This window comes from Stigmatopora nigra, chromosome 17 (assembly GCF_051989575.1).
Source record: "Stigmatopora nigra isolate UIUO_SnigA chromosome 17, RoL_Snig_1.1, whole genome shotgun sequence".
NCBI lineage: Eukaryota > Metazoa > Chordata > Actinopteri > Syngnathiformes > Syngnathidae > Stigmatopora > Stigmatopora nigra.
The window spans coordinates 10,846,577-10,915,963 of record NC_135524.1 but is presented as its reverse complement, the minus strand read 5'-3'; the positions used below and the strand labels follow the sequence as shown (position 1 = coordinate 10,915,963).

The 69,387-nt window shown below is 44.9% G+C and overlaps 2 protein-coding genes and 1 long non-coding RNA gene across 6 annotated transcripts in view; 2 read left to right on the top strand and 1 right to left on the bottom strand.

Annotated features, from left to right (window-relative positions):
• Window positions 1-8,886: 8,886 nt before the first annotated feature.
• Window positions 8,887-44,259, top strand: LOC144210917 (aldehyde dehydrogenase, dimeric NADP-preferring-like). The gene is made up of 11 exons (XM_077737877.1): window positions 8,887-9,051; window positions 9,315-9,348; window positions 16,196-16,353; window positions 16,456-16,687; window positions 21,220-21,305; window positions 21,729-21,937; window positions 31,481-31,598; window positions 33,312-33,453; window positions 33,539-33,705; window positions 39,189-39,288; window positions 42,309-44,259. Exons 3-11 carry the CDS (start codon window positions 16,198-16,200, stop codon window positions 42,620-42,622), a joined length of 1,524 nt encoding a protein of 507 aa, XP_077594003.1. The 5' UTR covers window positions 8,887-9,051; window positions 9,315-9,348; window positions 16,196-16,197; the 3' UTR covers window positions 42,623-44,259.
• LOC144210918 (uncharacterized) lies at window positions 23,986-38,989 on the bottom strand. Of its 4 annotated transcripts, none has more exons than XR_013329486.1 (3): window positions 38,878-38,989; window positions 38,656-38,772; window positions 23,986-24,713 (listed from the first exon to the last, which is right to left on the bottom strand). It is a non-coding gene; the product is annotated as an uncharacterized LOC144210918 (long non-coding RNA). The 4 variants fall into 4 exon arrangements; XR_013329485.1 differs by lacking the exon at window positions 23,986-24,713 and adding an exon at window positions 34,729-34,916; XR_013329483.1 differs by lacking the exon at window positions 23,986-24,713 and adding an exon at window positions 35,125-35,917.
• Window positions 44,260-57,327: 13,068 nt separating the features above from the next.
• The window catches only part of srsf9 (serine and arginine rich splicing factor 9), a 20,491-nt gene continuing 8,431 nt past the window's right edge, over window positions 57,328-69,387 (top strand). The window contains exon 1 of the mRNA XM_077737876.1: window positions 57,328-57,477. The gene's annotated coding sequence lies outside the window, so the exon portion shown is untranslated. The remainder of the gene's footprint in view (window positions 57,478-69,387) is intronic.

Below are 69,387 nucleotides of genomic sequence, written 5' to 3'. Positions count from 1 at the left end.
TTGTTGTTATTGTTGTTATTGTTGTTATTGTTGTTATTGTTGTTATTGTTGTTATTGTTGTTATTGTTGTTATTGCTGTTATTGCTGTTATTGCTGTTAGTATTGTTATTGTTGTTGTTGCTGTTAGTATTGTTATTGTTATTGTTGCTTTTAGTATTGTTATTATTGTCATTGTTGTCATTATTGTCATTATTGTCATTATTGTCATTATTGTCATTATTGTCATTATTGTCATTATTGTCATTATTGTCATTATTGTCATTATTGTCATTATTGTCATTATTGTCATTTTTGTCATTATTGTCATTATTGTCATTATTGTCATTATTGTCATTATTGTCATTATTGTCATTATTGTCATTATTGTCATTATTGTCATTATTGTCATTATTGTCATTATTGTCATTATTGTCATTATTGTCATTATTGTCATTGTTTTCATTGTTGTCATTGGTATCATTGTTGTCATTGTTGTCATTGTTTTCATTGTTTTCATTGTTTTCTTTGTTGTCTTTGTTGTCTTTGTTGTCTTTGTTGTCATTGTTTTTATTGTTGTGACATTATTGTTGGGGTTATACTGGGATACTATTATAAATGTGAGCATTAAGCATTATATGTATATATTAATATGTGCTTGCAACGGAGACAAATGCTCAGTATAACTGTTATCGAAGGATACTTTCTCCTGCAGCTGGCTCCGAGGACGTTTAATATTTTTGTCCTATTCGGAGGACTATTGACCTTATATCTCAGCCAGTCCCGGGCTCCAAGGATTGTTGATCTGGATTTACAGGACTCTTGAATTGTTTAGATTCCAGCGGATGACTATCAATCAACTTCCGGCCGGCAATACTCGCTCGGTTTTCCTAATATGGAATAGTTTTTCCGAATGGAGGCCTGTTTGTTTAAATCCTAACAGCAGTTGTATTTTTATACCCTTGTAATTGTTTTGATTGAATGGGTTAAATTGACTAGAGATGAATTTGGTCTTTCAGAATAATCCGTGATGGGAACAAAGTCAAAATAGATCTCTTTGCAAGTAACACCAAAGATGTGCCCGATGTCATTTTGTATTGTTTTATATTATACTAAAGATAACTAAAAATGAACCTAACATTTATGTTCTTCACAAGTGTATGTAATTCTTGACCCCAAACGTATATCTCTATATATATTTGCATATTCAAATCGTGAAGAATTGGAACAATCGTGAAAAAAAACCCTCTTTTGAGATTACTGTAAAGCAGCACAACCACCCTCAAACAGATGCGCACACACACACGCACGCACACGTGCACACAAACACACTCACACACGCACACATGCACACATGCTTACATACATGAACAAGCAAAAAGAAGGAACACACAGTCAGACCACTCCTCTGTGTGTACACCAAAAGAAACAGGGTACTGTCTTCCAGTCCTTGAGAGCCCTTATCCAGTCTGGATTAACCAATTGTATGTACAATATTTAGGTACATATTTTCTCCTTTATACAATATCAAAAATGTATATAAAAAACGATATACATCCATTTTCCTACGTATATACTATAATGTATTAATATTTAAATATATTATATCTGCTTAACTCTATTTTTTTTAAAAATGAGGATAGAATTGTGCAGTACGATGAAGGTCTATTGAGGATGATTAAAATTAAGATTTACTGCACATGTCATTGAGACATTGTCTGGGAAGTTCATCTAGCCTAGCTAGCTTCATTGCTTTATCTACAGCTCCACATGCATGTCCCTCCCCAGCCACAATGTTTTTTTTTCCTTGTCCCCGTTGTCATCGTAGTCATTGTAGTCATCATTGTCTTTTTTGACATTGTTGTTATTGTTTTTATTGTTGTTATTATTGTCACTGTTGTCACTGTTGTCACTGTTGTCACTGTTGTCACTGTTGTCACTGCTGTCACTGTTGTCACTGTTGTCACTGTTGTCACTGTTGTCACTGCTGTCATTGTTGTCACTGCTGCCACTGCTGTCACTGCTGTCACTGTTGTCACTGTTGTCACTGTTGTCACTGTTGTTTGTCAATGTTGTCACTGTTGCTATTGTCGTCGCTGCCGTCGCTGCCGCCGTCGCTGCCGCCGTCGCTGCCGCCGTCGCTGCCGCCGTCGCTGCCGCCGTCGCTGCCGCCGTCGCTGCCGCCGTCGCTGCCGCCGCTGCCGCCGCCGCTGCCGCCGCCGCTGCCGCCGCCGCTGCCGCCGCCGCTGCCGCCGCCGCTGCCGCCGCCGCTGCCGCCGCCGCTGCCGCCGCCGCTGCCGCCGCCGCTGCCGCCGCCGCTGCCGCCGCCGCTGCCGTCGCTGCCGCCGCTGCCGCCGCTGCCGCCGCTGCTGTCGCTGCCGCCGCCGCTGCCGCCGCTGTCGCTGCCGCCGCTGTCGCTGCCGCCGCCGCTGTCGCTGTCGCCGCCGCCGCCGCTGTCGCTGCCGCCGCCGCTGTCGCTGCCGCCGCCGCTGTCGCTGCCGCCGCCGCTGTCGCTGCCGCCGCCGCTGTCGCTGCCGCCGCCGCTGTCGCTGCCGCCGCCGCTGTCGCTGCCGCCGCCGCTGTCGCTGCCGCCGCCGCTGTCGCTGCCGCCGCCGCTGTCGCTGCCGCCGCCGCTGTCGCTGCCGCCGCCGCTGTCGCTGCCGCCGCCGCTGTCGCTGCCGCCGCCGCTGTCGCTGCCGCCGCCGCTGTCGCTGCCGCCGCCGCTGTCGCTGCCGCCGCCGCTGTCGCTGCCGCCGCCGCTGTCGCCGTTGTAGTCGTTGTAGTCGTTGAGGTCGTTGTAGTCGTTGTGGTCGTTGTGGTCGTTGCGGTCGTTGCGGTCGTTGCGGCCGTTGCGGCCGTCGCGGCCGTCGCGGCCGTCGCGGCCGTCGCGGCCGATGCGGTCCCTGCGGTCCCTGCGGTCCCTGCGGTCCCTGCGGTCCCTGGGGTCCCTGCGGTCCCTGCGGTGACTGCGGTCACTGCGGTCACTGCGGTCACTGCGGTCACTGCGGTCACTGCGGTCACTGCGGTCACTGCGGTCACTGCGGTCACTGCGGTCACTGCGGTCATTGCGGTCGTTGTGGTCATTGTAGTCATTGTAGTCATTGTAACCACAAAGTTTTTTTCCTTCATATCATTAACATCCAAATTATATATAATATATACATACACACACATTACGGTGCTTATTTAATATTTTAAATAACAGATTTAATTTACAAATTGATGTTTATTGAAATTATCAGTAATAGAGATCCTATCCATTTGAACTCCGTGGATATCCAGCCCACCCAAAGTAGGCCGTAGACGGCGAAGAGAAAGGAAGCAAAAGCGCAGATGTGGCTAAGCTACGACAACAACCACTCACCTGACTCACTCACTCGTCGGACTATGCCCATGCTGTCAACACTAATTGGACCTGCCATCTCCCTGTCACGAAAGGGGTGATATGTGGTGATCTCAATGCCCATCACCCCTCATGGGATAATTCCGCCAGACCAGATGCCCGAGGCACGCTGATCAAAGAATGGCTCGAAGACGTGTCCAAAACAACCCTCAATGATGGCTCTCCAACACGAGTAGCTGGGAAAGCCCATGGTCCCGGTATCAGCACACCAGACCTCACAATCGTAGATGAAGAGATCGCTCATCAATTTTCATGGGAAACCGCGAATGACTTGGGCTCTGACCACCTGCCGATCCTGATGTGCTGGAACGAAAATCTCCGAGTGGAAAGACCCTGCAGACGCATCCGCCGCAACTACAGGAAAGCTGACTGGGAGAAATTCCGCGCTAGTCTTGATATGGGTCTCTCGAAGATTATGGAAGAAGAAACCCCATCCGGCAAACTCACTGCTTTCATTGCTCTCCTCAAAGATGCAGAGAAAACAGCTGTCCCGATAAAAGCCGTCCGTTCAAGGGAGACACCCTGGATGACCTCGGAAATCCAGGCACTAAAGAAGAAGCGCAACCGGTTGAGACGCGACATGGGTAACAATCGCAAGGAATTTGTGGAAACGTGCAGAGAGATAGGCCGCCTGACGGCGGAGGCGAAACGAAACGCATGGCGAAATCACCTCGAACGCATTCACGAATCAAAAGATGTCAACCAGACGTGGGCAGTAGTGAAATCGCTGTCTGGAAAAGGCTCATCGAACACGGGCAAGGCACTTGTTTACAACGGCGCCACATATGCAAGTGACAGAGCAAAGACATCAGCGTTTGTTCAAGAATATGCCACCATCAGTGGACGAACGACAGACAAGCCAATGCGTACCGCCTTGCGAGAGCTGCATATGGCCATCACCAGCCGGCGATACTCACCCCGGCAGAAGATGGAGTCACCCTTCACCATCGATGAACTGAAGAAGGCGCTGACGCAGCTCAAACCGCACAAGGCAGCGGGCCCAGATGAGATCGCGCCCGACCTCCTCAAACACCTCACCACACCGCTACAGATCGAGCTACAGATCGAGCTTCTTCCCATCATGAACAACAGCTGGCTATCAAAATGGTTCCCACAACACTGGCGCGAAGCCACCATCATTCCCTTCCTGAAAAAAGGGAAAGATCCAGCGGACGTAGGAAGTTACCGACCGATTGCCCTGACGTCTACTATTGGGAAAGTTCTTGAACGAATGATAGCAAACCGACTGTCATGGTGGCTGGAGGCGAATTCCATCCTCAGTCCCTGGCAAGCCGGTTTTCGAAAGGGTCGCAGCACCACCGATCAATGCCTCCGGCTGTCCCAGTTCATCTCCGACGGGTTCCAGTCGTCGCAGCGCAAACGCACAGTTGCTACATTTTTTGACTTCAGCAAAGCGTATGATCGAGTATGGCGGACAGGCTTGCTGCTTAGTATGACAAGACTCGGGATCCCCCTACGGTTCGTTGAATGGCTTGCCTCCTGGTTCACCAACCGCACAGCGCGAATGAGAATCGGCACTGCCACTGGTCGGAGCAGAGTATTCAAGGAAGGCCTCCCTCAAGGCTCTGTCCTGTCACCCATCCTGTTTACCATTTACATCAACAGCCTGCTGGAGAAGTTTGACGACAAAACTATGGTGAGCGCCTATGCAGACGACCTAGCCATCGCCAGAGCCGGTAGAAATAAAGAACAGGTAGCCGAGGAGCTGCAAGGAGAGGTGGATAAAGTGGTGGAGTGGAGCTCCCAGGCAAAGCTAACCCTCAATACTTCCAAGTGTGAAACAGCCTTCTTCAGTCTTGACAGCGCAGAGGCATCGTGGCAGCCCGACATAGCAATATTCGGTGAAAGGTTGTCCTGCAACCCGTACCCGACCTTCCTGGGAGTCACATACGACAGGCTACTCACGTTTGGGGAGCATGCCAACAAGCTCTGCCGTTCAATGCACGGGAGAACCAACCTGCTCCGGCTAGTATCGGGCACAACATGGGGATGGCACAAGCCGGACCTCCGCAGAGTCTACACAGCGACTCAACGCAGCCTAGCAGAATATGCCGCCCCAGCCTGGTACCCCTGGTTGTCAGCCACTAACATCAACAAACTCGAAAGAGTACAACTAGAGGCCGCAAGAGCAATCACACACCAACTACGAACGACTCCTGTTGAAGCAGTTCGAGCCGAGGCGAATCTCCCTACCCTTGAATCTCGCCTTACAGCTTCCTCAAGAATTAAGCCTGACGACTGGGCACACCTTCCCGCAACCGATGACCGCCGCCAGCTCCTGGAATCCAACATCCGATACCGGCTTAAAAAACGCGCAGTCTAGCATCCCAGCCTACCTCATCCATCACCCCCGACAACCGACACACACAACCGCCATGGGATCTCCCGCCCCCCATCCAAGCCATCTACACACCAACAAACAAGACGATGCCGCAAGAAATACAATTGTCAGCCGCAGCGGCAACGATCGAGTCAAACGCATCCAACGCCGAACTCCTGCTTTTCACCGATGGTTCGACACGTGAAGGCACGTCGGATGGCGGAGCCGGCCTCGTCGTCCTCAAAAACGACCAAGTGGTACATGAATGGCATGCCCCCACGGGTGTCCATAACAGCTCCTTCCAATCAGAGGGAGTTGCCCTTGCCGGAGCTCTACGCTGGCTCACCACTGCAACCTGGGAAGTAGCCACGATCGTCTGTGACTGCAAGTCCCTGGTTGCAGCCGTCTCCAACCCCTTCCCAACCGAGGCGGTCATCATCGACCTACAAAAGACGGCAGCAGACCTGGCAGTCGATAAGCAATTGTCGATTATCTGGGTCCCCGGCCACTGCAACCTACGTGGAAACGATCTTGCAGACGCCCAGGCGAAACTCGGGTCAAACATGCCTCAACCCGAGGTTGCGCCAGATGCTGCCACCCGTCGAGCCATCATCCGTCGCGAGTGCCGACCTCCTCCAATCCAGCACACGCGACTCCAGGAAGTCTTCCAACGAAGACCCGATGAACGGCGAGAAGCGGAACTCTCTCGGGCTGAAGTCACGGACCTAGCCCGATTCCGATGCGGCCATCATACATCCCTACGACGGTGGCAACACCTCACGGGGAAGACAGAAGATCCCCGCTGCAGATTATGCGGCGAGGAGAAGGAATCGTCAGAACATCTCTGGCTGCGGTGTCCGGCACTGCTCGCAGAACGACACCAACGTCAGATCGGTCAAACAATGTCAGAACTCGTCTCCCTCCCCCAAGGCAGTCTACCGCATCTGAGGACCATCCTCAGGCGGCTGAGGTGATTTAACAACAACAACAACAACCACTCCGAGCCCCGCTTCCTAGTATCTTTTTGACAAACGCCCAATCCATTACCCACAATTTTTGGCGTGGATCTGCCTTCTACAGGCTGATTGAGGGAGGGAAAGTGAGAAGACAGTGAGAGGTAAGTGATACATTTTATTCTTGTTGGCATCGGTGAGGAAATTTGCAGTCGCCGGATTGAAGGCGCTCAAGAGGAGATGCGATGTTTCCATCGTGGCGGTGCTAACAAGTCTGATTATGTCAATTAATGGGACTTGCCTGGGATGGCGGACTTATGGAGAAGCACTATCCAATTTCGTCATACGCAGCTGGATATGATGTCTATTAGGCTTTTTATCAAGTCAATGATGACGACAATGCCTATGTCTGATCTTTTTTTTTTAGATTATAAATCAAATCAAAAGCCTTTATTGTCATCATACACAGCTGCACATACCGAAATTGGTTGTGCTTTTCCAAGCTTTTCAAAGTGGGTTTCCCAGTAAAAAAAAAATTAAATAGTAGTATAAAAGTATGAAAAGTCACATCCCGGCTCGGTAAATTCTGAAACATTGCACAGATTGTAAAATATTGCAGAGTTCTAAGATATTGCACATTGTTATTGCACACCTCAAAGTTATTGCACAGAAGGGATTTTATGTCATGCTAACTCAAGTTCAGAGTCCTGATGGCTGTGGGAAAAAAAACGTCCTTAAGTCTATTTGTCCGTGCTTTGTGAGACCCATAGTGTCTGCCAGGGGGCAGCAGCTGGAACAGGTTGTGACCAGGGTGGTATTGGTCGATGACAATGTTCCTAGCTTTGCTGAGGTGGCGAGGGATGGCAATGTCATTAGTGAGGGCAGAGAGCAGCCGATGATCTTCTGGGCAGTGTTGATCACCCTCTTCATGGCCTTTCGGTCTACTGCCGTGCTTCCAGTGTACCACACTGCAATGTAGTATTCCAGGATTCTCTCCACAGTGGCTCTGTAGAAGGTTACCAGAAGCTTGGTATCCAAGTTGTTCCTCCTCAGTACCCCCAGGGCCTTCTTCACCACTGCCATGGCGTTGGTAGACCAGGAGAGCTTGTCCGTTACATGGACCCCCAGGAATTTGAAGGACTGGACCCTGTCTACGCATACTCCATTTATGAGGAGTGAGGCCAGATCTGTGCTGCGTTTGCGAAAGTCCAGGATTATTTCTTTTGTTATTGTGGTGTTTAGTGTGAGATTGTTCACCAAACACCACAAAGACAGTTTGTTCTCTCTGTAGGCCGACTCATCCCCTCCTGAGATGAGTCCGACCACAGTGGTGTCATCAGCAAATTTGATGATGGAATTAGACTGGTGGGTCGGTGTACAGTCGTATGTGGACAGGGAGTACAGAAGAGGACTCAGTACACAGCTATGTAAGAAGAGAGGTTGGGACCAAGTCTAACAGTTTGTGGACCGTTGGTTAAAAAGTTCTTAATCCAGTAGTAGATGGAAGAGGATAGTCCAGGGTGGGAGAGTTTTTCAGCCAAAATGTCCGGTTTTCTAGTGTTGGAATAGCTATAGTCAATGAAAAGCATCCTCACGTAGTTTCCATGGTGCTCCAGGTGGTTCAGTGATGTGTGTAGAGCTACGGCGATGGCGTCCTCCTATTTGCTCTATGGGCAAACTGGTGAGGGTCAACTGAGGGAGGGAATGTATCCCTGATATGGCGGGCGACCAACTTTTCAAAGCACTTCATGATCACAAGTGTAAGTGCAACAGGCCTATAATCATTCAAGGTGTCAATGGTTGCCTTTTTAGGGACAGGGATAATGGTGGAAGATTTCAGGCAGGATGCGATGTTGGATTGTTGCAGGGAACAATTGAAGATCTTTGTGAAAACACCAGTCAGCTGGTTAGCACAGGCTTTGAGCACCTAGATTTGGTTTTCCCCTGCCATGTGATGGTGTAGTGATAAACTTGCCTGACTTCAGTGTGGGCTGGTGCAGGCTCTGTTTCCGCTGGTGGTGGTGTGATTGTGAGTGTGAATCTACATTTCTCTCTATGTGACCTACGGCTAACTGGCGACCAGTCTAGGGTGTAGACTGCCTTTGCAACTGGGATAGTCTCCGGCAAACCCTGCAAAACTTCCGAGGATGCGCAGTACGGAAAATGAATGGATGAATGAATGAATTGTTGTTCCCTGAATAGAGTTCCTTTTACTCATAGTGTATCTCAAAACAGGGGGTGGGTACCGCGAAGAACAAGCCTCATTCTGTTCTTCAACTAAGCTGTAGCCCATTAGAAATTGCATCTTTCTGATATAATATCTTCTACTATTCCTTTTCCACAGTCAATAAAAAGACGAATACTTCACCTGCATATCGGTAAGTTAGCTATTGTCTATTAATGTTGGTATTTAGCCCCACAGCCTACTTCTAGGGATTCAAAGAACACTTGACAACCCACTTTTTATATTGTGTGTACAAATGTTTATTCATCTAGATGTTTTTATTCTGATTTCTTACATTTTCATTTATTTACATATTTTAAAATTAATTATTTACTTGTGTTTTATTTATTTATTTATGTAGCCCATTAGAAATTGCATATTTCTGATATAATATCTTCTACTATTCCTTTTCCACAGTCAATAAAAAGACTATTACTTCACCTGCATATCGGTGAGTTAGTTTTTATCTATTAATGTTGGTATTTAGCCCCACAGCCTACTTCTAGGAATTCATATAACACTTTACAACGCACTTTTTATCTTGTGTGTACAAATGTTTATTCATCTAGATGTATTTATTCTGATTTCTTTCATTTTCATTTATTTACATATTTTTTAATTAATTATTTACTTGTGTTTTCTTTATTTCATAGCAAGAGAACATGATTACGGAAGCTTATTCCATTTATCTTAAAAATTAAAAAAGCCCTGGTCGTATATCAAATTCATTCTTTTGGAAGTTGTTTTTTCAGTTGATTCTTTTTTGAAACCTCCATTTTTCTAATTAATTAATTTCATGGGGTTGTTTTTTTATTATTTTTTTCTTCCTCATATATAATTTTTTTTCCGTGGGTTGTGCTTTGAATATTTTTTTTCTTCTTCATTTTTCCAATTAATTACATTTTGGTGTCCTTATTATAATTAATTATTTTTCAAAACTCCTTTTTTCAAATTCCTTAATTTTTTGGTGTTGTTCATTATTATTATTTTTAATTATGTATTTATCTTCTTTGTTTATTGAAAAGAAAAAAAATTCGGGTTGTATTTTGAAGTTTTTTTGTCTTCGTTTTTCAAATTAATTTATTTTCTTGTTTTTTTGAATTATTTTTTTCTTCACATCTCATCTCATTTTCTGAACCGCTGAATCCTCATTAGGATTTGCGGGTGTTGCTGGACAGCTGACTTTGGGCCAGAGGCGGGGGACAGCCTGAATTGATGGCCAGCCAATTGCAGGGCACAAGGAGACAAACAACCATTCACACTCATACCTAGGGGCAATTTAAAGTGTCCAATCAGTATACCATGCATGTCTTTTCGAATGTGGGCGGAAACCAGAGTACCCCGGAGAAAACCCATGCTTTCCCGGGAGAACATGCAAACTCCATACAAGTGGACCGACCTGGATTTGAACCCAGGTCCCCCACTGTGAGGCCGACACGCTAACCAGCTGCCAGGCAGTCATTTATTTCTTCTTCGTTTTTCAAATTATTTTCTTTGTTGGGTTGTTTTTTGAATATAATTGTTTATGCTTTATTTTTTAAATAAATTTGTTTTGTGGTTGTTTTTTTATTTTGTTTCTCCTTCTTTTTTTTGTTTCATTTATTTTCCTCAGCCTGGCTGCCCAGGAAAAAAAAACATCAAAAAGTTAGTTATCAAGATACTCGAGCAGTTCACCTTCCCCAAATTCTAGAAAGGAAGACCCGTGATTGCGCACACACTTTCTTCCTTTCAGCGTAATCAAGTTGTATATAGATGTGGGGCTAAGACAGTAAGAGATCAAAGGCCGTTTTTTAAGTCACATTAATGACGAGTACGCGATCAGTTTCCTCTAGTCTTGAATTTGCCCAAAGCCATTCGTGCGAGACTTCAGAATGTATGTTATAAATGAATCTGTCACTACAAAGGGTCTTTTCTTGCTCGTCTTTTTTAACTATTAGGACCTTACATGAAAAGCCCAAAGTAGGATTCCCCCATTATAACTAACACTATGTTTTTACGCCTACACAGAAATAGTACAATTGTGTATATTTATTAAATATTACAGCTATACATATGTCAAAAGACTGTAATGCAGGCAAGCCCAGCTCTTCCAGGAGTACCCCAAGATGTTCCCAGGCAAGCTGAGAGACATAATCTCCCCAGCGTGTCTGAGGTCAGTCCCGTGCCCTCCCCCCACTGGGACATCCGTTCTTTCGTTCATTACGGTTGCAAATTGTTCCAATGATAGTTTTGATCACGGCCCAATGAAGCCAACAAAACCACATCATTTGCAAAAAGCTGGGATACAATACCAAACCAGACCTCAACACCACGGCTGTGCCTATATTCTGTCCATTCAAGTTATTAACAGAGTCGGTGACATAGGGCGGCCCTGGCGGGGTCCAACCCCCACTGGAGACAGGTCCAACTTATTGCTGGCTAAATGGACGAGAGTGACACCGGTCATAAAGGGACCCGACACCGCCTTTCAGGGGTTCCAGAAACCCATTCTTCCGGAGTAACCCCCACAAAACTCCCCGGGGAACACCTTCTCCAGGTCCACAAAGCACATGTAGATTGGTTGGGCGAAATCCTAACCCCAGAACAGACCTTCCCAGGGAGGTTAAAGAGTGTGATTCCCCTATTATTGGAACACACCCTTTAAAAAAGGGGAACCACCAATCCGGTCTGCCAATCCAGAGGCACTGTCCCAGATGTTCTCGGGATGTTGCAATGGCGTGTCTATCAAGACAGACCCACAACATCTAGAGCCTTTAGACATTTTGGGCAGATGTCATCCACCAAGGAGATTTTTAAGCTTTTTTTAGTGTGTCGGTGGAATTGAGGAGGTCTTAAAAGTATTCGACCCATTGACTCACAACATCCTGAGTTGAGGTGAGCAGCACCCTATCCTCACTGTACACTGTGTTGACTGTGCACTGCTTCCGCCTCCTGGGACGCCGGATGATGGACCAAAATTTGCTTGAGGCAACCTGGAAGTCGCTCTCCATGGCCTCACCAAACTCCTCCCATGCCTGGGTTTTAGCCTCAGAGAAGACCAGAGCCATGTGCTGCTTGTCCACCCGGTACCTGTCAGCTCCCTCCGGAGACCCATGGGCCAAAAAGGCCCAGTAGTAGACCTTTTTCAGCCTTACGACATCCCTTACCGCCAGTGTCCACCAGCGGTTTCTGGGGTTCCCTCCACGATGGGCACCGACCATCTTCAGGCAGTAGCTCCGGCTTGCCACTTCAGCAAAAAAAGCCGAGAGGTCGGTAGAGGGGTCCCCCACGTCTTCCCAAACATGAGAGAAGCTCTGTCTGGGAGATAGTAATTGAAACTCCTTCTGACAGGGGACCCCTCCAGGGTACTCGGACGTTTCGGCAAAAGACGTTTGGTCCTCGGACGTTTGGTCGACCAGACATTTTGTAGAATGGATGGGCCGTCGACTGGACGTTTGTTTGGTGGGTTCGCTCCCTCTTATGAGAGGGAGAGAGACTGTTGAAAGCGACCAACCAGGTAATCTCTCCCTAAAATTATAATCATGAGAGATACAGTGAGTTTGTAATTGCATTGATAATGTAAGAGCATTAATATCTAAATATTGCTCACTCCCAGCAGATCTATTGGCATGTGTGTACATGTGTGTACTATTCAGTGCCTGCTTGCTCCCGGCAGAGCAGAGAGTTTACTGTTGAAAGCGATCAATCAGGTAACCTCTCGCTCTCAAAATTATAATCATTAGAGAGAGAGTTTGTAATTGCATTGATAATGTAAGAGCATTAATATCTAAATATCCAAATGGCGTGTGTGTACATGCTAATCAACGCCGGATTCGCATGCTCGCCCCGCCTCCGGATTGGCTCGTATTGGCATGTGTGTACAGTTTTTCAAACTACGGTCCGCGGACCATTCATCAATAAGCTGCCATTTACGGCGGTGGACGTCCGGCTGGGATTGACGGGGATGGACGTACGGTTGTCAAAAAGAATGGATGGCAGCCGGACGTCCATCACTATCAATGGCAGCCGGACGTCCACCGCCATCTATGGTAGTCGGACGTCCACCGCTGTCAATAGCAGCCGGACGTCCACCGCCATCTATGGTAGCCGGACGTCCACCGCTGTCAATGGCAGCCTATTGGTAATATGTTTAATTTGGGAAAATCATCGTATAAAAGAAGCAAATTTTTCTATACCAGTGGTAGGCAAACTTTTGAATGGCAGCTCATTGATAATGTGTTTAACTTGGAAGAATTATAGTATAAAAGAGGCAAGTTTGTCTGTACCGGGGGTGAAAAAACGTTTTGACTTGCTCTGCCGGGAGCGAGCGTGTGAATCCGGCACTGAATAGCATGTACACACACGGCAATAGATATTTAGATATTAATGCTCTTATGTTGTCAATACAATTACAAACTCTCTGTCTTGATTATAATTTAGAGAGCGAGAGAGTACCTGGTTGATTACTTCCAACAGTAAACTTTCTGCTCTGCCGGGAGCGAGCGAGCGAATCCGGCGCTGAATAGCATGTACACTGCCGGGAGCGAGCGATATTTAGATATTAATGCTCTTACATTGTCAATGCAATTACAAACTCTCTCTCATGATTATAATTTTGAGAGCGAGAGATTACCTGGTTGCTCGCTTTCAACAGTCTCTCTCCCTCTCATAAGAGGGAGCGAACCCGGCGACCAAACGTCCGGTCGACGGCCCGTCCGTTCTACGAAATGTCATGTTGACCAAACGTCCGGGACCAAACGTCTGGGACCAAATGTCCGGGGACCAAACGTCCGGGATCAAATGTCTTTTCGACGCAGCGTCCGGTCACATTCCGCCAGCCATTCCCTGCAATCCTTCACAAAACGTTTGTGTCCACTGGACTGCACCGGCACCCGCGCCCACCACCAGAGCCAACTCACCACCAACTGGTGATTGGTTGACAACTCCGCCCTCTCTTTACACAAAATCTCTGAACTGCTGTTTTGTGCATGCACTCAAAAACAACAGTCAGGTGCCTCCTCCCACCCGAGGACGGAGGGATGCTACACTCTCGTCTACTACACCCTAACATACAGACACCGAGCCGGGGGCAATAAGTATGCCCACACCTGCTTGGTGCCTCTCAGTGTGAGCGACTCCAGAGTGGAAGAGTTTCCAACCCTCTCTCGAGAGGAGTGGTACCAGAACTCAAGTTGTGTTGACTCCCAATATACCAACCCGTAATTGTTTGACATCACGCACTAGCCGGGGCTCGTTCCCAAATGGAGAGGTGAAATTCCACATCCCAAGAGCCAGTTTCTGGAGCCAGGGATCGGACCGCCAAGGATCCCTCCTTTGGCTGGCGTCCAGTTTTCGGCGTTCTGGCCCCTCACATAATTGGTGACTTCGATATAAATACGTTTTAGTCCAAGTCCTTTGTCTTCTTGTGGCCATAGGTCAGGAAACAAAACGAATTAAAAATAACACCATTGTCTGTTACAGTAGTGTGCCGTCAGGTCCTTCAGGGCCTTCTCTGCTGGCCTAAGAAATATCTGAATTACAGACTGATGTTAATTATATTTTGTCCATGAATCCTTCTTTTCATTGCTTTCACCCTGGTTGCACTGCTTCCCGGTGTGTTTTCATATTGAAGCATTTAACCAATGGCATTTCAGTCATTATTTGTTGCCAGGGTCAGAAATCTGCCACAAGGCCTTCACAATCAGTTCTGCAGGCTCTGCTGCATAAAGCAAGCATCGATAAAACTGTTGCTTTAACCAATCAGATTCTGATTTGGTGACAAGGCCTTCTCACAGGCGTAGAGATATGCCATTGCTTACACAAACTATGGTTGGCTAGTTATAGAGTAGGCGGGCCAATGCCAGAGTGAGCGGAGCTTCTGGTTATAGTTTCCTGGTCGACCAGTTTTGGTTCCCGAGTATTTGTGTTTGCGTCTGTGGCTGTTTTTGCCAGAGTTCCAGGCTGCCGACTGACGCCTGTTCCATTTCCATCAGGCAGGCACTTCTGGACTTTCTGGCTTCCTCCACCGCGCAACATTCCGCCTATAAGTAGATGTTGTACGTTTGGTTGTCTGTGGACTGTGGAACATGCTTTAAAAAACAAGAACAAAGCCTATGTTTTGACTGATTTGTTTATGACAAACAATGGTGTGTTTTAAGTCGTTTTGTTACCTGACATGTGTAGGCAGATAAGTACAGTAATCCCACAAATATCGGGGACAATGGACCCATGGCCACAAGAAGACAAAGCACTAGGACTAAAACTCCCATTTGCCTGTTTTTTGAGGCTGTTTGTCTTACATACACATAAACTTATTCATTAATTTATCTCCATACCGCGCATTCATCGAAAGAGTTGCGGGGGCTGCTGGAGGCTAACCCAGCTGTCTTTGGGCGAACTACACCTTCGACTAGTCGCCAGTTACCCGTAGCGCACACAAAGGGACAAACGACCATCCGCACCCCCAATCATACCGCCACCAGTGGGACTTGAGACCACGCCTGCCCACACCGAAGTCAGACTAATTAACCTTTTACACTATGAGGTCGTCACGTATGTCAGGAGTGGCTTGGTTGCCCCTCCTGGCATGATGTCATGACCGTCAGGAGTGGCTGGGTGGCCCTCCTGGCATGATGTCATGATTGTTATCAGCCGTGGCAATTAGGTGATTCTGTTTTTTCCTGGCTATTTAAGCATTATGAGTTTGTTGAATGTTGGGCAGATCGTCTGGTTTTTTTCCCTGTGTTTCCACGTTTGTCATGCCGTTCACTTGATGCCACGCCACGCTTCATGTTTCTTTTCTGTAGTAGTAAGTAATCAAGCCAAGTTGTTTATGTTATGTTTTTCCCGTTTATTAAACCAAGCAACAAGAGCAACATATCTGCCTCCCCTTTTCCATTTGCTTCGGCGACTCCGCACCAGTGTTCACCCCCCCCCCCCCCCCCGATCGCGTCGCACTACGCGACGGGATCGTAACAACGTAAATGTAAAGTGTTGTCTTTTTTACTTGTCAAAGCTGATTTTCCAGCTCACTCTACTTGCGAACCATTTGTGGAGTATAAAATGTATTCTTTATACTTTTATTCAGAAAAGACACCATGGACTCGTTTTTGTTGAGGTGTTTCGATGCAGCCCGATTTCAATGTACTTCTGTGTAGCAGATAGCCTTCAGTTTGAACTGTTGTTCCTAAGTGTATTTCTTTTCCGGGAGTCAAAAACAAAATTGTTGCATAATACATTCTTATACATTTCTATTCGTACGTGATCTTTTGGTGTCGACAACAAAGAGATTTTTGTATTTTTCACTTTGTTTACTGAAGGTATGGAGAGGCAGCTTATTCAACATACACGGGAGGCCTTTGTGAGTGGGAGAACCCGCAATCTTGGGTTCAGGGTACAACAGCTTCAGGCACTGCAGAGGATGGTCAGTGAGAGGGAAGTTGAAATCACAGCAGCTCTCAAACAGGACATCAATAGGGTGAGTGAACACAAAAAATTAGGCCTATCAAGCAATATTCATTAATTTTATTATGACTTTTATGTTCTTGTATTTCTATAATATGTGTTGGATGTCTTACAGAGCCAGTACGATACATCACTTTTGGAATTAATCGGAATAGACAATGAAATTAACCTCGCTCTGGAGAAAGTAGGAGAATGGGCAGCTCCCCGTCTGGTGGAGAAGAATCTCCTCACAATTTCAGACAAGGCTTACATTCAGTCTGAACCCCTAGGAGTGGTGTTAATAATTGGAGCTTGGAATTACCCGTGGGCCTTGACATTGATACCCCTTGTAGGAGCGATAGCTGCAGGTATATATATATATATATATATATTTATATAGATATAGATATAGAAATAGATATAGATATAGATATAGATATAGATATAGATATAGATATAGATATAGATATAGAAATAGATATAGATATAGATATAGATATAGATATAGATATAGATGTAGATGTAGATGTAGATGTAGATGTAGATGTAGATGTAGGTGTAGGTGTAGGTGTAGGCGTAGGCGTAGGCGTAGGCGTAGGCGTAGGCGTAGGCGTAGGCGTAGACGTAGACGTCGACGTAGATTTAGACGTAGATTTAGATTTAGATGTAGATATAGATAGATAAATATAGCCATAGCTGCCACCTACATCCTATAAGTTGGAATTCATCCATCCTTCCTAATGCATTTTTAAAGACAAACAAAATGACATTTGTTTTTATAAGTTGCAGAGGGATAAAGGAGGTTCATAAAATTTGAGGTACAGACTCCTCTTTAATTGTTGACAATACTCGATAACCAATTTTTTTGATAATAAATTGAATTATGGATTCCTGTCAATTTAATTGAGTAGTTGTTGCCGATTTACTAGGTACCCCTACCTAATTGGTGTCCCTTCAGTAAGAGGAGATACAACATTACTTGCATTAGCTACTATATATATTTAATGTTTTTTGGTATCATTATATATATTCTGTCTGTCATTCTGTCATTTTCTTTATTTTCTCATTTACCTCCAACCCTCTGAAAAGTTTCAGAATTAACCAATTTGGAATGCATAAATTATTAAAATATTACCTTTGCCAATTCTCAATAAGGTTATTAATATCCCAGTATAAACAGCAGCTACTGCTTGAGTGGGGGATAATAGGTTTAGAATCTGATTCATTTGTGCTTAGCTTTCTGAGAGAACCTTACCTCTGATGTTTCTGAATCAAGGATGAAAGATGTGTCTAAATTCACAGTGGTAAAGATCACTACCCACCGAGCTTGCTCTAATTTGACTATCTTGTGTGACTAACTACTTTTCAAATGTTTTTCACAACTAAAGTCGGAATATCTCGGATTCAGGAGGAGCAGTGTGGTTTTCATCCTGGCCGCCCGAGTGGATCAGCTCTATACTCTCAGCGGGGTTCTTTGGGGTACATGGGAGTTCACTCAACCAGTCTACATTACCTTTGTGAATTTGGAGAAGGCATTTTACCTTGTCCCTCAGGGAGTCTTGTGGGTGGCAGTCCAGGAGTGTCCGATTCTGTTCATAACTTTTATTATTTTTGCAAATGATGTAGTAGTTGGCTTCATCTGGAAGTGATCTCCAACTCTCACGGGAGTAATTTGCACACAATTGTGAAGTGGTCTGCATTAGAATCAGCAACCTTTTTTTTCAGAAATAGGCTTTTATCATCATCGAATCATCCAAAGCCTATTGTCATCATACACAGCAGCTGTGATGAAATTGGTGGTGCTACTCCACAAAGTGTGCTTTTCCGGCAAGAGACCAAAAGTAATAAATATAAAACTATAAGTCACATCCTGTTAAGGTAAATACAAAAATGTACAAGATATTATTACTATCCACGCAGATCCCGGTGGTTCATTGCATGTTTGTTGGCAATCTGCTGTGATGGATATATCGCATTTGCCTCCGAGAGTAACCATATCCTGGCGACTGTGGAAAAAAAAGTTTGACTCGCAGATGTTAGCAAACAATGACAAGACTGAGGAAACAAAACACCAAACTGGAGAGCAAGTGCCAGCTGCACCCGTGCGCGCCACCATCCCAGATTACTTACCTCCTCACTATCTCCTCACTTACCTTTAATCAGCCAGCAGGAGGTAGATCACCGCCCAACGTTCTTCATGTTACCTGACCCCGTAATTATTGCACAGAAGGGATTGTGAGTCGTGCTACCGCAAGTTCAGAGTCCTGATGGCTGTGGGAAAAAACTGTCCTTAAGTCTATTTGTCCATGCTTTGTGAGACCTATGGCGCCTGCCAGGGGTCAGCAGCTGGAACAGGTTTTGATCCAATGTCCCCAATTGTGCCCTACTCTCGTCTTCTCCGCGCACAGCAATCATATGGAGCGCAAGAATAAAATCCATTTTTTTCCCATGATGGCACGCGGCAGCCAGTGGCAATAAAATTTTTGGGTTGGCTTCCACAGTAACCAGATACACTGTCTGTCAATGGCAGCAGCCCAATCTGCATCACTGAACGCTTGGATACCCAGTGTTTCACAATTTCTGTAACACAATATTTTGTCAACGTACTTTTAAGATACCGCAATACATGTTTAACTGTTACCCATTGTTCATCAGTTGGCTCTGTAAAATACTGTGACATTTTCTGCAACAAAACTTAAATCAGGTCATATACAAACACTTAAGTAGATGAGGCTACCTATAGCTCTATTTTCTGACATCCATCATATCTTCAGTTGATAACCTGTTGACCTACAGTCTCTGTCAAAAGTTTACATACATTTGTGAAGAACATAATGTCATGGCTCTCTTGAGTTTCCAGTTATTTCTACAACTCTGTTTTTTCTCTGATAGAGTGATTGGAACAGATACTTCTTTGTCACAAAAAACATCCATGAAGTTTGGTTCTTTTATGACTTTATTATGGGTGAACAGAAAAAAGTGATCAAATCTGCTTGGTCAAAAATATACATACAGCAGCGCTAATATTTGGTAACTTGTCTCTGGCCATTTTGACTTCAATTAGGCGCTTTTGGTAGACGTCCACAAGCTTCTGGCAAGCTTCTGGTTGAACCTATGTTCTCAATGGGGTTTAAGTCAGGACTTTGGGATGGCCATTCTAAAACGTTAATTGTAGCCTGATTTAGCCATTCGATCACCACTTTGGATGCGCGTTTGGGGTCATTGTCCTGTTGGAACACTCAACTGCGCCATGGACTCAATCTTTGGGCTGATAACTTTCTTCTTATTTTGAAGAATTTTAAGGTAATCCTACTTCTTCATTATCCTATTTACTCTCTGTAAATCACCAGTTTCATTGGCAGCAAAAAAGCCCCACAAGCATAATACTACAACCACCGTGCTTGATGGTAGGCATGGTGTTCTTGGGGTAAAAGGCCGCGCCTTTTCTCCTCCCAACATATTGCTGGGCATTGTGGCCAAACAGCTCGATTTTTGTTTTGTCTGACCCCAGAAGGTCCGCCAGAAGGTCTTATATTTGTCCATGGGATCAGCAGCAATCTTTAGTTGAGCCTTAAGGTGCCGCTTTTAGAGCAAGGGCTTTTTTCTTGCAGGACCTCTCAATCCATGGAGATGCAAAACACGCTTGACTGTGGACACTGACACCTGTGTTTCAGCAGCTTCTAATTCTTGGCAGATCTGCTTTTTGGTGATTCTCGGTCGAATCTTCACCCTCCTGACCAATTTTCTCTCAGCAGCAGGTGATAGCTTGCGTTTTTTTTCCTGATTGTGGCAGTGACAAAACAGTGCAGTGCACTTTATACTTACAAACAATTGTTTTCACTGTTGCTCTTGGGACCTGCAGCTGCTTTGAAATGACTGCAAGTGACTTTCCTGACGTGTTCAAGTCAAGGATTCGCTATTTCAAATCCATGCTGAGCTACTTACTATCCCATTGTAGCGTTTGTTGGCGTTTGCATCCAATGAGCCCTATTTAAATGGCCTCAGAGAAGTCACCAGCTCATAATCACTCACAAATTAAGAGGCCATGTTATGAAGCTCATTTCACTGACACAACTTTCTAAGTCACCAAAATTGCTAATTCGTGTTGCTGTATGCATATTTTTGACCCAGCAGATTTGATCACTTTTTTTGTTAACCCATAAAAAAGTCATAAAAGAACCAAACTTCATGAATGTTTTTTGTGACAAAGAAGTATCTGGTCCAAGAAAAATCAGAGTTGTAGAAATAACTGGGAACTCAAGAGAGCCATGACATTATGTCCTTCACAAGTGTATGTAAACTTTTGACCACAACTGTAGGTTTAGAATTTCACATTTCAAACTGTTCTATGATTTTCTCCACATACAGAGACACTTTGCTACTTCACGCTTCGGTTATGGCTAGTTCACTACATCGTCGATTTTTTTTATTCATTCAGTCATCTTCCAAACCATCTTTCGAAAGGATAGTGGGGTTGCTGGAGCCTAACACAGCTGTCGTCAGGTGAAAGGCATACTACACCCTAGACTGGTTGCCAGTCAGTCCTAGGGCACGCAGAGGGACAAATGAGCATCCGACATCCCAATCATAGCGCAGCCTGCGGGAATCGAGCCCGTGTCTGCTGGCAATGAAGTCAGGCGGGTGAACCTTTACTACAGCATGAGGGGACTTCCTTTTTTATTTGTTTTTTTAAATTTATTTTTTATTATTTTTAAGTCCATAAAAATGTGAAAATCCATGGTGAACTCTCAAGTGGAAGCCACTCCCCTGACTTCTTCTTGCTACTATTACTGAGCAATGAATAATTATTTTTTTAATAGTCTTGACCCTAGTTTGCGGATTTTCACTTTATCTCCTGGTAAAATCATCCTATTAACTGAATAGTGTCATTACCCTGCAGGCAATGGAGCTGTGGTGAAACCTTCAGAGATTTCTGCATACTCGTCCGCTCTCTTGGAAAGACTGCTGCCTCTATATTTGGATAAGGTATGAAATATTGTAGCATGTTCTCTTTTTCCATTAACAAAATAAAAACATTTTCCAACTTATATTGTAACTTGCATTTTTCAAAAGAACTATACTTCACATGTAAATTGAGAGAGAGAGAGAGAGAGAGAGAGAGAGAGAGAGAGAGAGAGAGAGAGAGAGAGAGAGAGAGAGAGAGAGAGAGAGAGAGAGAGAGAGAGAGAGAGAGAGAAGACTCAAGAACTGTTTTGGTTTCTAACATGCCCTCTTAAAAATCATCAAGCAATGCAGACCTCAGGGAAACCATGTTTTATTTTTGTTTTACAAACACGAAATTCAATATTTTTAAAATACTCTTATTTTGCTGTCAGGCAGTCAGAAGTCCATGCTGGACTTATGTGAGACCAGTTTTAATTTTTTTCCTCTCTCTCTTGATATTTGTAGGATTTGTATCCAGTGGTTGTAGGAGGGGTGCTCGAGACGCAGGAATTATTGAAGCAGAGATTTGACCACATCTTCTACACTGGAAGTAGCCCGGTGGGCAAATTGGTGATGGAGGCTGCTGCACAACACCTCACCCCAGTGACTCTGGAGTTAGGGGGGAAGAGTCCTTGCTACATCGACAAGATTTGTGACATCAGAGTTGCCTGTCGGTAACTGTTGTGTGAATGATAATGGTCAAGCAAAACCATTGCCAAAGTTGTGATTGAAAGCATGAGCAGTGTTATGATCGTGGGTGTAGGACCCGAAAGCAGGCAAGGTTGCGAGTCTGGTTCTTTCATATATTTATTTCGATCGTCCGCGAGTCAGGCGAGCACAAGAGGGGGCGGCGGGTCATATGCCGTAGCGGGAAGGTCGGTAGCCGTGGAGTCCGTCTGGCATGTACAGGTACAAAGGCGCAGTCGTTGTCCATGGCCCGTGATCAGTGGTCGTTGTCCCTGGTCCATGATCCGTGGTCGTTGTACGTGATCCGTGGTCCGAAGTCCCTGATGGGGTCCGTGCAGAGGATGTGGTGGGCAGGGACCCACCTGCGCTCCTCAGGACCGTACGCCTTCCAGTCCACCAGGTAGTGCAGGCCGCAACTCCGGCAGCGAACGTCCAAAAGCCGTTCCACCAAAAATGCCGGGCCCCCATCGATCATCAGCGGAGGGGGTGGGAAGGGTTTGGGGGTACATAGGACTATGTCGTGACCGGCTTGATCTGGGAAGCGTGGAAGGTGGGGTGGATGCGGGGGGACGGTGGGAGCTTGAGGCGCACAGCGCATGGGTTTACGGGGGGCACGGCAATCTCCACCTCCAGGGAAGGAAATAAGGGGGGATGGTAACATAGGGAGCACTTGAAAGGGGACTTACTAGAGGAGGCATTAGGGTGGGTATTGTGGGCATATTCGATCCAGGGCAGACGTTCGCTCCAGGTGGTTGGATTGGAATGGGCAGCGCAGCGAATAGCCGCCTCCAACTGTGGATTAGTGCGTTCACATTGACCATTTAAATGCAGATGATATCCCGAGGAGAGACTTGCGGTGATCTTCAGGGCAGAACAGAAAGCAGACCAGACGTGCGAAGTGAACTCTGGACCCCGGTTGGAGACGATGTAGGCCGGAGTTCCATGCAGGGGAAGACATGCTGCGTGAAGAGGGCGGCTGTCTACAGGGTTGAGGGTAGTTTTCGGGGGGGAATGAAGTGGGCTGCCTTGGAAAACTGATCTACAATGGTGGGTATGGCGGTGTTACCCTAGGACTTGAGAAGGCCCGTAACGAAGTCGATTGCAATATGTGACCAGGGACGGCTATGAATCTGGAGTGAGAGAAGAAGACCGGAGCTTGGCTTGGTAGAGGATTTTTTGCGTGCGCACACGTGGCAGGCAGATACAAAAGATTGCGTATCTGCCCTTAATGTCGGCGCAATACCACCTGTGTGCGGGCAACCCCAGGGTGGAGGGTCAGACAGGGGTTGTGGGCCCATTCTAATACCATTGGGACCGGAACAAACAAATCCTTGTGCGTAACTCTCCTTGGGGTCGTCTCCATATCTTGGGGCCTCAATACCTCAGCCTCCAACCCCATCCTCATACGGGCCACCATGGAGGAGGTATGGATAAGTAAGGTAAGAAAGTTGGGGGCTCCTCCTCCAAGTTCTGAAGAACATTGTTCACCTGGCCTGGCGAGGGTTCATCCTCCGGGCTGACCTGAGGTATTCCAGGTTGTTTTGGTCCGTAAGAACCGTGAACGGTTGGCTAGCCCCCTCTAGGTGGTGTCGCCATTCCTCCAGGGCCAACTCCCCCGCTTTCGTGGAAGTGAGTGCGATGAGGGGGCGGCGACGCCGCTATAGTTCCTGATGAATCGTCTATAAAAGTCAGCAAATCCAAAAAACATTGCAAGTCCCTTCTTTTGGGCCACTGAGTTGCGGCCTCCATCTTCTTGGCAGCCATCCTCATCTCCCCAGCGGCCACCACGTAACCCAGAAAGTTGGTCTCCGCGACGTGAAATTCACATTTTTCAGCCTTGGCGTATAGACGATTCTCCAGGAGACGTTGCAACACCTGACATACATGCTGCACGTGCTCTTCCAAGCTGCGTGAATAAATCAAGATGTTGTCTAGATAGACGAACACAAACCGGTTGAGCATGTCCCGGAGGAAATCATTGATCAAGGCCTGGAACACTGCCGGGCCATTGCAGAATCCGAAATGCATTGGATTGGATTGGATTGGATAACTTTATTCATCCCGTATTCGGGAAATTACATTGTGGCAGTAGCAAGAGGGTGATTAGACAGAATAAACAGCAAAGCAAAAGCACAAAGTACAAAGCAAATCAGAGTAAATGGAATCATCAAATCATTAAAACATAAAAGCCGCAAAACACAAAACAAACAAGAGTGGACAAAGCTACCGTGGCCGCCGGCTGCCGCTTAAACAGCGCCATTTTGGTTGCGGTAACTGAATCGGACTCAAAAAGACGTTGTAAAGTTGGACAAAAACTGGAACCCCACAGAACAGCAAAGCAAAAGCACAAAGTACAAAGCAAATCGAAGTAAATGTAATCATAAAATCATTAAAACATAAAAGCAGCAAAAATACAAAAAAAAACAAGAGTGGACGGAGTTCACCAGATATTCAAAGTGGCCCTGGGGGGTGGAAAAGACCGTCTTTCATTCGTCCGCCACCCGAATCCGGACCAGATGATACACATTTCGGAGGTCTAACTTTGTAAAAATGTGTTCCGTGTGGCGGGGTAAATGCTGAGTCAATGAGTGGCAAATACCTGTTCCTGATTGTAATCTCGTTGACCCATCCTTCTTGTCGCTGAAGAAAAATCCCGCCCCAACAGGGGAGGAGGATGGGCGAATCTGTCCAGCTGCCAATGCCCCGAAGATGTAGTTATCGAGTGCCTCCCGCTCCGGCCTGGAGATGTTGTATGTCTGGTGCCTAGGAAGAGAAGCACGGGGCAATATGGATAGATAGATGGATAGGTAACTTTATTCATCACTTATTCGGGAAATTTCATTGTGGCAGTAGCAACAGGTTGATTAGACAAAACAGCAAAGCAAAGGCACAAAGTACAAATCAAATAAAAGAGAATGGAATCAAAAAATCATTAAGACATAAAAGCAGAAAAAACACAAAACAAGCAAGAGTGGACGAAGCTACCGCTGCGGCCGGCTGCCGCTTGAACGGCGCCATCTTAGTTGCGGTAGCTAAAACGGATACAAACTCAAAAAGACGTTGTAAAATTGGATGAAAACTGGAACCACACACAGGAAGGCTTCCACAAGAAAGGGAACTTCTGCAGACTGTGACCGAGGTAGAGAATATGCAGAGTCACTCTTCCAAGCTTTTCTGCACAGTTCCTCAGTAGTCTGGAGCTTAAGACAACAGTAGCACAGTAGAGCTCATCGACTATGTTGCTGGTAAATGGCGACAGCACTTCCATCTTATACCAGGATGGAATGGTTCGTCAGAAGCGTTGCCTCTTCTCCCTGCCCCTTTGTCCAGCTCCGAATCTCCAGCGACACCGAGGTGTTGTTCCTTCTGCTGCGCATTGTAACACCCATGTGTGTGACAGCGTATGCATGGCTGAAAGGATCCAAAAACAAGAAGTAGCAGAAAGAAGCCAGGCTAACAGAACAAAGAAAGTTGTACAAACATTAAAGTAAAAATTATAAAGTACAAAGTAAAGTAAAGAGGAATGTATTAAGAAATGTAATTAAAAAAAGATAGAAGGGCTGTAAAACACAAAAAACAAATAAGGGTGGACAGAGCTATTGCCACTGGCTTCCTCGTGACAGTGCCATCTTCGATATAGGTCAATATGTTAATATGTTACAGTCATAAGGGCGATGCGGGGGGTGGGGGGGGGGGGGGGCAGAGCCTGGTTTCCTTGCTAAACACCCCTGAAAGGTCCCAATAGCACTCGGGCACTGCTGATAGGTCAGGTGGGTCTTGCCTAGGAGGTGCCACTGTTGGTAGGCCTGGAGACACTTGGTGTTACAGGCCGGGCTCCAGGCAACCACCTGGGGTCCGCCCCAGTCGATGACCACATTATGCCGTGTCAACCACAGGAGGCCCAGAGTAATTGTCGCCTCTGCGCAATCCAAGACATAGAAGCACGCCATCTCCTGGCAGGGTAAAACAGGGTCTGTCCGTCGCTCCACTCTACCCAAGGTGCGCCCGTCCAATGCCGTGATCTCTAGGGGTCTCTGCATAGCCCGAGTACTGATGCCTAGCTTAAAGGCCACGGGGCGAAAGATAAAACTCTCGTCCGCTCCGCAGTCGAACAAAGCGATGGTGTTGTGAGTTCTTCCCACCCAGGAAAGCGATGCTCATAGTAGAAATCGACGGGAGGATTCATCAATCGCCAGGCTCACCCTGACCTCCCTTCCTATTGGTGTGCACTTTCTTTTACTAGGCAGACCGGACATGTTCGTGAGAGATGGCCCTCTTTACCACAGTAATAGCATAGGAACTGCTGGCGGCGTCGCGAGCGTTCCCCCTCAGGCAACCCAGCGTGGCCTATTTGCATGGGCTCTGACGTCATCACAGGAGTGGAAGGCGCAGTCGCTGGGGGGAAACAGGAAGCAGGCGCTGAGGTCTGGCGACGGCCCCGCCTGAGCTAACTCGCCGCTGCCCTTGGTGTGTCTGTAGTCGGCCATCGATTCTGATTGCCAAGTGTACGAGTGCGTCGAGGGACCCGGGCTGGTCTCGGCACGCCAGCTCATCCCGCCACATTCAGCGCCTCCACCAATGGGTCCTGGAGGCCAACGTCATTAAAACCGCTCTCGGCGGCCAAACTATGGAACACCACAGAATATTCGCTCTGAGCGCCATGCTTTAGCGCCCTTAACCACTCAGCTGCCTCCCACCCACCTGGTGACCGAAGACCTTGCGCATGTGGCTCTTTGGATCGGGGGGCCCTCCTCGTACAGGCAGGCTGGTAATGGTACTGGGGGTTGGGTCCTTCTTCCTGCTACGTCCTACGTTGATTCCCTTTACAAATGTTGCCTCTGTCCCCTCTTTCCCGGTAACCTGGTAAGAACACAGTGGTGGTCGGCTTCCCGCTTGCATTGGTATAGTTTACTCTCCCTCGATGGGTTTTCACTCCCGGGCACTGTATTGGAGGCTGTGCTTTATTTCGGTTTGTGTGGAGGGCTGGAGCAGTGACATGAAGTGCGGCAGGTTATTGGGATTATGCAGGCAAATGGTAATGTGCCCCCTTGTCGTTTTCTCGAGGGCTTATGATAGGTTCACATGTAGGCATTCCCAAATGCACTCACAAATAAAACAGACATCTGACTCATAACCGGCGTCTTGCAAGAGAGAATCGATCCTCACGCAATCCAGCCCGCGAATGGTTTTAGACGCCGTGGCCATGGTCTTTTCCAGATGTTAACCAAGCACCCGGACTCCTTAGGTATGTTGACGCCCCAGCTCGTAAGACCAAAAATGTGAGGTTAACCAATAGGCATTCCCAAATACACTCACAAATAAAACAGATATCGGACTCATATGTCTTGCAAGAGACAATCGTATTCAAGCGCCTTCAGACAAGATCATTGTATTGTCAGTTGCCTTTCTCTCGAATTTTATTTCCATAAAATTTTACAACATGCATCTCAGTTCTCAAAACAATTAAAGGTCTGTCGGATCTTTCCGAGAGAGCTTGTGTGAGCCAGACATGAAGAAGTCGATGTTTCTCATAACAATTGAAAGTCTTCTGTATCCCAAGGGAGCTCGATGTTTCGGTGTGAACAATAGTTTTGAGAATTCCAGTTGCAAAGAGGAGTGACCTTCCCATTGTTTATCACGGTTGCAAGCAGATGTACTAAAAACTTTTTTAATGTTAATAAGCCAAATAATTCAACACATTCTTCATTGCAAGCTAATATATAACATTGTTAACATTAATAAACCTAAATAAAGCAATTCATTCTTCATTGCAAGTAAACATATAATAATATAACATTAATAACCCTAACAGCTTATTAAAATTGTTGAAAAAACAGCAAGCATATAATCAATCACACCAAATAAACTGTCTTCCATTCCTAACGAATGTCACAGACTGATCTACTCAAGGCCAGGGGTGGACAAACTGTTTCCCAAAGATCGCAGTAGACACTTTTTCACCAATCCGGTGTTCTACAAGTGCAATTACTGAATTGCGTCAGGTGCTTCTTGTTTTCTGCAGAAATATCATTGGTCAAAGTGTCTGTGCTGGATCTGTTGCAACAAAAACCTGCACTTGCAGCAGGCCTCGGGGACAGGTATGCCCAGCCCTGCTATAGGGGTTAAGCCAAGGCAGGAAAGAGTGTCTCAAAAGACAAATTCATTTCACACATCAGGAAACAGCTAATGCTACACTTTCGGCTTGTCCTGTGAGAGGTCGCCACAGGGAATCAACTTTTCAATTTCACCCTACCCACCAGCCATTCTCATGTCCTTCCTTATTACTGCCGTGTATCTAGGTCGACCTATAGCCCTTGCAGTTACGCCTTCAACATTTTTTCACCATCCCTATATCTCCTCTAGACATGCCCACACCCTTAATGTCTGGTCTCTATAATCTTTTCTTTAAATTCCCTAACCTGAAGTGTCCCTCTTATTGAGTACTTGTAAAATCTCATAAATAATGCCGTGTGCTTTGGAGGTCAATGAGAATCTAAACAATAGGGCATTAGAACCTGTATAATGTTGAGGATGATAAGGCTCCCCAAGAAGTCTGTAATCTAAGAAAACTGAAAATTAAGCAAATATGTATGTACTGTGTAATCTTTTCATCCTAGTCATTTGAAAAAAACACGTAAATATCATGTGTTGCTCCTTGACTATATCAATATCTGGGCCATCTTGTCAAGTTAAACCTAGCACCACATAGGGTGTCGGACGTTTAGTTGCCGGTCTTTTGGTCGCCGGTATTTTGGTCGCTGGTATTTTGGTCGCTGGTATTTTGGTCGCTGGTATTTTGGTCGCTGGTATTTTGGTCGCTGGTATTTTGGTTGCCGGTCTTTTGGTCGCCGGCCTTTTGGACGCCAGTCTTTTGGTCGCCGGACGTTTGGTTGCCGGTCTTATGGTTGCCGGTCTTATGGTTGCCGGTCTTATGGTTGCCGGTCTTTTGGTCGCCGGTCTTTTGGTCGCTGGTCATGAGAGAGTTTAATATCTAAATATGTACTGTTTTCAACGGTACTTAGATATTAAACAATACTTAGATATTAAACTCTCTCTTAGATATTTAAACTCTCTCTTAGATATCAAAACTCTCTCTGAATATAATTTTGAGAGCTGGTTTCAACAATAAACTTTCTGTCACCATTTGACCGGCAACCAAAAGACTGGCGACCAAAAGGCCGACGACCAAAAGACCGCGACCAAAAGACCGGCGACCAAAAGACCGGCGACCAAACGTCAAAGCACCGTCTGTGCTCTAATGCAGCCCATTGGCATCTTGACAGACACGAACAAGAGAAAATGCCAGATTCGAAGCATATGAGTTAGCAAGAAATCTATAAAACAGGGGTCTGAAACTCAGTTTACCTGAGGGCTGCAAGAGGCAGAGTCTGGGTGAGGCTGGGCCGCATCAGGATTTCCACAAGAAAAGCGCTGATAAAACATTCCAACGTGATCAAATATCTTTATTTTTTAACAAAAAATAATGATTTAAATAAATTAACTTAAAGATGAATAAAAAATAAATCAATAAGTAATAAAAAAAATAAAAAAAATAATGAGAATGCAGTAGATATACAGTGGCTGGCTAAGTAGAGAAAACTAATTTTTATTTTGTTTCAAATGTCTGCATTAACAGCTCTTTAAATTTTAACTTTCTGAACTTTACTTCTTGCTGCTAGAAACCTGGCAGCGCTTGTTCTCACATAGCTGAGTCACATTTGGCTTGAGGGAGGAAGCAGTGGAGACCCTCAATAGAGCTTGAAGATGCTCATCAGTAAGTCTGGACCTATACTTGGACTTATTGAAGTTCAAGGTGGAGAAGAGTTTCTCACACAAGTATGTGCTCCCAAAAAGGCACATGGTACACTTGAACATTCGGGAAAGTTCAGGGAAGCTGGGGGTCAACTCTCTCAAAAATTGTCCAAGCTTGTCTGCTTCTCCACTCACCTCCCTGAACTTGGCTTTGAGTGCAGAGTTGCACTGCAGGTCAATGAGCTCCATTTGAAGCTCAGGAGGGGCATCTTGCACATCAAATGAGAAGGGGTCCACAAACATTTGAAATGTGGCTTTGTCTGTCTTGAAGACTGCAAATCTGTGATCAAATTCCTCCTGCAGTTTCGAAATGGCCTCCACATATTTCTCACCACTGAATGGTGTGCCTGCATCCACAAGAGCCTTGCATGCTGGGAAATGGAAAATGTTTGCCTGAGAGAGCTGGGGTTTCCATAACAAAAGTTTAGTGCAGAATGCTCTCACGTTGTCATAGGCAGCACTGACAAGTTGCCCCTGGCCTTGTAGCTTCTTGTTCAGTACATTAAGCTCATGTGTGATATCAACAAGAAAAGCTAAGTCCATGAGCCATTTGGGATCACTTAGCACAGGAACAGCAACCCCGTCTATCTCCATGAAGTCTTTTACTTCTGCTCTCAACTCAAAAAATCAGGTGGACAAGTAGGTGTTTGGACATCTTGTCTTCATGACCCGCCAGATCTGCCTCGGCTCTACCATTTCTCCATCTAGGACCTAGATAGAGAAATGGCAGAGCCGAGGCAGATCTGGCAGGTCATGTAGACAAGATGTCCAAAAACCTACCTGTCCACCTGGGTTCAGAGACCATTTTCGTTTAATTACTTTTAATCACACAGAATTGCAAAGATTCATTTTGAAGGGATAGTTGTCTTTCTGTCAAACGGGAGAAACTGATGGTTAGTTCTTCGAGTCCAGGTGGGCCTGGAATTTCAGCAGCAGTCAATTGAGCTCTGGGTGCAGGAAACGGTCGGTTGTGTGTGTGACATCCGAATGGGGTCCAACTTTTAGAAGAATTTAATGACATTGGAATATTGAGAGAGCCTGCAGCCAATTCAGTGTGGAAGAAGCTAAAGCCTTAGCTATATTTTCCTTCATGTTCCAGTTTAACCTGTCCTTGTGATTGTGGATGGTGCACAGACCCAAAATGATGTTTCACCCTATCATTTCTTTCCACAGCTTGGAAATGTTTATTTTTAAAATGAGTTCCATTGTCTGATCTGATTTTCTAGGAAGCACGTATTAGAATGTAGTGATTAACCAAATGTTTGATCAATATGCTTGCTGTTTCAGATTTGCAGGGATATGACTCTGGCCATCCCGAAAAGGAATCAGCTATGACTAGTATTGGACTCAGAAATTCAATTTCTCTTGTTTGTTATAGATCCATTTACCTTCTTCTCCCCATATTCCATCCTCATCTTTGGTGCCTCCTTTCGACATCCACACCTCTTTCCTTCCTGACATGCAATTACTTGCAGTGATGGACAGTACACCGCTGTTCGATCCCCTTATCTGGTCGAGTCGAGTCTAATATAATCTAATATTTTAACTCGAAAAACACACAAACTTAAAAAAACTGGGGTGAAAGCTCTAGTTTTATAGGTATTTGCCGCATGCGCAATTCAAAACAACTGTGTAAGGGTCCCAACCCTACAAGAAGTAATTCATAGAACAGTTAAGAATTGCATATGAGTGATGTTTTTTTCTTTTTTCTTTCTTAGACGTATAACATGGGGTAAATTTGTCAACTGTGGTCAGACGTGTATCGCTCCAGATTACATCCTTTGTGAGCCTTGTGTGCAAGGCCAAGTGGTGGAATGCATCCAGAAAACTCTTTTGGTAATTCATTTTTAAAAAATCCTAATAGTTCTCTCTTGTTATTGTATTTTCAAAACTATAACACACGGCATATTAAAAGGCGCATTCTCAGCTATTTCTGTATTAAAATCACAGGGGGTCCCATGTTATAGGACACAGGCATGGTAAAACATACACAACCACAATATATTAGGTAGAATGAATATCATATTTTCCATGCTAAAGCGTGTTTTTAAAAAGTTAGCAGGCACAAAATTACTTAATTGGGTTAAATTGTATTGATGTATCTTAATCTTTGGTATACCCTCTAATCATTGTTAAAGGCTGGCTTGTTGCTCTGCTGCTCGTCTTGCAATAGCTCGAACAAAAGTGCAAGCAGACATATTAACTACACTATCCACCGAGCATTCATGAATTGTGGTGGAATACACTCGCCGCTGCCTTCCACTATTACCCTATTTTCATGACTATAAGGCGGACTTAAAAGTCTTGAATTTTCTCCAAAATACACAGGGCACCTTATAATCCAGTGTGCCTAATCCTTGGACCAATATTAAAATTGTTATCACGATAAAATAAAATCAATCAGTCAATAGGGTACACGGTCCTCTCCAGGTCTCACATCTATGGTAAGCAGCCTGCGAAAAAATAAGATTTTATATATATATATATATATATATATATATATATATATATATATATATATATATATATATATATATATATATATATATATATATATATATATATATATATATATATATATATATATATATATATATATATATATATATATATATATATATATATATATATATATATATATATATATATATATATATATATATATATATATATATATATATATATATATATATATATATATATATATATATATATATATATATATATATATATATATATATATATATATATATATATATATATATATATATATATATATATATATATATATTTATTTATATATATATATATATATTTATTTATATATATATATATATTTATATATATATTTATATGTATATATATATATATATATATATATATATATATATATATATATATATATATATATATATATATATATATATATATATATATATATATATATATATATATATATATATATATATATATATATATATATATATATATATATATATATATATATATATATATATCTATATATATTTATATATATATATATCTATCTATATATATTTATATATATATATATATATATATATATATATATATATATATATATATATATATATATATATATATATATATATATATATATATATATATATATATATATATATATATATATATATATATATATATATATATATATATATATATGTATATATATATATATATATATATATATATATAAAATAAAAATCAAAATAAAAGTTGCTTCAATAAAAATAATTATTTTAATTTAATAAAAAACTAATTTCAGTCAAAAGAAAATGTTCAAAGGAAAAAAGGTGTTTAAATGCAAATATAATAATGACACTCAAAAAAAACTTAAGAAAAACTAAAGCAAAACTAAAGCAAAGCGTTCTTCAGTCATATATCAGCATTTAGAGATTTTGGAACTAGGAGTCTCTTAAATGCACCTGATGGTCGTAAAAAAACGTATTTTTTTTGTAAAAGATCTAATAGGTCTGAAAGTAGTTCATGGTCAACTTTATTTTCTCAAAGGAGTTTTATGGCCCTGATCCCAAATCATCACCGGACTATGGTCGCATCATTAACCAAACTCACTTCAAAAGACTTGTAGGTCTCATGGAGGGATATACACCAGTACTTGGTGGCCAATGTGACCCATCACAGCGTTATATTGGTAGGAGCCTTTTTCATACAACATGCACAGCTACATACAGCTAATGCGTTGTTCAAAATTGTTACCTAAAAACTTTTGTCAACAGCCCCAACCATCTTAAAGGATGTGCCACCCAACTCAAGACTGATGCAGGAAGAAATATTTGGTCCCCTGTTACCCATAATGACTGTGAGTGGCTTAAATGAAGCTATTGATTTCATCAATGAGAGAGACAAACCTTTGGCCCTCTACATATTTTCTTCTGACAATAAGGTGAGCAAGCTGGGAGAAGCATATTGCTCCTACTAACACCGTGGTACCTGCCCCTCCTGAAATTATAATAATTGTGATAGTAACAATAACAATTAAAAAGACAACATTTAGTAAGTGTGTCTGATCAGATTTACTCTGTTTGTCTCATTTGGACTTAATGACTCCCACGTTCATCAAGCTTTTTTGGGTGGAAGTTAACTCATTAGTTGACAAATGGCCAAATTTCGATTTAATATAGGCCATGTATTTTCATCTCCACAGTCCAAGTTTTGTAGTGATTAAGAAATAATGGTGGACAATATGATTCATTCATTCATTTTCCATTCCACTTATCCTCACAATATGGGCTGGAACCTGTCACAGAGGGGACATTCTGAGTTGATTACAAGGGTCACTGGGGTTGCTGCAGCTTGTACCAGGGCATTTCAGGCAACAGGCGGTTTAACACTGAATGGGTGGCCAGCCAATCACCGGGCACAATTACATGGTCAACCATTTACACTCACACTTAGAGTGTTCATCCAGCCTACTCAGCATGTTTTGGAATGTAGGAGGAAACCAGTGTACCCAGAAAAAAAATCCACGCAAGCCCATTGAGAACATACAAAATTCTCAGTGCGGACCTCACCTGGGATAGAAGCCTCAACCCGAGAATGTATGAAGCCGAAAGGTTAACCACTCATCTGCCGGGGCGGCCACTATTGCGATTGTAAATTAAAATAATTTATGCATCGGTATGCCTCTGCATTGTTGAAACAATTGGTAATTATCCAAGAATTCCAGAAAAGGGTGTATGAGTCAAAAGAAAAGATACATTAGTCCATAGTAAGCTGGAGCGTCCTTTCTGATTCCAACAACACCACACTATTTGCCAAGACTCAATAAACTTGCAAGCACAATAGTTTTGTAATAATTAATAATAATAATAATGTTTCTACTGTGCAACAAACAAACACCGTCAAAATGGGCAATTGCACTCCCCTGAAGATTTTTTTTTTCGACAAAAACAGAAAGTTCCTTAAATTTCGCCAGCATTTCTTTTATTTCCGCTATTGGAATCCTGCTCCCTTCTCGTCTCGTTATATTGCTTCTTGGTTGCTGAGTGCTGCATTAAATCTAGTTCGTTCAGCTCCTTCGTTGAGATTTTGATGTTATGCCCCTTGACCAACTGGTCATTTTCTTACTCGCTGACCACTTCTTTTCACACGACCCTAGTGAGAATTAAGCGGTTCAGAAAATGAGATCAGATGAGATGAAATTTTTTAAAGACATCCAAAGACCTTTACTAAATCCGTGGTGACGTCTTGCTAAGGCCGACTCAAATGAGATTACAAACCCACTGAACCAACATCAAGATACCTTTAAAAAAATCACAACACCCTTCCACAATTTATGGTTTCTTTATTTTTTTCTGGAGGATTGTTAGGTTAATTAATAGTTGTACTTTAATATAATTTAAAACAATACAAGGAAGACCTTGGACTTCACTGCTATCTTCGATACATTTCATAAACAGAGGATATAATTTGTGTAATTTAGAACTTGTAGGGGCAATCGCAGTGGTTACAAGATGGCTTGGCAAGGAGCGTAAGGGGATAAGACAACATCCACACAATGTCAAGGTAGTAACAAAAATGGCTACTGAAAACACAACAGATAGGGCCAAATCCTTGTATTTATCAAAGTTATTATCTCACCAGTGTGTCGAGGTGGATAATTCTATTCCAGATTAATTTTTCATATTGCGGTTCAGGGTCTGCAGGCCATCAATGGCCTTGGTGAGGGACCCACCGGGTGACATGTTGTTCAGTATGAAGGTGCAACATTGATCTCCAAACATTGCACACATGCCCCCTTGGGCCGCAAGAAGCATATCGACTGCTATGTGATCCTGGAACACCATCAGACTAGTGGCTGCCAGTTGTTCCTTTATTGCCACAATCCCTCTTCAGTATAATTTCAAAGTTTTTGGACATTTGAATGCAGGTAATTTATCCTATCTAAATTTTTGTTTGGGGTAATTAGAAAAAAAAAAATAGACTCCCATCATGCTGCGACCTGATTAGCCAATTTATATTCTTCTGGTACGCCCGGGGGATGTCAATCGCATCAATGTATGTTGGATCTCCCTCCTTCCAAACCAATCGACGCCGTTGTCGAGAGGGACCCGCCATCACACTGGATTTCTGAGCAGCCAATTGTATCTCATCCACTGTGGATGGAAATACAGACACTGGTAAGAGCAGTGAGACCAATGCACATAGTCCTGCTGCGTTTCGGCAGGAGTCGTATGATTTATTTCTGTCACACCACCACCATAAGTCAGAACGTGGTATCAGGGGTGCAGTTTGTTATAGAGCGCGGGCCCACCATGTCTCATTTATCGACCCCAGCTTCAGACCATGCCCTGTAAGGCCTAAGCAGATAAAATTATCAAAGGCAACATGTGTTGAAAAGTTAGGTTTGTCCTTTGCGGCTCTTCTGACAGGGTATACATTATTCCATTTCTCACAATTGGGACTTACATCTTATTTTATCATTATCTCCTTTACACAATCAGGGTAATTTGCACGGGTACTACTCGTAAGAGCGGCTGGGCTGTTATGCAGTTTTGATTTATAGCAATAGCTGCATTTTCCATCAACAGCAACCAATTATTCCCCGTTTGGGAAATCCCTGTTGCAGAAATGAATTCCTCATCCCTGGTCATCTCAGATTAAAATTTTACTAAGGCGGATCCGGGTGTCTCCATCACTGACAGTTTTCTCATAGCCTCCATTAGCATGGTCATTGCTGTTGAGACACAAATTTTTAAAAAAAGTAAAAAGGGTCTTTCCACCTGACCATGGACTAGGAAAAACGCAGGATCTTATAATGATTAATATTTCTCATATACATATGATGATTAATACTTCACACATATAATGATTAATATTCCACATAATAATAAAATAATAATGATTAATGCGCACATATATAATAGTACCCAGAATAACCCCAACAAGGACTTTTGGGAAAATACAAACAGACAGACACACACTGATAATTTTCAGGGTCAATTCTCACACCAATGTGCTTTGGTTAAAGAATAGAAAACTGAATCCACGTTTTAAATTCTTCCCCTGTTAATCTAAACATCTGTGGAAGTGTTTTGGTTTAAAAGGAACATCCAAACAAAAATTTTGTTGGAATTCTGAATCCTATAATTCCGCTGGTTTGGGAGAAGTGGAATTTTTGAGGGGCAATGGATCATCGATGGAATTTTCAGGAGGTGCCGTAGGGGAGTTGTTCAGGAAGAGCATTGGCGAAAAGTTTTCGGCGCACAAGGAAGGTGTTGATTGGGACTTGTGACTGCTCTCTGTTTTTTGGTACAAATATGCTCTTTTCAAGGACATGAAACTGTCAAGACAAATGCCATATTCTTCGGTTATGACCATGCTGTCATCAATCTCTGGGATACTTTGCTTCAACCTGTGATCCATTCAAAGTTTCTTGCCAATTACAGCCATCAATAACCCGTCCAGAGAGCTATATATTAAGACAAGGGCTGTGAGGTCATTTTAACTCCAGCCATCTTGGTCAAAGGGCTCAATTTTTTAACAAGGGCGATGCCATCCACCATAATGTCGCTCCCAGAGTTTGTACTTTGAAACTTTTGTGGGAAATTCCACTATCAGCTCTCCGCCACGAGCTCCCCAGAGTCCACTGAACGAGCTCTATATTCGGTTTAGAAGCACGGCATCCACCGTTATGTCACCAGGGTCTCGCATTACTGAAAAAAATCTGCCTTCACCATGGCTCTCTGCCATCCAGTTCGCTAAACAAGCACTATTTTCAAATAAGCACCACACATCTGCTGGAAGGTCACACGGGCAATGTTCGGTGCTCGGACGTTTGGCCGCTGGTCTTTTGGTCGCTGCTCTTTTGTTCCCCGTTGGTCGCCGGTCTTTTGGTCGCCGTTAGGGTTAGGGTTGTCAAATGTACTTAGATATTAAACCCTAACCCCCAGTGTAGATTTTAGCGACAGTCCCCTTTCTTCTGCCATTTTCTTAGTGGTAACCAGAAGAAAGAGAAGTGTCTTCAGCTTGTGAGTTTCAGCATGAGTTGTGACATTTTTAGGAACTTTTTTACACTTAATATAAAAAACACCGGACATCTTTTGGAGAAAACTCATTTCAGCTCATGTCCATACATGAGGGTGGGAACGTAGATCGACCGGTAAAAAGAGAGCATCACCTTTTGGCTCAGCTCCTTCTTCAGCACGATAGACCGATGCAGAGACCGCATCACTGCAGACGCAGCACCGAGCATGCACACTCACAGCTACACCTAGGGGCAATTTAGAGTGACCAATCAGCCTACCATGCACCAAGAAGCACATGCAAATCCACACAGCTGGACATTATTTTGATTTGAACCCAGGACCCCAGAGCTGTTAGGCCGACGCGCTATCCACTCGTGGCACCAGGCCCTAGGGTTGAAATTTTCAGACAGATTTTATTTGGTAGACCATATATTATATATATATCACTAGTATATTTAGTCATCCATAAATGTAGGCATTTAAACCTCAAGGCGGACTGGTTATCAACACATTTTCAATCCTTACACACAAGACATTGTTCAGGGCTATTATCATTAGGTGTTTTACTGTTGGATTTACCCATTTTGGAGTAAATATATAGCATCCATAGTGACCTTTTATTGGATCAGGACAGCATATTCCTCATCCTCTTGTTTTCATTAGATTATCACCACATACAATCATACACACGTAGTTTAAATTCTGGTACAGGAAATTGATGCCCTCTTATCAGTTTTATAGTCTAATAGTCTTTCTATACACCTGCTAGTGACTAGCATTCCCAGGATTTCCGTCCCCTTACTCTTCATGAAAACGTAAACATTAATCTACTCACGAATGGACATTCTTGGGAACACTTTACTCACCAGACATGTCTTCCCCTCTTTCGCATGAGTCGTCAACCTCTGGTACCCATGTGCGAAGACAGATGTGAAAATGCTGTGGCCATAGTCTTCCTGGAAGTCGACTCAGTCTCTGGATTCCTTCGGTGTATTGACATCCAGCACAGAAAAGCCAAATCAAATGTCAGGTTCACTATTAGAAATTCCCAAATTCACGCACAAATAGACAGGCTTCTGGATTTTCACCTGCAAGGAGTGTGGCCGCTGAAGAAAGCTTCCCAACTCTGTCCTGACCATACACATCTCTTCTATTGTTTTATTACATTCTTGGGCCCTGTTTGTGATGGACGTATCAACTCTAAGGAGAGGGGTAAAAACACAAGTAAAGTTTAGTCAAAACCAATGCGGACTGAACCACCAGTAAGCCTTGCAGACAATCTGTGGTAGGTGCAGGTGCAGTTCCCTGACCAGATTTAAACAGTTCTGTTTCTTCTTTTGGGTTCATTTTCATGTTAGCATTTTATTCTTTTGACATCTGTTTATTTGCTTTATTTAAGGTGATAAAAAAAATGATTGGGAAGACCACAAGTGGAGGCGTGACCGTCAATGATGTTCTGATGCACTACACACTAATCTCGCTCCCATTTGGAGGTGTAGGTAAGATGTCTTTACACTTATATATTTTGCTACAGGTTTGTGGAGGATATTTTGTAGCAAAACAACCAACATTTCAGATTCCACACCGGTGCGGGCAGAAACTAGGCGGACAGGGACTAGGCGGACAGGGACTAGGCGGACAGGGACTAGGCGGACAGGGACTAGGCGGACAGGGACTAGGCGGACAGGGACTAGGCGGACAGGGACTAGGCGGACAGGGACTAGGCGGACAGGGACTAGGCGGACAGGGACTAGGCGGACAGGGACTAGGCGGACAGGGACTAGGCGGACAGGGACTAGGCGGACAGGGACTAGGCGGACAGGGACTAGGCGGACAGGGACTAGGCGGACAGGGACTAGGCGGACAGGGACTAGGCGGACAGGGACTAGGCGGACAGGGACTAGGCGGACAGGGACTAGGCGGACAGGGACTAGGCGGACAGGGACTAGGCGGACAGGGACTAGGCGGACAGGGACTAGGCGGACAGGGACTAGGCGGACAGGGACTAGGCGGACAGGGACTAGGCGGACAGGGACTAGGCGGACAGGGACTAGGCGGACAGGGACTAGGCGGACAGGGACTAGGCGGACAGGGACTAGGCGGACAGGGACTAGGCGGACAGGGACTAGGCGGACAGGGACTAGGCGGACAGGGACTAGGCGGACAGGGACTAGGCGGACAGGGACTAGGCGGACAGGGACTAGGCGGACAGGGACTAGGCGGACAGGGACTAGGCGGACAGGGACTAGGCGGACAGGGACTAGGCGGACAGGGACTAGGCGGACAGGGACTAGGCGGACAGGGACTAGGCGGACAGGGACTAGGCGGACAGGGACTAGGCGGACAGGGACTAGGCGGACAGGGACTAGGCGGACAGGGACTAGGCGGACAGGGACTAGGCGGACAGGGACTAGGCGGACAGGGACTAGGCGGACAGGGACTAGGCGGACAGGGACTAGGCGGACAGGGACTAGGCGGACAGGGACTAGGCGGACAGGGACTAGGCGGACAGGGACTAGGCGGACAGGGACTAGGCGGACAGGGACTAGGCGGACAGGGACTAGGCGGACAGGGACTAGGCGGACAGGGACTAGGCGGACAGGGACTAGGCGGACAGGGACTAGGCGGACAGGGACTAGGCGGACAGGGACTAGGCGGACAGGGACTAGGCGGACAGGGACTAGGCGGACAGGGACTAGGCGGACAGGGACTAGGCGGACAGGGACTAGGCGGACAGGGACTAGGCGGACAGGGACTAGGCGGACAGGGACTAGGCGGACAGGGACTAGGCGGACAGGGACTAGGCGGACAGGGACTAGGCGGACAGGGACTAGGCGGACAGGGACTAGGCGGACAGGGACTAGGCGGACAGGGACTAGGCGGACAGGGACTAGGCGGACAGGGACTAGGCGGACAGGGACTAGGCGGACAGGGACTAGGCGGACAGGGACTAGGCGGACAGGGACTAGGCGGACAGGGACTAGGCGGACAGGGACTAGGCGGACAGGGACTAGGCAGACAGGGACTAGGCAGACAGGGACTAGGCAGACAGGGACTAGGCAGACAGGGACTAGGCAGACAGGGACTAGGAAGACAGGGACTAGGCAGACAGGGACTAGGCAGACAGGGACTAGGCAGACAGGGACTAGGCAGACAGGGACTAGGCAGACAGGGACTAGGCAGACAGGGACTAGGCAGACAGGGACTAGGCAGACAGGGACTAGGCAGACAGGGACTAGGCAGACAGGGACTAGGCAGACAGGGACTAGGCAGACAGGGACTAGGCAGACAGGGACTAGGCAGACAGGGACTAGGCAGACAGGGACTAGGCAGACAGGGACTAGGCAGACAGGGACTAGGCAGACAGGGACTAGGCAGACAGGGACTAGGCAGACAGGGACTAGGCAGACAGGGACTAGGCAGACAGGAACTAGGCAGACAGGGACTAGGCAGACAGGAACTAGGCAGACAGGAACTAGGCAGACAGGAACTAATGATAATGATAATAAAGAAGAAGAAGAAGAAGAAGAAGAAGAAGAAGAAGAAGAAGAAGAAGAAGAAGAAGAAGAAGAAGAAGAAGAAGAAGAAGAAGAAGAAGAAGAAGAAGAAGAAGAAGAAGAAGAAGAAGAAGAAGAAGAAGAAGAAGAAGAAGAAGAAGAAGAAGAAGAAGAAGAAGAAGAAGAAGAAGAACAAGAAGAAGAACAAGAAGAAGAAGAAGAAGAAGCAGAAGAAGAAGAAGAAGAAGAAGAAGAAGAAGAAGAAGAAGAAGAAGAAGAAGAAGAAGAAGAATATGCACATAACTAAAGACCAAAGCGTTTTTTAAAGAAAGGCCTAGCTTTTACTTTGTTGCAGGCAAATGTATAATAAAATGAAATAACCAAAAAACTGAGTCAGAAATCATCAATCACGTTGGGCAGGATTTGTAGGTAAATGGTGAAGTCGTCCTGTTTTGAGGTTGTAGGAATTAAATTATCTTGTCAAGTGCAGATTTTCAGCATATCACACACTTTGCTTCGCTCCAAATTGTATTTATCCATCATTACAGAGATTCAAAGGAAACCAGAACTTCCTCAAATCACTTAAACCAGTTCACAGGATTTTTTTATGTTCATTAATCAATAGCAATGAAACTGATCTTGCCCACTAATCTAACCAACTGCCAGAACTGTAGTATTTTTAGTCCAAAATTCAAATCCCTTTATTTCTTTGAAAAACATGAATAAGCTAACAGTGTTAATATACTGCTTAAATATTAGTGAGTCATAATTGCTAGGATTGGATTGGATAACTTTATTCATCCCGTATTCGGGGAATTTTGTTGTCAAAGTAGCAAGAGGGTGAGGATGCAGAAATGAGAAAGGCATTTTAGACATGAATAGATAGGTATTAAGTAAGTTAATAAATAAATACATGAATAAATATATAAATAAATAAGCATGTAGCTGAAATCTATATATTTTCAGCATGAACACAGACTGCACTGTTCTGTTTGTGATTTAATTACTACAATATTTTCCAGGCCAGAGTGGAATGGGGTTCTATCATGGCAAACACACCTTTGACCAGTTCAGCCATCAGAGGGGATGTCTACACCGTTCCCTTGGAATGGAAAGTATCAACTTAGCTCGGTACCCACCTCAGGACCGCCAGCGTGCCAGACGAGCACGGTTGGCCCTGAAATCACCCTTGATTGATTTATCAAGGAAGACTTACATTTGGGCTATCAGCGTGACTGTTATTGCATTTGGGCTCCTTATCACTTTAGTAGTTATTCTGCTCGTTGCTGCAGGCTTGAATTGTACCTGCTGGTACTGGAGGGGTTTTTTCAATTAGACAAATTTAACGGTGGATTTATACAGACACAATTTATCCATTGTGAGATTATTCAAAGATTAAATTTAAATTAAACAAGGTGTATCTGAATTATTCCACAAAAGGCCATGTTGAGTGCAAGGTTTTCTTCCAACTGATCCAGCATTGACAGTTACACCAATTAGATATCTTTTGGAAAAGTAAGCAACGAGCAGCCCTGATTGCCATAAACGGATTACATGTTTAAAGCCTGGTTTAAATCCAGGTCGGTCCACCTGTGTAGTGTTTGCATGCTCTCCCGAGGCATACGTGGGTTACTCCGGGTACTCCTGATTTCCTCCCACAATCTAAAGACAGGCAAGGTAGGCTAATTGGACACTCTGAATTGCCCATAGGTATGAGTGTGAGCATGAATGGTTTTCCGTCTTCCCGTGCTCTGAGATCGGCTAGCCACCAATCCAGGGTTTCCCCTGCCTGCTGAAGTCAGTTGGGATAAATTCCAGCACCCTCCACAACCCTAATGAGGATAAATAAATGGAAGAAAATGAAGAATGATCATACCGTGTAACACATCGCGGGTTGTCCAATGTCCTTGGTAAGAACATCTAAAATTGTTTACAATAGCCAATGATTATCACGGGCGTAGTAGCAATTATATTATCTTGTACACCCACTTCATGTTAACAGACCTCTTTCTCTCGATGTGCCTTGTATTACATACAAATTAAATTTAATAACAATAATTATTTAACAATATTTCTCCCTTTTGTAGTTTCAACCACAAACACAATTGATTAGCTAAATTCATTGTTTCACAAATTGATGCAGTGCATAACCCTACACAACCCCATTGGTTTTCATACTTTTTTTCCTTTCGCTTCCATTCTTGTAAAAGTGTCCACGTATAATTTCGACTTGTCCCTTCCTTAAAGACAATTCAAAGATCCTGTCATTTTGACATTAGCAAGTCCGTGGGGAAAATAAGTTTTTTAGAGCAAAGATTTTTCATAAGCAAATCAGCATGCATGACTTTCTTTATTCTTTTTTTTCTTTTTCCTTGATCTAGCTGAGTAAAAAATATATACAGTATTTTATCTTGAATTGAGTGAAAGCCTTCCCTTTAAAATTGTAGAATTTTGCAGTTTCTCTTGCATATAACACACCCTGAAGGAAGGTAACATTTAACATGTACAATTAATACGCAAATAAAAATAAACATTAAAGTTGTTAACTATAAAAATGTGGCGATAACACAAACACAGGAATACTCTGCCCGCAAAATGACTAGGGAGGAAGGCATGGCTGGGGCCCGAGTCTCCCATACCCTGGGACGATGGACACGAGATGAAGGACAGCTGACAGGACGGGGGAGGATGAGCCTTTCCTTTGTGTTCAAGTTGTATAACGGCGTTTGCAGGAGAGAGGGACTTTGGCATTCTATCAAATCTGTTAGGTTTATCATTATTATATATTTTCTTGTAATACAATCATTATGTGCTTTCAATGAAGAATGATTTTTCTTATTTTGTATATTAAACATTACATATATGAATGCTTTGCTTATTAGGAACGCTTTGCTTATTAGAAATGTTAGGTTCATCATTATTATAAATGTGTGCGCTTGCCTTATTTTGTATATTAAACATTACATATATGAACGCTTTGCATTTTAATACATCTCTTGCAAAAGAAGTGCTCCCTCCAAAGTTAACCAAAACACCTTTGGAGGTCACTTCTCCTTCACACCAGGACTTCTCGAGACTATGGTTCAACAGCAAGCTCTTGGGAACTGTGCATTTGTTTTGGGAAACGTGGGTTCTCAGGATAGTCCGCATCAACTCTCTCCCGGGAAGATTCGACAAACCTTCAATAGTTTTGAGAACTGAGGCTATTTGTTATGAGACTCTGAATAATGTTTAGACTTCTGTTATGCATGTTGTTTAAAACTTATGAATATATTAGCAAAATGGATTCCGGGGTCTTCAGAATCATCTGACCGGAGGCGTGTGTGGATGGATTCTCTTCTTGCAAGAACAAAAGAATATGATCTTAGATGGCTCCATTATTGAAAGTTGAACTTGGAAATACTAATTGGCATACCTTTCAACCTCTGCCGATAACTGCCCTTATAAATGATTATGATTCCCCGTACAAACCCCCCAAAAAACCTTACAAACACTGTACGGCGCATGTTTACTCGCGGTAACTCGTTTCTTGCTAGGTGGCTCCTCCATGCTTGCTTCCACGATATTTACTTTTTGTATATCTACGCATGTCATCCTTTATCGATATTGCCGTACGCACCACTAAAAAAATACATACGATTGAGGATAATTTTTGCTGGTATACCGTGACAATAGTAACGATCGATGACAGTAGCTTCGTTGGCTACCAGCCTACGAGACTATCTGGATTTTAGCCAAAACGGTCTTGTTGAGATCGGTTTTCATAAATATTGGCGATTTAAAAAATAAAAAAATCCCCATACAAAAGTCGGTGTACACCGTACATGATTTGAAATGGTAAAATAAACGTATAAAATATGTATAAAACGTACAAGTTGACAGGTATAAATTGGTAGATCTATCAAAATCTTTGCAAGGACAAGAATCAGATAGAATTGTCTCCAGCGCGCTGTTTTGTGACTTCTGTTTTAGACAAAAAAATGTTTAGATTAGAAACCATTGTGTTTGGAGTCCTTTTTGGAATCGAATATGCATGAAATTTTAAGAATTGCAGCGTCTATATTTGATTTAATTAAAAAAAAGAGTTCCTTAAAATGGTGCACCCAACGTGATCAAAATGGACAGAGCAGTGGACAAAAATTCAGTTGGACTGTGGTCTCCCAGGTGCACCAACAAAACAGGTGAGCAGCAACCTGTTTGATTAATTCTCCAATTCTGCTTTAGTTATAGTTTGGGAGACTCAGAGTTGAGATGAGAAATGCAATTTAAAAAGATAGAAAAGGAGCAAAAACACAAAACGAGCAAGAGTTCCCGGCCACTACCGGCTTCAACTTGAGCGTCTCCATCTTGGTTACAGTAGCAAGAACGGATACAGACAAACGAAAATGACATGATCCAAAACTGGAACCACACACAGGAAGTCTTCCACAAGGACTGGGAAGTTGAAAATAGAAATTCACTCTTCCTAGTTTATCCGCACAGTCCCTCAGTTGACCCAGCACTTTTGTCCAGCTCCAGATTTCCAGCGGCATCAAGGTGTTGCTCTTTCTGCTTTATATTGTTCACAGCTAATCCGATGTGTATGACAGCGGAAGCATGGCTGAATTGTTCTATAAAGGAACTAGCAGAAAGAAGCCAAGCTAACAGAACAAAGACAGTTGTAAAAACATTAAATTAAAAAGTATAAATTACCAAGTAAAGTAAAAAGGAATGTATTAAGAAACATTACAATGAAATAAAAACAAGATAGAAAGGCTGTAAAACACAAAAACCAAATATTATTGGACAGTACTATTGCCATTGGCTGCCGCCTGGCAGCAACAAAAAAAGGGCAGATGGAGGAGCATGACAGTCAGACAACGGCGTCCTCCGGCGAGTGGCGAGGGAGGAGAAGTGGGCCAGTTTTCAATGCACGAGCCCCTAAGTCGGCACCCTATTCGTCAAGTCCACTTCCTGCCTCTCGCTCGCCGGTCCTTGTTCAAGCCACCTGCTCGCCAAGGTCAGCTCCTCCATCCAGTTCTCGAGTCAGCTCAGGGCATGGGGCTCGGACATCTCTTCATGGACCGGACGCCCGCCGAACCGGCCAGCGCCACGCTTCCTTACCAGCCAGTCGGGACAATTGCCAGACTGGTTTTCGAAGCCCCATCACACCCTTTGCACCTGAAACTTTTTGTTGTTATTGCGGTTTTGGGACGTTGGAAGGGGAGGTAATGTTAGGATTGGGTTGGTCTTGTCCTTTTACTGTTTCCTCCGTGTGTGCTTATGCTCATTTCCTACCTATTTTTTGTCCCTCCTGAGTTGGCGTTCCTCTTGTGCAGCTGCGTGTCTGTTGGGGCTACTGGCCAACACTTCAATACACTCGAACACAGGAACACACACTGAGGCAGATAGAATGAAAGTTAAGGCCGCGTCTGCAGAGGCGGTGTAGTCAACAATTCAGAGGCCCGAAAGTGTGACAACTCTCCAAGCTCCCCAAAGCTATCTCCCGCCGAAAAGCTGCTTCAACGGTGGTTTTATTAGAGATAAGACAAGTCATAAAAATGGGAGGCGTTAATACAAATGAAGGAGGTGGAGTACAAAAGGTGTACTGCACATTTTAACCAATAGGTGTAAATTAAATTCTATTCTAGTAACTTTTAATACATCACGAATTCCCCTCAGGTTTGATTTTGTTATTTGACGCAGTCTACCCTGCGTAAGTGATTAAAATTTAGTTTGAGAACACATTCCCTTCGTAGTTCGGCTTCCCTGCATGTCAAGTTAGTCAATTTAACATTTTATGATAGCATGAAAAACAGATGATCTTGTACTGTTGAGGGGACGGTGCAGTGCTGTCTTCTTCAAATGCGTTCCAAATCAAAATGTCAAGTTAGTCAATTTAACATTTTAAGATAGCATGAAAAACAGAGGATCAACTCTCTTGTTCTGTTGAGGACACCGTGCAGTGCTGTCTTCTTCATATGCCTTCCAAATCGTTTGAATGTGGACAGGTCTTTGTTAGGACAGTGGAATGTAGGATAAGCCAAATAGCTGGCCTTGCAATTGTTTGTTCGCACCACGAATTGTAAGATAGCTAACTAGCTGGCCTTATGTTATGCTAATGTCTAACCATATTAGCCCAAAGTTTTGTTTACATAAATTCTGTCATGCATCACTGTTTTAGAAATGCATCTGTTATGATCGCGCCGCGTAGTTCGACACGATCGGAGGGGAAGTTGAGCCCAGATACAGAGTTGCCGAAGTAAATGGAAAGGTGAGGCAGATCTGTAGCTCTTGTAGGTTGATTTAATAAACGGGGTAACATAACATAAACAACTTGGCTTGACCACTCATTACAAACGAAAAGATCATGCGGCGTGGCGTCAAATGGAAACGGCAATGACTACGAGGAAAAACAGGAACGAAACCAGAACGATCCGACAGCGTTCACAGAAAATCATAATGCTTAAATACCAAAAATAATCTAATCACGTAATTAGTCACAGCTGATAATTATCGTGACGTCATGCCAGGAGAGGCAATCCAGCGACTCCTGACAGTACATCCCCTCTAAGGGACGGATTCTAGACGTCCCAAGGTCAATTACAACATGAGAAACGGGAACAAGCAGGGAGGGTGGGTGGGAGATCTAGATTTGTCCGGTGGTCTTCCACACCAACCCAAGAACAGACGGAGAGGTCGCTCCGGCGGGCGTCCGCGCCAGCCTGAAACAAGACGAGGCAGTAGTCGGTCCGGCGGCCGTCCGTGCCGGCCAGAAACGAGACGAGTCAGTGGCAGGTCTGGCGGGCGTCCGTGCCGGTCAGAAACAAGACGGGACAGAGGCAAGTCTGGCGGGCGTCCGTGTCGGCCAGAAACAAGACGAGGCTGTGGTCGATCCGGTGGGCGTCCGCGCCGGCCAGAAACGAGACGAGTCAGTGGCAGGTCTGGCGGGCGTCCGCGCCGGCCAGAAACGAGACGAGGCTGAGGTCGATCCGGCGGGCGTCCGCGCCGGCCAGAAACGAGACGAGGCTGTGGTCGATCCGGCGGGCGTCCGCGCCGGCCAGAAACGAGACGAGGCAGTGGTCGGTCCGGCGGGCGTCCGCGCCGGCCAGAAACGAGACGAGGCAGTGGTCGGTCCGGCGGGCGTCCGCGCCGGCCAGAAACGAGACGAGGCAGTGGTCGGTCCGGCGGGCGTCCGCGCCGGCCAGAAACGAGACGAGGCAGTGGTCGGTCCGGCGGGCGTCCGCGCCGGCCAGAAACGAGACAAGGATGTGGTTGACTCGGCAGGCGTCCGCGCCGGTCAAGAACGTGACGAGGCAGTGGTCGGTCCGGCGGGCGTCCGCACCGGCCGGATACGAGACGAGGCAAGGGCAGATTTGGCGGGCATCCGTGCCAGCCAGAAACGAGACGAGGCAGTGGTCGGTCCGGCAGGCATCCCAGCTGGTCCTTTAAGTCTTGGCCAAACTGCCTGCCTTCAGGAGATATTAGAAGTTTAGTACAGTCGGGCACCTTACCCTGTGTGCTCGGGGGGTGGACAACTTTCTCCTCCCGGGAAACCGGAGCATTGCTTCTCTGGACGTCGCCGGCCCCGTCCTCCAGGGGCACCGGCGAATTGCCACTCTTGACGTCGCCGGCTTCTTCATCCAGGGACTCCGGCGAATTACCACTCTTGACGTCGCCAGCCCCTTCTTCCAGGGACTCCGGCGAATTTCCACTCTTGACGTCGCCAGCCCCTTCTTCCAGGGACTCAAGCGAATTACCACTCTTGACGTCGCCAGCCCCTTCTTCCAGGGACTCCGGCGAATTACCACTCTTGACGTCGCCAGCCCCTTCTTCCCGGGACTCCGGCGCATTGCCACTCTTGACGTCACCGGCTTCCTCCTCCAGGGGCACCAGCGAATTACCACTCTTGACGTCACCGGCCCCATCCTCTAGGGGCAACGGCAAATTGGCACTCTCGACGTCGCCCGCCCCTTCTTCCAGGGACTCCGGCGCATTGCCACTCTCGACGTCACCGGCTTCCTCCTCCAGGGGCACCAGCGAATTACCACTCTTGACGTCACCGGCCCCATCCTCCAGGGGCAACGGCAAATTGGCACTCTCGACGTCGCCAGCCCCTTCTTCCAGGGACTTCGGCGAATTGCCTCTCTCGACGTCGCCAGTCCCTTCTTCCAGGGACTCCGGTGAAATACCACTCTCGACGTCGCCGGCCCCGTCTTCCTCGAGCGCCGGAGCATCGTCGCCACTTCTGGGCGGGCAGGCGCTGGACGGGCAGGCGCTTGGGAGAGCGGTGCTTGGGAGAGCGGTGCTTGGGAGAGCGGTGCTTGGGAGAGCGGTGCTTGGGAGAGCGGTGCTTGGGAGAGCGGTGCTTGGGAGAGCGGTGCTTGGGAGAGCGGTGCTTGGGAGAGCGGTGCTTGGGAGAGCGGTGCTTGGGAGAGCGGTGCTTGGGAGAGCGGTGCTAGAATGGCCGTCCGTCACCAGAAACCTGATCCGTGGCTTCGGTACGGGTGCGACCGGCGACCCCAAAGGCAACGGGAGTAATTTGCGTGGCCTTGGCACAGGAGCTTGGGGCACTTGAAACGGCGTGGTGGGCTGAGTAACTTTGGCCACTTGGACAGGCGTGGTCGGCCGAGTAACTTCGGCCACTTGGACAGGCGTGGTCGGCCGAGTAACTTCGGCCACTTGGACAGGCGTGGTCGGCCGAGTAACTTCGGCCACTTGGACAGGCGTGGTCGGCCGAGTAACTTCGGCCACTTGGACAGGCGTGGTCGGCCGAGTAACTTCGGCCACTTGGACAGGCGTGGTCGACCGAGTAACTTCGGCCACTTGGACAGGCGTGGTCGGCCGAGTAACTTCGGCCACTTGGACAGGCGTGGTCGGCCGAGTAACTTCGGCCACTTGGACAGGCGTGGTCAGCCGAGTAACTTCGGCCACTTGGACAGGCGTGGTCGGCCGAGTAACTTCGGCCACTTGGACAGGCGTGGTCGGCCGAGTGACTTCGGCCACTTGGACAGGCGTGGTCGGCCGAGTGACTTCGGCCACTTGGACAGGCGTGGTCGGCCGAGTGACTTCGGCCACTTGGACAGGCGTGGTCGGCCGAGTGACTTCGGCCACTTGGACAGGCGTGGTCGGCCGAGTGACTTCGGCCACTTGGACAGGCGTGGTCGGCCGAGTAACTTCGGCCACTTGGACAGGCGTGGTCGGCCGAGTGACTTCGGGCACTTGGAACGGGGAGGGCTGCATAGTCCTTAGGAGCTGCTGGTACAGCGTGGTCGGCCGAGTAACTTCGGGCAATTGGAAAGGCGTGGTCGGCCGAGTAACTTCGGGCACTTGGAAAGGCGTGGTGGTGGTCGGAAAAGGAGGTTGGACGGACGTGGTCGGAAATGGAGCTTGGACGGACATGGTCGGAAAAGGAGCTTGGAGGGACGTGGTCGGAAAAGGAGCTTGGAGGGACGTGGTCGGAAAAGGAGCTTGGAGGGACGTGGTCGGAAAAGGAGCTTGGAGGGACGTGGTCGGAAAAGGAGCTTGGAGGGACGTGGTCGGAGCTTGGAGGGACGTGGTCGGAAAAGGAGCTTGGACGGACGTGGTCGGAAAAGGAGCTTGGACGGACGTGGTCGGGCGCGTAACTTGGACAGTGGTTAGTGTGTCCAGGCATTGCTTTCGCTTCGCTCTACGGCGTGCCGCTCGGCGCCTCCTCTGGGAGGATTGCACAGCACCCCCGCCATCACGTCGTGCCCCATAATAGGTGGTTAGCCCACTCTGTAATTGCTGGTCGGGGTATTTGGAGTAGGAATTATCGGGGGAAAAATAGGGATAATCCTCCTCCAGTGGAAGGTCTCGGGGCCCGAATTGGTCGAAGAATTCATCTTCGGATTCCGAAACACCAGCGAAAAAATCAATTTCCTCAACGATGTCCTCCTCACCAGAATCTACAGGCTCCCTCCATGGTGAATCATTTCCACTGGTCATAGGCATAAGATAACTTGGGCGGTCTCTGGTGGTTGTGCGCACCTGGGCATCATGATTAAACGGTAAGGGCTTCCCAGGGCGACGTGCATAGCAGTGGTGGGGCGTATGAGTACGCTGCGGCTCTAACTCTCCTACCAGCTGAGACTCATCTCCAGCAATGATGTGCCTGAGAGCCCCGCACCACGGTGTGTTCATTACAAAACTCCTAAACGATTCTGAGGGGTTTCTTATACACTCCAAGCAGTCCGGTGTCTTCGAGGTGGATGGTCGGCGTCGCCGAGTGCGTCGGCGCGAGCGTGGCGCTCCGCTGGGTCCATGATGGTCGGATCGTGCTGTTATGATCGCGCCGCGTAGTTCGACACGATCGGAGGGGAAGTTGAACCCAGATGCAGAGTCGCCGAAGTAAATGGAAAGGTGAGGCAGATCTGTAGCTCTTGTAGGTTGATTTAATAAACGGGGTAACATAACATAAACAACTTGGCTTGACCACTCATTACAAACGAAAAGATCATGCGGCGTGGCGTCAAATGGAAACGGCAATGACTACGAGGAAAAACAGGAACGAAACCAGAACGATCCGACAGCGTTCACAGAAAATCATAATGCTTAAATACCAAAAATAATCTAATCACGTAATTAGTCACAGCTGATAATTATTGTGACGTCATGCCAGGAGAGGCAATCCAGCGACTCCTGACAGCATCACTGTTTTAGAAATATTAACCTGAGTTCCTATATGAAGACTGACCTAGTGTTCAGTCAGAGAGAATTGCGAGGAATTGCAGGCTGTGAGAGGTTCACAGCTGTCGGAGCATTCTCCAACCATCCTGCAGTCCGGTAATAAACCTATTTCCTATTTAAATTGATCTCACTCTTTCTTAACCTGCTCCTGAAATTGTATTTTCAGACCTATCATACTTTGGTGCCGAAAGCCCGAGGCCCAACAGCCAACAATTGCCGGAGCGACGACGACAGCACCCTCCATGGAAAGGGTCAACCCGGCGGACGTTCCCTCGCCCCTCCTGTGATCTGGTGACGGGTCCCTGAACTAAGGCAGGTTCAGAACGAGAAAGATCGTGAGTTCACCCTTTGATTTCTGTTTCTGTGAAGTGCGATAATTTGAATGAGTATTATCACCGCGGTAGGATTAACAGTTTGCGGTCAGGGACCAGCTGCGTTCAACATAATAGTTTTCTTGGTCCGGGACCAGCGTGCGTCGAACATTATAGTTTTTGGGTAGAACCAACATAAATAGAACAAGAATGAGTCAGGGACTTATAGTCTTGGTCTGTTAATAGAGTCAGGGACTCTCCTAAGACAAAAGTCAGGGACTTATAGTCTTGGTCTGTTAATAGAGTCAGGGACTCCCCTAAGACAAAAGTCAGGGACTTTTTGGTCTTGGTGTTTTCAGAAATATTGGATGAATCACGAAGTAGAGATCAATTTCTGCTAATTTAGAATAGAATTGTTGTTTAAACTATTAAGTAAGTGATTAATCCGGAAAGTGACAAGGTAAATGGGTTAATTGCTAGACTGCAGGATGGAGATCGGAGGGTGTGGGGTATGTGGGGTATGTGCGGCTGCGTAGTGTGGGCCTGTGTCTGCCGTGATGGGTGGAGGGGCATGGTTTCTGTCCCAATTTGAAGGGTATAGAAGGTTTGATTAGCGTAGAAGGGGAATTGGTGAAGAGAAAATATTTTGGTACGTGAAGAGAAAAGATTTTAATAAGTGAACAGAAAAGATTTTGGTAAGTGAATAGAAAAGATTTTGTTAAGTGAACAGAAAAGATTTTGGTAAGTGAATCGAAAATATTTTGGTAAGTGAATAGAAAAGATTTTGTTAATTTAACAGAAAAGATTTTGGAAAGTGAATCGAAAAGAAAGTGGAGGAAAAGCTGCTGAAGGAGTCAGAGAGAGGCAGAGTGAGAGAGAGAGATTAGAAAAAGAAAAAAAAGTAAAATCTTTCAGGAAATTCATTGCATTTGGGTTGGCAGATGGAGACTGGATTTCTCAACAGGAAACGACCAACGGTGGTGCCAGGTGGTGCCTTAAGGTGGGTAGTCCATACCAAGCATTACTGACCAACCAACCGACGTGAAAATAGCCGAGAGGGGGATGTGGATCCACCTTGTGCACTGTTAGAAGGTTCTCTCAGTTGAAACGTTTGAGGAGACAGGTGAGATAAACTTTCTGACGTAATAAAACGAAACGCCAACCACTCCAGTGTAGATTTGAAAGATTATTGCTCAGCAAACAATACCATTAAACCATTGTAAACTATTTTTATTGGTCTTATGGTCTCCATATGCAAAAAAGGTGAAAGCGTTTCAATTGAGACTAAACCTTCTTACAAAGGGTTAAAATAAACGACCAGAAAAAGAGAACCTGCAGTGGGAGGTGGAAGGAGCCACTCAATGCGAGAGCGGCCTCTATGCAAACAAACCATGCATCCCACAATCATTGTTTTATGTAATTGCAAAATTGAGCCATGTCTCAACGGGGGGGGGGGGGGGGGGTGATCAGTATAGTACAACAATGCATGTTCCTAGAGGTCACCAAACCTACTTAAAAAAACATTTGCAGAAACTGTCTCACCTGCTGTAGACACAACTCTCAAGGCAATGAACGACACAAGCTAGGAACAAGGCAGACATGGACATATCCCTTCGAGGTTCTGAATATGGATTTCATCGAGCTGAACCAAGGTGGCATATACAGGTACTGTCTGGTGTTCATTAACCAAGTGGGTTGAGATATTTCCATCCAAGAAAGCGGATGCCACAGCAGTCGCAAAAGCCATATGCAAAAGGATCATTCCAAGCCATGGAACACCACGAGTCATTTGGAGTGATGGTGGTGCTCGTTTCGTGAGCCGCGTGATCCAAGCTATGGGACGACATCTTGCAATCAACCTGAGGTATTATTGTGCCTGCCGCCCCCAACGTGCTGGACTCTTTGAATGAACCAATGGACCAGTAAGACTCAGACTGGTGGTGGAGGAGACTGGTGAAACAGATTCTCTCACTCAGTGATTATGGAAATGTTCCAAGAAAGAACTGTTATAAATGCATATGATCTGCCGACATCTTCTCGGTCTCCCACACAGGAGGTCCTGTCCCCAGGCGACCTGGTACTCGTCAAGATGATGAAAAGAAAGTGCTGGTCATCTCCAGGCGACCTGGTACTCGTCAAGATGATGAAAAGAAAGTGCTGGTCATCTCCACGTGCGGATGGACCTCGTCGTGTGAATTTGACCGCTAATTTCACCAAGTCTGCCACCACCGTCAAAGCTGATGAATGAGTGTCGGAGCTCACGACCAGGATCCAGTCTGGGGCTTGGATGTGCCCCTCAAACACTGGTCAGTCTCCTCCAAAATCCTAATGACTCTGTTCCCCTGGGTGCATGTGGCAAGGAACGACCTGCGTCTGGAGACCATTGACTGCAGGTTCCGGGCCTGTGTCAGCGCATCAGTCTGGCTGCGGCAAGGCCGGGAGGCCCAGGTAGCCGCCATGGCCCAGGTGATTTTTCAGGGCCGCCATGGCCCAGGTTATTTTTCAGGGCCGCCCTGCTCTTAACAGAGTCGTCACCCATTGGGGAGGTGTGTGTGCCATTGTGGGACACTCGTACTGCGCCTTCATCCCTGCTGACGCGTCCTGCTCGGTCCATGATGCCCTGCAGGCTATAGGGAACATGCGGAACGCAGTGACCGGAGATCCACTTCCACAGGAGGGGTGGTTTGACTGGTTTCTTTCAGGCTCATGAACACACACTTTTGAAATCCCTAATACTATTTGTAACTGTTATTGATCTCGCGCTTGTTATCCTAACCTGTTGTTTACCCTGCTTCTCAGTTTTGAACAAACGTACCACCAATGCCACTGTCGAACTACCATGATTGAAATGATTTGTGAAGAATTTCATTTAAAAGTAGCGTCGGTGATGAATGAAGTTTTGATATTTTTATAGTCACAAAAGGAGGGAATATTGGGGTAGACCTGCCAACTGGCTTAATAAGTGTTTGTTCATGTCAAGCCAATGCGGCCAAACTGGTTTTACAATTGTTTGTTAGGACAGTGGAATGTAGGATAAGCCAACTAGCTGGCCTTGCAATTGTTTGTTTGCAGTACGAATTGTAAGATAGCTAACTAGCTGGCCTTGCAATCGTTTCCTTGTATTGTGGAATATGGCCAACTCACTTTGGAACTGTTTGCGCAATATAAGATAGGCTGCGGCAGTTTGTGTGGGCTATAAAAATATCGTGTTGGCATACAACTTAAACCTGCTAATGTCTAACCATATTAGCCCAAAGTTTTGTTTACATAAGCTCTGTCCTACATCACTGTCTTAGAAATATTACCCTATAGTTACTATATAAAGACTGAGCTCTGTTCATGCGAGAAAGGCAGGCTGTGAGAGGTTCACAGCTGTCGGAACATTCTCCAACCATCCTGCAGTCCGGCAATAAACCTATTTCCTATTTAAATTGATCTCACTCGTTCTTAACCTGCTCCTGAAGTTGTATTTTCAGACCTATCAGATTATGCATGCTATTACTTATTATTCTATTTTTCTGATATTGAGCTTTGTTTTACTCACTCTCTTGACAGGGTATTTCTATCTTTTTCTCTATTTTAACAGAATATTCGAATCTTTGAAGTCCCTGACAGGGGTTGCGATCCCCCTTCTAACTTGGACCGTCCAGAAAGGCTTGTTCTACTTACGTTGGTCCCAGACAGCAACATTTGATAGACTCTTGGAGGTGATCCTGCTGTATACCTTTACGTATTTCACAGAGAATCTCCCAAACACATTGGGACGTTTCGCGGAACACACAGGCAAACGGGGACTTGTAATAGATTGTTTTTTACAAATTAGTTTTAACCAACGCCTTACCGTCTTAGGTGCTTGTCCTGGTTCAAGGAAATTTGTCACTGGACCTCGGAGCGACGGGGGACAAATCCGTAATGGCCCTTTCCCTCATTGGGGGAGCTTGCGAGCTCTAGCTGGCTCCCCCTGGCTAGCCAATCATAGTTGGTGAACGCAATGACGTATCCCTACGCCTGCGGCAAGGCATTTTATAATAAGCCCGCTGAGTGTTTCTATGCGCAGCGGAGGATGAGAGTGTCCACACGCAAGTTTGCCTGGTTATAGTAATACAAAAATGCATATTCATGAGCTGATTAACAACACGATGTTGACTGAATCACGACTGTCCAAGGGTCTGTCTTTGCTCAGGATTCCCTTGTCCATTGTCCACGCATCCTGTTGGCTTGGAGGTCAGCACCGGTCGTCTCCTTATCAGCCTGGACCCGAAGATTTACACCGCTGGTCTCCCTTATCAGGCTGGACTGCCTTGGAGCCTACTGTTAATCAACCTCACAAGGATTTTGGACAAAAGGCCTGTTCTTTGCAAAGGCACAAGGAATTTGGGCCAAGGGCCTCTGTTCTTTGTAAAGGCATCATTTTAGGAGAACCTTGACAGTTTGTGTGATACTAAGTGAAAACAAGGGCTCAATAATTACAACAGTAACATACAAAATGAATCAGCTGTACTAAAATGAATAAGCAAAATATATCTTCATTTGATAATCACATAACAGCAATGCATAGAAATGATGCAGCTATAATAAAATGAATGAGTAAAACACATCATGGTCTTAATTAGATTATATGGTTAAAATATGTCATATTCTTCAAAAGGCAGAAGGAATTTGGACAAGGGGCCTGTTCTTTGTAAAGGCTTCATTTTAGGGGAACCTCGACAGTCTGTGATACTACTAAGTTAAAACAAGTGAGCAATAATACACCAGTAAAATACAAAATGAATCAGCTATACTAAAATGAATAAGCAAAATAATCTTCATTTGATAATCATACAAAAGCAATATAAAGAAATGAAGCAGCTATAATAAAATGAATGAGTAAAACACATCATAGTCTTCATTAGATTATATGATTAAAATATGTCATATTCTTCAAAAGTTAAAGTCCTGAAAGTTAAGGAGCATATAGTTTCAAATTACCATATCTTTCTCAAATTCCAAACCCTCAACTAAATCAGAAAAAGAACCGAAATGATTAATTAATCGAACTTTTCTGTCACAACATGGCTGATAAAGTTTCGCTATCTACTGTCCTTTAAGACATCTAGCATTGTATTTAAAACATACACCAGTACTGCAACAAAGCGAAGCAAGGCAAAGGGCAACGGTAGAACCAGAGAAACACATTTTCACCCAAACGGTAATTAATCAACACGTTTGATTTATTTTTACGTGCAATAACAGGCGGACCCGCAGTCACTCATTTCATATGGTGTTATGTCAGGCTGTCTTTGTTAGGAGACGAGATTAATACTACTATCCAATTAGGCTGAAATCGGCGTTAGCTATTATGTTATGTTCTCATGATTCCAATTTAGCGGTTCTTGTAAATTTTGCGTGTTGACGAACTGCTCAAAAACGTAATTTCTGGAGGACTAATGACCACAATTGGACTATTTCCCATGGTAGAGTCCTATTTCAGGCAAGGCCGACGCCTGCTCTTATGAGCGTGGCCAGCGCTCAAACATATAATTTATACCCCAAAGCTTGTTTATATTTAAAAATAATGTTCAGCGATGTAAGTTTTTACGGTTACTAGAAGTTGGCATAGGATAATGAAATGTTTTGGCGGTCTCCTAGTCACATTTGCCCGTAGTTACCGTGCACACGACAATTTAAATGTGCGTTAATGTGGCTTGATTGATTGTAGCCATACTTGTACCAATTCGAACGGGATTAGTATGAAGTTATTCGGATCTAGAAGTTTTTTTTAACCGCAGATGGGCCTGGGTATGTATGTACTGGCTTCAGCAGCGGGGACACTTCTGGCAGTGGAGAATTTGAGTCCCTGGCGGCGCAACGTGTTACTAATACAGTCGAAGCAGGGTCAGAAATCTGCCCCGAAGCCTTCACAATCAGTTCTGCAGGCTCTGCAGCATTAAAAAGTGTCCATAAGAATTGATTTAAAGCCATTTTCAAGACGGACTTGGCCAGAAATATGACAGACAGGTTCGACTTTCAGCATTAGCTTCGATGGCGATAGAAAAAAAGGAAGAAAGGAGGATGGATATTGTGTACAGTTTAAAAGGATTTTTAGTGAGTGAAATATTTCTATACTCCTAAATAATATTTCAATTGAGGGCCCGCTTCTGATATCTGATAACCTTCCATGTTTTTATTTAACGACTAAATGCTGCTAGGAAGTGGATTTTACCCCATTTTAGTGCAATTTTTGCAGTTTAGCGTATGGACATATAGACAGACATTCATCGCTTTCTCTTTCCGGCAAAAGGATACTCCGGGCCTGGTTCTGATATCTTCAAAGCTCCAGTATTTGTATTCAAGCTCCAGTGTTTGTATCTTATCACTAAATGCTGCCAGGAAGTGGATTTTACCCAATTTTTGCTGTTTAGCCATTGACGTCCATCACTCTCTTTTCCCGGGGTAATCACCCTACTGGCCAGGTTGTAATGTCTGAAAAGCTCCAGTATTTGTATTTAATCAATAAATCCTGCTATGAAGTGGTATTTACACTTTTTGTGCATTGATTAATTGATTATTTTTTGTGTCGCAGCTGTGGCTGCAGTCGAGGTTTTATAGCCATAAAATAGTTTTTGAGGGTTGGATGGATTCATTGAAGGGGCTACGCTAAAATGCAAGGACCGCCACTGCGTTTTACCTATTGAAAATTCAGTTTTCCCAGCCTGATGTAGGTCTGCAATTTTGTCTCTGGTGTCCTTCGACAGCTCTTTGATCTTGGCCATAGTGGAGTTTGGAGTGTGAGAGACGGAGGTTGGGGACGGGTGTCTTTTATACCTTCTCCTATAAGTGCAATCAGATGCTATTAATAACTGATTTTTTTCTTGTTTTTTTCCGTCTCAAGGTTGAGGTTTACCCATGTTGACATTTACAGGCCTCTATAATCTTTTCAAGAGGGAGAAGTTGCACAATTGGTGGTTGACTAAATACATATTTGCCCCACTGTACATACATACAGATACATACTGTCATACCTCTACAGTGATACCTCGACATACGAGCAATTAAAGCAAATAATTGTCTTAAGAAAAGAGACAAATTTTGAGATACGAGGAAGCCAGGTGGCCAAAACATGAGCGTCTGTTTATGATTTCTTTTTTGCCGCATCTCTTTCATGTATAACACATCTACGAGCACTGGGCGGTGCGTTGCATTTTCCTGTTTTTCCCCCCGTTAGTCAATGCATCATGCAAATGGATAATGAATAACTTTATTCATCCCGTATTCGGGAAATTTAATTGTGGCAGCAGCAAGAGGGTGGTTTCAGAACGGCAGAGCCAAAGCACAAAGTATAAAGCAAATCAAAGTACAGTGGTACCTTGTGATACAACATGCTCATGGTACGACGAAAATGTCGATCGAAAAATTTGCTCGCGATACTATTAGAATTTCGAGAAGCGACCAAGCCAGGTGGCCATGACATGAAAGGCGTTCATGGTTATCATTGTAGCACACTTTTTTTGCCGCATCTCTTTCTGCAAACACTATAACTACGAGGACTGAACAATTTATTCAGACGAGTTTCAACCAGGAAACGCACAACGCGCATGCGTGGGCAAAAAGAGGGCTTTCTGAGTAATGAAGTATACTAGTGCAAACAACAACCATAGGCAGTGGCACCCTTTCTATGAATAAAAAATAATTACCCTCAATCAATACGTGTTTAAGTTCAGCTACTGCATCTATTATAAATTAGAATTAAGTTTTGTGGAACGTTAGATTCAACGTATGTTTGAGTGTGTCTGTATATATATATATATTAATCCAAATTAATTTAAATAAGTTTGTTCTGTGACGAGTGCATGGCCGTGGAAAGTGGTACTTGGACCATTGTTTGCCCGGACGACCAAACTGGCCTCTCCCCTCTGCAAAATCTGTCCAGTTTTGATATACTATTAAACACATTTTATTACTATTAAACCACTAGTTATCTGTTACTTTGTTAATAGATAGTGAATTGGAAGAAATAAAACTTTTTTCCAATATCCTGTTTTTGGTGTTATTTCAGAGGATTGGAACTAATTAATTCGTTTTTAGTTCTTTTCAATGGGAAAAATTCGTTCGAGTTACGAGAAAGTCGGCATACGACCTCAGTCCCAGAACGAATTAAGCTCGTATCTTAAGTTACCACTGTACTAACGAATGCCTCTTGTTACGACTCCCCCTGGGGTATGATATACCAGGGAGTCGCAACTATCACAGCAGACAGGTTCGGTCAAAGATGAGTTCGGACACACATTGCAAGTAGCCTTCAGTTATTTTTATTTACAATAAAGTCAACAAAACAGACTACGGGATAACATAGGGGAAGCACGAGATATTAAAGTGGCACCCTCAAATAAACACGGTAAAACCCCCTCCCAAACAGGTGTTCAAATGAACACCCACAAAATACAGGAAATCAGACCGAAGGATGCCACTGTTAAACTGATGTAATATAATCTAGACAGGGGAATAACTGTGTCTAAATGCACAAACTATATGTATACCCATGGGTGTCTAAACTTATCTCAAGTCCCCCTATGCAACCCAAAATCATTAACAACACATACAAAATATAACGGAGTAACATACTCACAAGCCTGCAACTCAGCAAGGCAAGGGCCAGGGCAAGAAGGCAAGGTAAAAGGCAAGGGCTAAACTGACAACTGAAAAGGCTTTAAATAAGGGCAGGAGGGATGATTGGGGAATTAATTACAGCTGTGTTTGGCCTGGGCAGGGCTCTGTCACAGGGGTGGAGCCAGAGCTGGAGATAAAACACCTCCTACTGGTGTGTCCAGGCTGCCAGCCGTAACACCTCCCCCCTCAAGAGTCAACCTGTTGACGAAACCGAACCACCAACCTGCCCCAATCAATCAATACACTCCTGTTAAAACTCTCCTAAACTTGAGATAGGGCATTGTCCGGTGGGCGTCCGCGCCAGCCGATGACAATGCCTGGCCGGTCTGGCGGGCGTCCGTGCCGGCCGGTGATGAGCCGTGGCCGATCTGGCGGGCGTCCATGCCAGCCAGAAATGAGACGAGGAAGTGGTCGGTCCGGCGGGCGTCCGCGCCGGCCGGTGATGAGCCGTGGCCGATCTGGCGGGCGTCCATGCCAGCCAGAAACGAGACGAGGAAGAGGTCGGTCCAGCGGGCGTCCGCGCCGGCCGGTGATGAGCTGTGGCCGATCTGGCGGGCGTCCACGCCAGCCGAGGACAAGGCGTGGCCGGTCTGGTGGGCGTCCGCGCCGGTCCTTTAAGTCTTGGCCAAGCCCCCTTCCTTTAGGAGACACTAGAATTTTAGAACGGTCAGGCACCTTACCCTGGTTGTTCGGAGGGTCGCCAACTCCCTCGTCCAGGGGTGCCAGAGCTTTGCCGCTCTTGCAGTCGCCGGCACCATCATCCAGGGGCGCCGGAGCATTGCTACCACTTCTGGGCGGGCAGTCGCTGGCCAGAACGGTGCTGGGCAGAACAGTGCTAGAAAGAACTGTGCCTGGAAGGCCGGCCGGCACCGGAAGCCTGGTTAGTGGCTTCGGCACGGGTGCGACTGGCGGCCCCAGGGGCGACAGGAGTACTTTGCGTGGCCTCGGCACCGAAACTTGGGGTGCTTTCTGCAGGCTGATCTCCGCGGCGGACATTTTCTTCTTGCTTTGTTCTTTTTCAAGCCGCTCTTGCTCCAATTTTTTTCTTTCTAAATTTTCCTGCTCCAAAATATTTTCTCTTTCAATCAGTTCTTTTTCTTTTCGCTCTGCTTTCAAGGCCTTTTCTCTTTCTAGTCGATCTTGCTCTAAGGCCTTTTCTCTTTCTAGTCGATCTTGCTCCAAGGCTTTTTCTTTCTCTTGCCTCTTAAATTCCAAAACTCTTTCTTTCGCAAGCCGTTCTTGCTCAAGACGTGCTTTCTCTAGACGTGCAAACTCCAAAGCTTTTTCTCTCGCAAGCCATTCTTGCTCCACACGTGCTTTCTCTACACGCTCTAACTCCAAAGCTTTTTCTTTTGCCAGCCATTCTTGAGCTACACGTGCTTCCTCTACACGCTCAAGCTCCAAAGCTTTTTCTTTCTCAAGTCGTTCTTGAGCTACACGTGCTTTCTCTACACGCTCAAGCTCCAAAGCTTTTTCTTTTGCAAGCCATTCTTGAGCTACACGTGCTTTCTCTACACGCTCAAGCTCCAAAGCTTTTTTTTTCTCAAGCCATTCTTGAGCTACACGTGCTTTCTCTACACGCTCAAGCTCCAAAGCTTTTTCTTTCTCATGGCCAAACTCAGCCACGGCCTGTCCAGGCTTTAATTTGTGATTTCTGAACTTTTGGCAGTACGCCTCAGGCACCAGTTCGTAAACGCGCAACACTGCTCTATTTACCTTATCATATACCAACCTGTCTTCTATCGACAGTGTACTCAAAGCTTCGAGGCCTTTCCCTGACAGTTTCCTTTGTAAGACTAGAGCCCAGCCTTTTTCTGGCCATTTATTGGTCAGTGCTATCCGTTCAAACACACTAAACCACGCCTCGACGTTCGTCTCACTGAAAGGCGGTACAAGCGGAAGGCTTTCACTAACTTTAAACCCCCTACTTTCTACCATATTAGTACTCTTTAAGAGTTCAATCTCCCGCCTTTTTAGTTCAATCTCAAACTCCATTTTCTTGAGGGCCAGCTGATGAGCATACTGCAAATCAAACTCCATTTTCTTGAGGGCCAGCTGATGAGCATACTCCCTATCCCTAGCCTCATATTGCATACGTAATATCTTTAGAGCAATGGGGGCATTTTCCCCAATAGATACAGCACCATATCCCTCTGGTTTTCCTTTTAAACGAGCCCTGGGGTTTATAACTAGAGCCTTTACATTCAAGGTGACACCATCCCTGCCTACCTCATCTTTCTCCATCCTGCCTTCACCGGCCTACTGCACATGCAGTCCGTACCACCAATGACCAAACTGCTGCTGTGATAACAGATCTTAATGATCTCCCGGACGAGCCCCCACTTGTTACGACTCCCCCTGGGGTATGATATACCAGGGAGTCGCAACTATCACAGCAGACAGGTTCGGTCAAAGATGAGTTCGGACACACATTGCAAGTAGCCTTCAGTTATTTTTATTTACAATAAAGTCAACAAAACAGACTACGGGATAACATAGGGGAAGCACGAGATATTAAAGTGGCACCCTCAAATAAACACGGTAAAACCCCCTCCCAAACAGGTGTTCAAATGAACACCCACAAAATACAGGAAATCAGACCGAAGGATGCCACTGTTAAACTGATGTAATATAATCTAGACAGGGGAATAACTGTGTCTAAATGCACAAACTATATGTATACCCATGGGTGTCTAAACTTATCTCAAGTCCCCCTATGCAACCCAAAATCATTAACACCACATACAAAATATAACATGGAGTAACGTACTCACAAGCCTGCAACTCAGCAAGGCAAGGGCCAGGGCAAGAAGGGAAGGTAAAAGGCAAGGGCTAAACTGACAACTGAAAAGGCTTTAAATAAGGGCAGGAGGGATGATTGGGGAATTAATTACAGCTGTGTTTGGCCTGGGCAGGGCTCTGTCACAGGGGTGGAGCCAGAGCTGGAGATAAAACACCTCCTACTGGTGTGTCCAGGCTGCCAGCCGTAACACCTCTAAATGCGAAATTTCAGGGTTATGAAGCCATGTAAATGAGTACCTCCAAATAAGAAAAAAATTGAAGTTGCGAAAACCCGCAAAATATACATGCATTCTTTATCCATCATTTCATTTTGAAAATATTGCATTGATTCTGCGCTTTAAAAGCTCACCCCACCCTATACTGTGCTTTCATTGGCTGTCTCACAACAATCGTCCATTTTCTTCAACCCATTGTCTGCTTAAGCTTATTTATGCCGGCTGCCTTGACCTGAACAGCAGCCTTCGATGGGTTGAATTGTGCTGCAGGGTCAGGCGATGGGCTGTATTGTCAGTAATAAGGACATTGACTAGTTAGTTGGTCGATGTGCACCAAAACGGAGGCATGACTGAATGCAATGCTTTGCAAAACACAAGGAATTCAACAAGGAAGCAGAAACATATCGGGGGAGAAATGAACTTTCTGACTTGGTGGAAAAAAAAAAACTCAAAAAGTGTTTACGACTCATACCGACTTTGATGACGTTTGTCTTCTGCATTTTAGAAACATTATTAAAAGTCTTCAAGCACAATCATCTTTCTAGTTTTTTTTTCTCCCAAAATGTCCGTCATCCTTCACTACAGAAGCAGGTAATAACTAGTTGTGACTTGGGTGTAATATTTCATTTCAAAGACATCACGAAATGTAAATGCTTGTTGTTGATTAGTGTTTGTTTGAATTCTTAATGCTTTATTAAATGTGTTCATGTTTGTTTGCTAAAGAGCTACAAATCGTCTGTAGTTCACCACGCCAGTTTCCAGCAAATTGCGAAATCCGCATTTTTCTTTGCATACTGCAAAAATAAAAAAAAATAATCAATGCCTGACGTGATTGGTGTTTCAAAACGTTCGCTTTCAATAACTTTTTCAGTTAAAATTTGCCGATAAATGATGGCACAAATCAAAACTTCATCTACAGCAGGGGTGGCCAACCCGCGGCTCGCGAGCCGCATGCGGCTCTTTGGCCGGTTTCATGCGGCTCTTACGTCCATATCAAAGTTTTTTTTTTTTTTTTGCGTGACACCATGCTGACATCGCCCAGAAATTTCCAAAAGTGACTGAACTTCACAAGCACAAGTTGGCCACTTTGAAAAGTCAGGCAGAAAAGCACACATATTTTGCAAAAATTTACGAAGCACTCAGAGACGGTAACGCTTGTGTTTTATTTGTATTTGCGTGTGCGCTTCCCTTGAGTTCAATACGGTATTTTCGTCAAATGCGCATCTGCCTGGGATGAAAATACGTACCTCAAAGTTTCCCAGATTTGAGTAAACAATTTGTGTCAAGCTCGCTCTCAAAATGGAAGGGAAACATGCACAGTAAAACAAAAAATATGAAGATGAACACAGGACGTTTTTAACAGAGTGGGAGAGTTTATATTTTTTTGTTGAACGTAATGGCAAGCCATTCTGCCTTATATGCCAGGCGTCATAAGCGCATTTCCATGCTTCAAATCTTCAGCGCCACTTCAGCTCACTCCATGCTGACATCGCCCAGAAATTTCCAAAAGTGACTGAATTTCACAAGCACAAGTTGGCCACTTTGAAAAGTCAGGCAGAAAAGCAGACACATATTTTGCAAAAATTTACGAAGCACTCAGAGACGGTAACGCTTGTGTTTTATTTGTATTTGCGTGTGCGCTTCGCTTGAGTTCAATACGGTATTTTCGTCAAATGCGCATCTGCCTGGGATGAAAATACGTACCTCAAAGTGTCCCAGATTTGAGTAAACAATTTGTGTCAAGCTCGCTCTCAAAATGGAAGGGAAAAAATGCACAGCAAAACGAAAATATGAAGATGAACACAGGACGTTTTTAACAGAGTGGGAGAGTTTATATTTTTTTGTTGAACGTAATGGCAAGCCATTCTGCCTTATATGCCAGGCGTCATTAGCGCATTTCAAAGCTTCAAATCTTCAGCGCCACTTCAGCTCACTCCATGCTGACATCGCCAAGAAATTTCCAAAAGGGACTGAACTTCACAAGCACAAGTTGGCCACTTTGAAAAGTCAGGCAGAAAAGCAGACACATATTTTGCAAAAATTTACAAAGCACTCAGAGACGGTAACGCTTGCATCGTATCAACTGGCTTGGAACATTGCACGGGCCAAAAAGCCATACAATGAAGGGGAGTTCATTAAAAAATGCCTCGGTGACGTTGTTGAAATCTTGTCTCCTGAAAACGACAAACTAAAACGAATGGTATCAGACGTCCAACTGTCCCGCCACACTGTTGAACACAGAATATCAGATATTAACACGTCTATTGAATCACAGTTGCACTCTGACCTACAAGCATGTGAGTATTTTAGTGTCGCATTGGATGAGAGTTGTGACATACAAGACAAGCCTCAGTTAGCAATATTTGTACGGTCTGTGTCAAACGATTGTTTGATCAAAGAAGAACTCCTTGATATTGTGCCATTAAAAGAAAGAACACGTGGCATAGACGTGAAAGAAACAATGATGGCTGCATTTGCGAAAGCAAATCTGCCAATAGCAAAACTAACTGCAATAGCCACGGATGGAGCGCCAGCCATGATCGGATCTGTTAACGGGCTGGTGGGGCTGTGCCAAGCTGACCAAACATTTCCCGGGTTTTGGAATTTCCACTGCATCATCCACAGGGAGCAACTCGTGTCTAAATCATTGAATTTAGACAACGTCATGAAGCCTGTGATGGAAATTGTCAACTACATCCGCACACATGCGCTTAACCACAGGCAATTCAAGAATCTCATCGCTGCACTGGACCAAGGGCTTCCAGGTGACTTGCCGCTGCACTGCACTGTGAGGTGGCTATCAAAAGGCCAGGTACTCTCTCGCTTCTTTGAGCTTTTGGATGCCGTGAAACTGTTCATGGAAGAGAAGGACAAGGACTATCCCGTGCTCTCGGACCTCGAGTGGATTATGGATCTGGCCTTTTTGGTCGACATGCTGTGTCACTTGGACAGACTGAACCTGACCTTGCAGGGTAAGTTAAAAATGCTGCCTGACCTGGTTCAAAGTGTGTTTGCGTTTGTCAACAAACTGAAGCTGTTCAAGGCGCATATTCAAAAGGGAGATTTAACGCATTTCCCCACTTTGCTAAAAGCCACTAGCGCCGCCTTGAATAAGCAAAGAGCCAGATATGCAACACTGGTTGAAAACCCGCACGAAAGCTTTGTGGCCCGGTTCCGTGATCTACAACTGAAAAGGCCACAGATTACGTTTCTCGTCGACCCATTTAATGCTGAGACGGAATGTCTGAAAGCCCTGCTGGTCACAGATGAGGCTGCGGCTGAGTTGGAGATGATCGATCTTTGTGAGGAGGATCAACTGAAACCTGCCTTAAGAGAAGGGACCATTGAGTTCTGGAAAAGTGTGCCAATGGAAAAATACCCCAATGTTAAACAGGCTGCGCTTAAGATACTGTCAATGTTTGGGTCAACATACGTCTGCGAGTCTGTATTTTCTACCCTAAAACACGTGAAATCAAAGCATCGATCGGTTCTGACTGACACCCATGTGAAAGAATTGCTTCGAGTGGCAACAACAGAATACAAGCCAGATTTGAAGAGGATTGTTCAAGGCAAGGAATGCCAGAAGTCGCACTAAATAACATGCACAGTAAAAGAAAAACGCTGTTGTAAATTATTAATATTTTTTTTGTGGACTTGGTTGAACTGAGAGTTTGTCTGTGTGAGACAGTGCACACAATGTTCATTGTTTATAATGACTGGCCAGTGCTGTTAGTACTGTAGGAGTCAATTTATGTCATTACTATGCTGGTGTGTGACAATAAATCTGGCTGAGCAAAGGTATGTGTGTGATGTGGCTCTTTGCGGTAACACAGTAAAAAATGTGGCTCTTGGTCTCTGACTGGTTGGCCACCCCTGATCTACAGTATTATCTATCCATGTTTGGCACAACGCAAGTGTACAGAGATGAAAATAGCAGCTTTTATTTATTTATTTATATTTTGTGGGGCATAATGTGCCGCTGAGTGCTGCTGATCTTTGTGGTCCACTATTAAAGCCATCTTTCCAGATTAAAAGATTGTGAAAGACTATGCATCCTTCCGCACAAAGAACAAAGCCTTAATGTTGCAAAAAGCGGAGAATATTTCAAGTTGTATTGCTGCTAATGCAAGAGGATTGTTTACACATTGCGGACGGCAGTAACGACAATTCGGATAAGTCTTTTTTCCCGTAGTGTTGTGACATTTCTGTGGAAACCAGAAAATCTCAATATCACTATCTGTTCCGGTGGTTACAGAAGCGATTGGCAAATGGCTGTAACATTTTTAACACTCAGTGCAGAGTTGCTGAAATATAAACTCAGTTGGGATAATTGTGTTGCACTAGGCAGTGATAATGCTCCAGTAACGTCACGTGGAAAAGCTGTTCGGCCATAGGAAGGAAGAGAACGACAGCATCTTCTTTGCCGGCTGTATTAGTCATTTGTTGCACATAGCTGCCAAAAATTCAACAAATGTCCTACCAGTTGACTTCGACGATGTGCTTATGAACAGATACTCCCCTACTTACGAACGAGTTATGTTCCGAGCGCTTGTTCATAAGTTGATATTGTTCATAAGTTGAAATTGTTTATATTGAAGTTGATTCAGTACTATATTTTGTATTATTTGTTTAAGGCCTATATATGTATATTGAAGGTTTATATAAGTGCATTTGTATGTTTAAGGCTTGTATAAGTAACCACCAATTGGTTTGTAGTGAAAAAACACAATAAATACATACAGTACTGTATATATACATTAGAGAGATGGGGAGATTTACTAGAAACTGGCTGAAAGAAGCTATCTTATGACAATTGCAGTTTTCTTTTTTTTTTTACATCATAAATGATGTGGTAGCACTGTACGGCACTTCCGCACTTCAAAGGAAGGTAGATGCTGGGTGAGCTGAGTGCTCACAGCGCCAGTTGTCTGTATTAGCGGCGGAAAGAAGCACTACTCGCAAAAGGCGCGCAATACAAAATCAAACTTTTTTTTCGACAAACGCAATTTGCAGACACGTTCGTATGTACCGTTTGTTTGTAAGTTGAATGTTCGTAAGAAGGGGAGCGTCTGTACATACATACACATACATATATATAAGCACGTAAATACATACATATATATAAGCATGTATATACATTTTTGTCTGCCGCCGTGCTTCCAACATACCACACTGTGATGCAGTATGCCAGGATGCTCTCTACAGTGGTTCAATAGATGGTTATCAGAATCTTGGTATCCAAGTTGTTTCTCTTAAGTACCCTGAGGAAATGGAGTCGTGTCTGAGCCTTCTTCAACACTGCCGTGATGTTTTTAGACCATGAGAGCTTATCCGTGACGTGCACCAACCAGGAATTTAGAGGACTGGACCCTGTCTACACATACATACAATGGAGTCTGTGCTGTGTTTGCGAAAATCCAGAATTATTTATTTAG

Coding starts and splice junctions, on each gene's coding strand:
- LOC144210917 (XM_077737877.1), top strand. CDS start 16,198: ATGGAGAGGCAGCTTATTCAACATACACGGGAGGCCTTTGTGAGTGGG. Junction 16,354..16,455: donor TCAAACAGGACATCAATAGG/GTGAGTGAACAC, acceptor GATGTCTTACAG/AGCCAGTACGATACATCACT. Junction 21,938..31,480: donor GACATCAGAGTTGCCTGTCG/GTAACTGTTGTG, acceptor TTTCTTTCTTAG/ACGTATAACATGGGGTAAAT.